The sequence below is a fragment of the Pinus tabuliformis genome, chromosome 3_1, assembly GCF_031772625.1.
Source record: "Pinus tabuliformis cultivar Carrire ecotype Pingquan chromosome 3_1, CPIR1, whole genome shotgun sequence".
NCBI lineage: Eukaryota > Viridiplantae > Streptophyta > Pinopsida > Pinales > Pinaceae > Pinus > Pinus tabuliformis.
Genome location: NC_142301.1, coordinates 317250267 through 317322355, shown reverse-complemented (window position 1 = coordinate 317322355; position 72089 = coordinate 317250267). Strand labels below are relative to the sequence as shown.

The window sequence follows — 72089 nt, the reverse complement described above, 5'->3', positions numbered from 1 at the left end:
TAATTCTATTACTGAAAAATATTGTACACTGAGGCCTTAGCCTGTGCATATCCATGCCTGAGTGTTGGCAAAAAACAGCAGAAACAGAGTCTGGACTGCCCATAATGGGAAACCAGTCTGAATCAAAAAACGATTGCAAAATTTAACTTGCTGCCCACGCAGGGGAAACCAGCAATTGCGCATAGTTTTTTATCAGTTTTTCAAGGTGAAACAGAAACCAACCAAGGAACCTAATACCATCAGTTTTTCCGGAACCCCCATTAAAGAAACTAGAAAGAAAAATTCCCAAAAACCTGAGAATAGCAAACACGGGGTAGGCTGTGTGGCCGGCTGTGTTGCAAACATGTGGCAAGCAGTGTGGCTGACTAGGACACCTGCCTGTTGTGAAGCCTCCGTGTTGTCTGCCTGTTGCACCGGTTGTTCCTCCTCGATGAAACAGTGGTAAGGATCCACGTCTTCTTCTTCATGCTAGTCTTGGTCCACCTCCTTCCCCATTGTCCCATCTCCTTCCTAGTTTGCCACGTCCCTGCTCCGTGGGTGCTCGTCTGAGCCATGGCTAGTTCTGCTCTGGTGTGGCCACCACCTTCAGTGGCCTGCTCCTCAATTGCTCTGGTGTGGCCACCACCTTCAGTGGCATGTCCCTCAATTGCTTGCTCCATCTCGTGAAAGATTATGGAGATAGTGGCAGTGATGATGGGCCTGTTCATGGATGAACGAAAGGTGAATTGGGCAGAATGGAGATGCGGCTGTGGATTGGAAGGAGTGCCCCTGGGAGGCAAAGCAGGATTGGAAGGAATGCCACTGGGAGGCGAGGCAGGGGGCATCGAATGGAGGCGGTGAGGTTGAGAGCAGCCTCTTCCACTACGGGTGTTTGGGTAGCACCCTGTAGTCTACTGGGCTAGAGAGGAAGTGGAATCAGAAACCGGAGAATGAGGGGGACAAGTCAAGCTTCCTCTGCTTCCACCCCTACAACTGCGCATACGATGACATGTTCTCAGCATGTTGGCACCAAAATTTCTTTTGGGATTAGGCTCAGAGTGATGCAGAGGCTCAGTAGAATTTACGGGCAGCTCAGAGGAGGGACTAGCTGCAGAGGCCGAGTGGAAGACGAAATGGCAAGCCAGGCTCTGAGTGAAGTGAATTCCCAGGCCTAAATCAATGCAGTAGAGGAGGTGGCAGCGCCTCCCGGTGGTAGTGCAAGAGCTGGGTGCTGCAGCAGCTTGAGGGCAGAGGCATTGCAGAGGCAGAGGATAATGGACAGGTGCAGTGGTAAGATTATCACCGGAATTCATTTTTGCGTGGAGCCGAGGTGGGTGGTTGCAGACAGGTTGGAGATGGCGCCCCCTTAAATGCCATTTATGGCTGTTGTTAATGCCATTTTTAGACCGTTGTGCTAGATTACGGAGGGCCATGTGGTCTGGCCACATGCCGTTCTGTTCGACTGCCACCTTATTGTCCTTGCTAAGCACCAGCATCCGGGAGTACTAATTTACTTCATTATTTATTTTGTGCTTGATAAATAGGTACAACACTAACATGTTGCCTTCAAAAAGGAAGAAATTGCATTGCCATTGAAAAAGATCCAACACATTGCAATTTTATTTAGCAAAGAATTAATGCTCTTCAATTTCTGCTGATGCAATGAAAGAAATTGGGTTGAAGAAAGGGGACTTTAGCGAATCACGTGTGGTGAAAAAGGCAAAGGAACCCAACCACCATTACACAGAATGATTGGAAAGGTGTACATTGGGAGATTCACAGACATCAAAGATCCATTAGAGGAGCAAAATGAGCAAAATGAAGTAGAAAATATTGTGGAACAAAACAATGATAAAACTCCAGAGGATGAAGAGTTTGGATTACGTGACATTGTTGATTAAATTTAAGTTATGCTTGGAAATCAAGCTCATTTTTGGAAACTATTAATTATTTATACTTGTAATGCTCTGACTTTGACATTTTATGAAAAGAATAAGTGCTCAATTAAGGTTGTTATGTGTTCAATATTTGTATTATGTGATTTTCTTATTCATTTTTATGTTAATCATTATTAAAACAATGATTATTATTATTTTTTGACATGAAATTCATAAAAAAAAAACTATTATTTAACCATTTTTAGTTAAAATTTTCCTATAAAAATTGTGATTTTGACATGTCATCTCTAGCAAAAAATTACAAAAAATTATCAAAACGTGTAGTTTTTTAGTTATATTTATGTTAAAAATGGTTTTTTTTGTCAATTGTTAAAAATTATTGTTTTTTAGAGACAATTATTTCATTTGGATTGAAATATTAATTAACAATGTATAAATATGTAGAATATCGAAAATTCAAAATATCAACATTCTTCTTTAAATATGCAAAACAATAAAAACCTCACTACAAAAAAAAACTTTAAAATAAAAACAAGAAAATATGAAGAAGAAGACCACTTCAAAAATTATTAAATTTAGAAAATAATTATTTACATTTCATACATTAGAAAATTTAAAGTCAAAAAATAGGTCTTTTAAAAAATGGCCTGATGCAGAATTACCACTTTTTAAAATCAGCATGAAAATCACTACCATTCTAAAACGTAAGGTGCATAAAAAAATTTAAAGTGCCAAAAACTATGCTCTAAAAAAGACATGTGTTCTGCATCACCCCTTTTCAAAATCAGGTCACTTTTTTGCTATCTCTACAAAACGGGTAACAATATCAATTCCCGTTTCAAAGTTTACATTGTTACAAGAATATGATCTTGATATTAAACCAATTCACACCATCAAGGGTCATGGTATTTGTAAGTTAGTAGCGGAAACGGTTTATTCACAAGATGAAGAAGAAGAGTTTGTAGGCTAGGAGCAAGAAATAGAAATGTACAATGTTGAGCGAGCTTCTCCCACTTCATATGGAAACTCTTGGTATGTAGATGTATGCCAGTACCTTGAGCATGGAACCGTGCCCTTTCATTTTTATTTACAGAAGAAGAGGGAACTGTTGGGTGTGGAGTCTGATTATCTTCTTTATTTAGAGGTATCACCGCATTGGACCCCAGTTCATAATGTGGCGGAAACAGTAATTTCGTATTCAATATGGGTCATTCATTAGGCGGAAATCTAACGATATAAGTTATGTTTAATTTAGGGTGTTTTGCCCTCGAAGGCAACCCCTCGCTATATATGATGGAATTGTATTGCGTCTATGTAGATCTATATTCTGAGTGAGAAAGAGAGAGGAGATTGTGTGAGAGCGAAGAGGGAATTACAGCGGATCTGTTGTAGGTTGTATCTCTTCAATTTGTTGGATAATATAAAAGGAAGGACTGGCTGTTTCCCGTGGACATAGCCCAAATTGGGTGAACCACATATATCTGTGTCTCTCTTGTTTTATGTGTTTTCTGTGTTTATATTTCTGCAATATATTTTATGTGCTCCATTTCTCTGTAATATATAATTTTCTAACAACTAGTATCAAATCCGAAGGTCTATTTGGCTCATAAACTTGCAGGAGAGAAGGGTTCCTAGTTCGAGTGGGAGCAATGGCAGAAGATGGTAGGTTTAGGGTCAAAAAATTTAACAGCCAAAACTACAAGCTATGGAAGATGCAGATGGAAGATTATTTGTAGTAGATATATTTGTACCAACCATTAAGTGGAAAGATAAAGAAGTCGACGAGTATGACATACACAGAATGAGATATTCTCGACAAAAAGGAACTTGGAACAATACGATTGTGCCAAGCGACGTTGATAATGTTTAATATTTCAAAGGAAACGACAACAAATGGTTTAATGCCGGCATTGGCCAAACTATATGAAAAAACCTTGGCCTCAAATAAGGTATTTCTTATGAAATGTTTGTTTAATATGAAAATGTTAGAAGGAGGATTTGTTGCTGATCATTTAAATGAATTTAATATAGTTACGAGTCAGTTAAGTTCTGCAGGGGTAACTTTTGATGATGAAGTTAGGGCTTTGTTATTTATTTGCTCATTGCCACAAAGTTAGAATGGTTTATTTATGGCCATTAGTAACTCTATCTCTGATCTAGTACTTTAAAGTTTGATGGTGTTGTTGGTGTTGTTGGTGTTGTTGGTGCAATCCTTAGTGATGAAATGCAACGGAAAAGCTCCGGTGAGACATCAGGTAATGCTTTGACTGCAAAGACTAGGGAAAGAAAAATGGAAAGAGGAAAGAGCCCAGGATATCTCAGTGAGTCAAGGAAAGGCAGATCCAATTCCAAATCAGGGATAGTGTGCTGGAAATGTGGGAAGAAAGGACACCTAAAGAAAGGCTGCAAGTCTCGAAAGGGAAAAGAAGGATACGCGCAGCAAGAAAACAATCATGAAGAAAATGTGACAGGTGATGTGTTGCAATATGCTTTGATTCTTTCATTGGAAAATATTATTGATGCTTGGGTGGTAGATTTAGGGGCCTCATTCCATCCCACACCTGATAGGAAACATTTTCATGATTATGTTCAAGGAGATTTTGGACAAGTTCGATTGGGTGATGATAAACCTTGTAAAATCATTAGAATGGGTACAATTTTCATAAAATAGTGGAATGGAAATCAATGGCTATTGAAGGAGGTAAGGCATGTTCCAGATCTGAAGAAAAATCTAATTTCAACAGGGCAGTTGGGAGGTGAAGGTTGTGTGACTACTTTTGCAGATAAAACCTAGAAAGTCACTAAAGGATCCCTAGTAATAGCAAAAGGAAAAAAGGTTGGTACATTGTATTTATGTAATGGTATTTCTAATTCTGTTAATTCTTTAACCTCTACAGGAGAAGATACAACATTGTGGCATCATAGGCTTGGGCACATGAGTGAGAAGGGGATGCAAATTCTTCACTGAAGAAATTTGTTGCCAGGTTTGAAGCATGTTGATTTAAAATTCTGTGAGAATTGTGTTTATGGAAAACAGAAGAGAGTCAGATTCCTCAGAGTTTGGAAAGAAAAGAAGAGCGAAAAATTAGAGCTTGTGCATACAAATGTATGGGGACCTACTCAAGTATCATCTCTTGGTGGCTCTTGTTATTATGTTACTTTTATTGATGATGCAACCAGAAAAACCTAGATTTATTGTATTCGAAATAAATCTAATGTATTTGATACTTTCAAGAAATGGAAAGCTTTGGTTGAAAATGAGACAGGAAAAAGGTTGAAGTGTCTCAGATCAGAAAATGGAGGTGAATATTGCAGCAAAGAGTTTGATAGGTACTGTTCAGAGAATGGAATTCACAGAGAAAAGACAGTTCCAGGAACACCACAAGAAAATGGTGTGTCAGAAAGGATGAACAAGACAATCATGGAGCGTGCAAGGTGCATGAGATTGCATGCAGGATTGCCTTTACAATTTTGGGCAGATGTTATAGATATTGTTGTTTATATAATAAACAGAGGGCCTTCAAGTTCATTGGATGGTGGTATTCCAGAGGAGGCATGGACAGGTAAAAAGGCAAACTACTCATTTTTAAAGAATTTTGATTGTGAAGCTTGTGTCCACATTAATAAATAAAATAGAACAAAGCTTGAGGAAAAATCAAAGAAGTGTACCTTTATTGGATATGGTGTTAATGATCTTGGTTATCACTTTTATGATTATGAAAAACACAAAATTATTAGGAGCAGAGATGTCATATTCAATGAAAAGGTTTTGTATAAGGATCAAATGCAGGAAAAGAAACGGGAAAAAGAAAATAGAGAATACACAGTGCTTGATGAGATCACAGAAAAGTGAAGGTGCTTGAGAATCATAATAATCAATAGCCAAAACAACAACAACAGCCACAACAGCAACAAGCACCTCAAACACCTGAAAGTGGTGTTAGAATATCTACCAAGATAAGTAGACCCCCTAAACGATACTCTCCTTCATTATATTATGTATTGTTGATTGATTCTGGTGAACCAAAATGTTATGAAGAAGTATTGCAGGTAGAAACTAGGAAGAAGTGGGAGAAAGCCATGAAAGAAGAGATGGACTCCTTAGCAGATAACCAGACATGGGACTTAGTCAGGTTGCCTGCAGGTAAAACAACATTGTAAAATAAATGGGTTTACAGGTTGAAGGAAGAATCTGGAGGTAGAAAAAGGTATAAAGTTATACTTGTGGTGAAGGGGTTTGCATATAAAAAGGGTATATACTTTGATGAGATATTTTCTCTTGTTGTTAAAATGACTTCAATCAGAACTATTTTAAGTCTAGTAACAGTTGAAGATTTACATCTTGAGCAGTTAGATGTAAAGACAACCTTTCTCCATGGGGATTTTGAGGAAAAGATATATATACAGCAGCCACAAGGATATGAAGTAAAAGGGAAGGAGAAACTAGTGTGTAGGTTGAAGAAGAGCTTGTATGGCTTAAAACAGGCTCCAAGGTAGTGGTATCTAAAATTTAACAGGTTTATGTCTGAACAAGGTTATACTAGATGTCACTCTGATCATTGTGTTTGTTTCAAAAGGAAAAATGATGGCAGTTATATTATATTGTTATTGTATGTAGATGACATGCTTGTTGCAGGTTCTAACATGCAGGAAATAAATGTGCTCAAAAGAAAACTAGCGAACTCATTTGCAATGAAGGATTTGGGTGCTGCAAAACAAATCATTGGTATGAGAATAACTAGAGACAGGAACAATATAAAATTAACAGCGTCTTAGAGTGAGTACATAGAAAAGGTGTTGAAAAGATTTAATATGTAGAATGCAAAACCAGTTAGTATACCGTTGGCTAGCCATTTCCAACTAAGTAAGGAGGTGTGTCCCAAGACTTAGTAAGAAATGGCTTATATGTCAAAAGTTCCATACGCATCAACAATTGGAAGCTTAATGTATGCAATGGTCTGCACAAGGCCTAATATTGCACATGCAGTGGGAGTTGTAAGCAAGTACATGAACAATCCAGGAAAATAACATTGGATGGCGGTGAAGTGGATTCTTCGGTATTTGAGAGGTACCACAAATCAAGCATTATGCTTTGGTGGTTCAAGCATTTCTCTACAGGGATATGTTGATGTAGATATGGAGGGTGATAGAGATAACAGGAGGAGCACAACAAGGTATGTGTTTCCTGTAGGTTGAACAAATGTCAGTTTGGTTTCAAAACTGCAAAAGCACTCTCAACAACGTAAGTAGAGTATGTTGCTGCTACAAAGGCTAGTAGAGAAATGATTTGGTTACAACTGTTTCTGGATGAATTGGGTAAGAAGCAGCAGTTGGGCAGGTTATACAGTGATAGCCACAATGCCATACATCTTGCAAAAAACTCTGCATTTCATTCCAAGACTAAACATATACAGCTTAAGTACCATTTCATACAATTAGTGTTGGAAGATGGACAATTGAAGCTGGAAAAGATACACACTAGCCAGGATCCTATAGATATGTTAACAAAAGCTGTAACCGGGGAGAAACTGAAATTATGCTCAGTTTCAATTAGTCTTCAAGTATGATGAAGAAGATGAGAAATAGCCAGGTCCAAAGTGGAGTCATTGTCCAACAAATTAAGCAGCGGTGGAGTTGCTATAATCGGTCTCCAAGTGGGAGATTGTTGGGTGTGGAGCCTGATTATCTTCTTTGTTCAGAGGTATCACCACATTGCACCCCAGTTCGTAATGTGGCGGCAATGCCACCCGTACTATTTGTGCTACAAGGGAGGTCCAGGGGGGCGGCTGCAATCCTTAGGAGCCCCCCCCCCCTGGTGAGGGATCGGGGGCAGTGCCCCCGAAGCTAAAAGTAGATGTAAAATTGCCTTGTAAAATGTTGTAATTTTGTAGTCAATGTAGGTCATTCATTAAGTGGAGATATGACAGTATAAGTTATGTTTAATTTAGGGTTTTTTACCCTAGAAGGAAACCCCTCGCTATATATGAGGTAATTGTATTGCATCTATGTAGATTTGTATTCTGAGTGAGAAAGAGAGAGGAGATTGTGTGAGAGAAAAGAGAGAATTATAGCGGATTTGTTGTAGGTTGTATCTCTTCACTTCATTGGATAATATAAAAGGAAGGACTAGCTGTTTCCCATGGACGTAGCCCAAATTGGGTGAACCACGTAAATCTATGTCTCTCTTGTTTTATGTGTTTTCTATGTTTATATTTCTGCAATATATTTTATGTGTTCCATTGCTCTGTAATATAGAATTTTCTAACAAGCACTCCAACTCAAAGATTTATCATACCAAATGGTGCATGGGGTGCTATATAGAAAGCATCATAATTGGATTTTTCTCAGGTGCTTGGAGGCACAGGATTCATATAAGGTTTTACATGATCTCCACGGCAAACCAACCAGGGGACACTTCGCAGGTAACACTACAGCACACAAAGTCATGAGGGATGGTTTCCACTGGCCTACATTATTCAAGGATTCTCATGCCTATTCTCATAAGTGTTTGTTCTGTCAAAAGTGCCTAACATAAATCAGAAGTTAGCAACCCCACTGCAACCTATTGCAGTGGAAGAACCATTCCAACAATGGGGCTTAGATATCATTGGGGAAATTTTCCCTCATTCATCGAAGCAACACCACTATATCTTGAATGTTACAGATTACTTCACGCGGTGGATAGAGGAAGTTCTGCTGAAACAAGTGAAAGATCAGGATGTCATCAGATTTCTACAGCAGAATATCATTTCCAGGTTCGACTTTCCTACATCACTTGTTTTTTACAATGCAATGTACTTTTCTTCATTAGATCTTTATGATTTTTCATTAGAAAATGGTATTGTCTTGAAGCATTCTGCTAAATATTATCCCCAGGGAAAAGTTCTTGCCGAATCCACAAATAAAAACCTCATTCACATAATCAAAAAGACCATATTCTCTAAGTAGCGAAATTGGCACTCCACATTAATGAATGCTTTATGGGCTGATCGAGTTACACCTAAGCCTTCTTTAAATACCTCCCCTTACTTCTTGGTGTACGGAAAGGAAGTCATCCTTCCATCAAACATATACTTGCTTGCTCTCCAATTGTCCCAAGAATCCCAGGGTGTAATATCCCCAATTTTGATTTTTCATTTGAGGATATTAACGAAGTTTATTGGGGAGGTGCTAGGCATAGCACAATTTTGTAGTTCAAGTTTCAGATATAATTTCGGCTTGAGGAGCTTGGGTGAAAATGAAAGATTGCAGCTCATTGGTAGGTGGGGGTCACAAGAGAGACAAAAAGGGAATGCACACTTGTGGAGCAAGAGAGAGAAAAAGAAATGGGATGAATTAGTGGAAAGTGGGGGCCACCAAGGGAGAGAGAGGCTAACAATTATAAATAGAGAAAGGAGGCTCTCATTTGGGGAATCTTTAGTCATTTTACAATTTCAACATTAGCTCTCTTGAGCTGCTTAGCCAAGATAGTCGTGTTGTTCAGCACAAGGAATTTCCAAGCAGGAATTTCACCTCTACCTTTGTTGAACTTTGAGTGTCACCCTAGGGGAGTAAGAAGGAGTCCATCTCAGGGCTTCTCAAGGAGCTATATTGGAGACCATTTCCAGCTGGAACATGCCTCTCTTAAGGTGCAGAAGGAAATTCGAAGGGGCGAAGAGAAGCTATAAAATAATGGAGTTTGGCTGAATAATTTGCAGAGATTTATCTATTGGGAGGGAAATTTTTTCTTTGGTGATTTTCAAGGCCGACAATGCTACATTTTGGACGGTCGAATTTATCTATTCCCGATGTTTCTGGACAACTATTGCGCATACATTTTGACATGGAGATTTGGGAAGTTCGGGCTAAGGAGAAATAAGAGGCTTGGAGTGATTTGCAGGGCTTGGAGGAGATTTTTATATTAATTGGTTGGCTTTGTATAGCATAATTATTTCTATAGGGTGTTTTTCTAGCTAGTTAGAACCATACACATTTCTTGGGGTCACAAGGGCACGTTGTATTCAGCCCAAACCCTTTCAGGGTTTTTGTGGGTTTATTGAGAGGAATCTGCGACTAATTTTATAGATTTTTTTGGGCAATATTAAGGTCTAATATCCTCATTCTTATAGCAGGGCGAATTGCTAGTTAGCTGGGGAGTCTGCATCACTTGGTGGGCTTAGTTTTGGCTTGGAGTTGGGCCAAACCATTTTTTGGGTTTTGGAGGGGAGTACGTGGCTACAATTTCAAGGTGATCCAAGCATTCTTTAGGGTAGAATATTCAGTTCCATTCCAGCAGCAGTAGCAGTAATTTTCTGGGTAGTAAACAGTACCATTTTGGGCCAGTCTTTCCTCCAGATCATAGTTATACTACATGGGGTTTGTATAACTTGCATAGAAAGCATAGGTTCCAAAACTTTAACTCATTTTATGTACTCTTTTATCATAAAATTAATAAAATGGCTCAGATTGTGTTGTTGAATTTGGTGTTTTAATTATTGTGTATGAGTTCCATTTTATTTATTGTTCTTAGTCCATTGATGGGTATTAGCTGTTAAATTCCAATTAGGAATATTAAACAGGGTAAGCCATGTCTTTTAGTTCAATGTAGGATGGACACTTTGCACAAGTTACAGGAAGAAAGGCTGAAAAAAAGAAAGTTTTCACTCCATCGGAACCATATCAAGAGATGGTTTGACATAAAGTATGTGAGGAAGACTAGCTTCAATGTGGGCGACTTAGCCTTGAAGTGGGATAAAGCCCACGAATACAAAGGAAAGCACACTAAGTTTCAATCCCTATGGATTGGTCCATAAACTTTCCACGAAAATCTTGGCCAATACATGTATCGTCTTCAATCACTTGATGGGAAGATTGAATCTCTCCCTGTCAATGGTCAAGACTTAAAATATTATTTTCAATGAAGATTTGGGGTTGTGCCCCGCACTATGTACATAGTCTTTTGTTTTTTGTTGTTTATGTTTTCTTTGGTTTTTTGTTGTTTTACTTATGTGAATAAGTGTTGTTCCTTACTACGTTCTGGCTTCCAAATGTGTGTGTGGTTGAAGTTCAAAGAGTCTTGTGACACTACAGCCCTTGGCCAGTCCTGTGTCCATCTTCTTTGTATTGGTTGTAAATTTTGACCGATGAAGTTCTGATGGAAAATATAATCCGTCCGTAAGGATATTTTTGGCCCAACCATGAACTTGTGTCCAGTCTAGGAAACTCATGCCTATACTCAGTTTTCTGCTTTGGTGTTTTCAAGCTTATCCAACTAGTAGAAATGGATAAGGGGAAAATCTAAACGAGAAAACCTAAATCATAGGTATTTATATGATTCTTTGAAGGAACAACCTCTCTTGCTCTCAATAAGTCGAGATCCCTCTTCTGCCCCAAAATAAATAAGTGTCAATGCATAGTTCTCTTTAAATAAATAAATAAAGGTGAAAGAAGAGAAAGGTTTCCTACGTAGAGAGGTGACGCAGGAAACTCCACCGAGGTACTTTCCAGGGTTGCTGGCAATGGAGAAATTCTTGTGTTCCTGCGTGAGTCCACCGGGGTATTGTCCAGGCCTGTTGGCAACAAAGCAACACCAGAGATGAAAACTATACTATGAAAATCTTAAGCTCACGAGCTAAACTACCCTTCCCAATTCGAAACATTGTGATCTAGTTGAATCTTATGTTGTGTTCAATTGAGAAGGTACAAAGGAAACCATGTCTGCCCTTGGGGTAAGTGGGAAAGCCAAAATAATATGCATGATGAATCAATACTCCTTGAAGGACCAAGGCCTTGCACTAAAAATTTAACCAAGACAAAGAAGCTAGTATTCAACCAGTGTGTCACCAAGCATTGTAATGGCTGCAACACCCTCAAAAATTTTGCCTTGCACTCAAATTTCAGAACCTTCCTTGGTATTTCCATTTCTGGTTGCAAACACTTGAGCTCATTCCATGAGCTCCCTTAGAGTATTTTCACCCCTTTTTCTTGTTTGGTCAATTGTCATCTTTTGGCATGTTTGATTGTTTTACCTTTCTTGCGGTCCTTTTCTGGTGATTTCGAACATTGGTCTTTGTGTATTCACATTATCCTAGGTATGAAAACATCTATTGCACTCATACACAGAGTTTTAAGCACTGTCACACAAGTGTCATAACGATCATACTAAGTCCACCCTAAATGTTGCACTTGTTTCTTTTGTCCTAGGACAAGCTCATAGAGGGTAATGCTTTGTCTTGTTGTTTCGATGGTCTATGTTATTGTGTCGATGAAGTAAGCTAAGTATGTGATCATAAGTTTAAGTTACTCATAGGTTAACCCTCTCCCACACTTAACCATTTCTCTAAAAATCCTTTTGGTCGGGTAACTCATCTTCACCGAACCCCAGCTGATGTGCACACTGCGTAGTATCAACCCTTGGTGATGCAACCTTGCTACTTGGAACTGCGTAGTGCACAGTCATTTTCCCCTAGGGCAGTTGTACTACACAATTCCAGAGCTGAGCAATCTGCCTTCATCCCCAGAATTGTGAAGTAACTTCTCCTAACCTGACCTAAACTCCACATTTCGCAAGATTAGTCATCAAGCTTCTTCCCTACCTTATCAAACCCCGTAATGCATAAAATACCAAGCATGTCTTGCCTCCGAGAATTTGCAGAAGTGTCTCCTTCGTTTCCTCCCTCGGCTAGGACTCACTAATCTCAAGAACAACACAAACTTGTCCTCCCAAGCCCCTCTGCTTCCTAGTCCTCCCTTGCCTCTAAAAACTACGCAAAGCTACCTCCTAAGGTCCTATTTTTCATAAGTCTAGATGTCTCAACTATGCAATCCTGCCTCCCAATGGTGTCCATGCAATTTTTCCAAGCAGTAAGGAATGTGCTCAAGAGTTCCTTAGCCAAGCCTGAGTTGCACTCTGCGCAATCTCAATGACCAACCTCCTAGCCTAACACCTAGAACTGAGCAATGTGCAGTTACTAGGCCCTCTTTCCCAACCTGTCACCTATCCCAGGTCGAGTCCATAGATAACAATGCTTCAACTTAGAATAGGAGGTTTCGGATTTTATGTCGTCCCGTCTTGAGTTAACTTTAGGAACAAGTACACTGTTGGATCATGGCAAGATGATGAAGAAGGAGAATAAGGAGAAAACATGCTAAAAGACTTACATACAACTGGATGGACAAACAAGCTTATCAAGAACAAGAAAAGGGAATACATGCATGCAGCCACCTCTCAATATCGAAGTTTATTGAAGACCCCGCATCATCAAGCCATGCGGAGGAGAGTGTAAAGCACATCCAAGAACACATCTATCACTCAGCAGCAGCAGCGGCTTGACATTACCACCTCAGCAAGCTAGTCCATGTCAACAGTGTCATGTCAAGTCGTGACATGAGTTGTCAAAGGCCACATCACTATTATGAGCCATATGTATATTGTAAATAAAATATAATATAAAGTGGAAGTCCAATGGACACACATGAATATGAAGAGTCATTTCAGTTGGAAAGTCATAGGAAGTTGAACGATCATGAGGGTAGTCAAAGCATCACAAGGGTCAAGCATCACACATTGGTTATATATACCCCCTCATTGTATGAGCAAAGGACCTTTCACCTTGGCTCCTCCCGCAAAGCATAGAGAGTTTTAGTTAGTTCTTTAAGGAGCAAGAAGTGGCTCGAATGTCCCACTACTTGGGTTAGTGATGTATGATGTAAATATGTGTCTTGGAACTTTTTCTTAATACAGAAGCCTTCTCAGGCCAACACTTTTCCATGCATGACTTATGGATGTTTGTAAGACTATTCTGTGAGCATTTATATTTCATGTTTGTTTCACATGTACTAAGATAGTTGAACTATTTCGGTTGTTTTAGTGCTTACCTTGTTGGGAATGTGTTGTTATGGTTGTCATTGTTGTCTCATCCTTGTGGATTACTCTGTAGGATACTAGATAGACCTTTCCCTGCTCATTGGTTATAATAACCGTCACATCTGTTGTGGACTATTTTGTTGGATGGTAGATGAACCTTTCCCTGTTCTTTGGTTTTAACGATTGCCACATCCACTGTGGACTATTCCGCTGGATGTTGGACAAACCTTCCTAGTTCACGTGTGTCTCTTCCTGGGTGGTACTATTACCTCTCACTTAGAGGCTCACTTTTCTCCCCTTTTGTAGTAAGAGAACCTAGACATAGTTACATTGCACACTCACTAGGCACACTCACCTTGCTTTTCGAAGGTACCATTGCAACACTCTCATGTGATGAAAGTTAGAGCAGCGGAAAATCTATAAATATATGGCAATTGTGCCATCATACTAGATGGGACTCCTACACCAAATAGTGTGAGGTCTAATGGGAACCTCATATTGGGAAGATGCCCTGAATGTTGATCGATCCAACACCATCAACAGATGGAAATGAGTTTTTGTCCGAAGAGTTTATGTAGTTCAAAATTTCAGAATTACATGTACTAAGACAGATTTACAGGAGATGTTATTCACGAAAACAATTCCTTGGATTTGACTAAAGATCTCCCTTAACAAGTTAGAACAGAAATTATGGAAATGGAAATTTCTTTACAAATTACAATTTTCCAGTGGAATATTCAATTTCCTAACGTTTTTTGTCATATAAACCAAAGATAATGACATCCCCAATGGTGATGTCAATTTTTACAATTTCAAATTCAGAAAAACTGAAAGTGATATTTCATTAAAAGCAAATGATTTTCCAGGGGGCATTAACTCCCTCAGAATTAGAAATTTCAAACAGGATTTCACGTCCTAATACTCAAAATTTCTTGCAGGAATATTAATTTTAAAAGCTCAAATTTAAGCATAAACAGATATAACAATCCCATGGGATTGATTTTCAAATAGAAAGCCAAAATTCCATAGCTAAAAACACAAAATGCCAAAATGGCTTCCATCAAGAATCCAAGAACAAAATTTCTAGTGGGTATTTTCTGAAAAAATAAAAAGGACTAAAATTTTATCAAAACTTCACAAAATTTGAAAGTCAAGTGGGATTCGAGAGAGTCTTACTTTGAAACCTCATAGTTGTCCTGGATTCCATCAAAACCATCAGACTTATTGTGTATTCTCTTTATTCCATAAATAATAGCAGGGGAAGCAGTAGGGGGAGGCATGATAACTCTACCAGAGTTAGAGAACCCATATCTATACCTCACACGCTCACCAACGTCATGAACAACAAGAGTGTGGGGAGAAGGAGGAACTTGCAGATCCTTTGCGCTTGGAGAGGAGGAGATTGTGAGAGAACATGTTGTTTTTCCTTCCTGCATAGATATTTCTCTGGAAAGGAAAGGAATTACGAGATTATCATGACGTTTGACCATGCAAGTTGTTCCATTGCTCTGTCATTCATTCTTGTTGTTCTTTTCCATTCACATCATCGTATCGGTTTTTTGAATGAATTTAAAATGAATTTGAATGTGTAGTAAATGGTGAGTTAAAGACAACACACCTCGCAGAGGGCTGACATAGGGCCTCAACTTGCGTAGCCCTAGTAGTGGCAGCGACCCTGCCTCACCCTCAATTTTTTTTTAAAAACCAAAGTTCAATTTTGAAAATGTAAAAGAAAATTATGTACAAACCAAAATAATAAGCCAGCACCATCACTAAATGTCACTTGCATTCACATAACAATATAATATTATTCTCCGTCATATTTACTTGTGAGACATAGCACTGCTTCATACCACCATTAGATTTTAGTATTGCAACAAATATTTGAGTACTCAAGGATCATTCACCAACTTTCAATAAATTGAAATTCCCTTTTGACCATTTACATGAAATGCCCCGGTCCACCAACTTTATGAAACACAGATGCACAACTCCTGTAACTATGAATTTATGGCGCATCACATTTCTCGAATATAAATCGTAAGCTGTAAGATGGGAATGAGTGTTCTATCATAGGGACACACGAAAAAGGCAACAAGCATCCTATGCTTTGACATTATTTTCAAGTAAAGCTTTTTCACACTTTACTGCATGAATGAGCATTCTATCATGGGGACACATGAAAAAGGCAACAAGCATTCTATGCTTTGACATTATTTTCGGTATAAAATGGACACTTCTTCAATAATTAAGAGTCAAAAGAAGTGGTGTATTTATGTAACATCTTATTTCTTGATTATCTAAATTATTAATAAGTTAGAATTTTTAAAATTATGATAAAATAAAATAAAATAAAATCTAATTTTATGAGAAATTTAAAAAATATATATTGAAATCATAATAATAAAATTCACATAATCCTAATAATCTAAAAATCTTCCAAAAAAAAAAACAAACAAAAAACAAACAACTAAATTAATTTAAGTTTTTAAAAATTTATTTTAAACCATAAAAAAACATGATTTCATTTCATCAAAACAATTATTATTAAATTATAACAAAATAAACAAAAACATTAAATATATATATATATATATATATATATATATATATATATATTCTAAAATTAACCATTCTAAAATACATAAATTTTTTTGGTCCTAGAACACTCCATTTCTCTTTAAAATTTCATTAAAATTAACTTTATCTCCGCACGAAAAAATTCCCTCCCAAAAATTTCATTAAAATTAACTTTATCTCCCAAAAAAAATACACAATAATAAAATATAAGTATATTAATTACAATTTTAACTTATTCCAGTAATAATTAAGAAAAAAATAAATATTCAAAAGTTAAATTAAAACAAACATTATATCACTGCAATGTATTTATATTTAAAAACTCACCAGAAATAATTTTATTTCTGCCTAATATAAAATATAAATATATTGATTACAAGTTTATCCTATTATTAAGAAGAAAATATTTTGAAATATGACCTAATTATTATAGGTCATTGTCATGTATTTATTATGCGAATTGTGTATGGAGTGTTAGATATCCCTTCAGAAAGATTTAATAATATATATACTATATTGAATATCCTTTCAGACAGATTTGATAATATATATACTCTATTGAATTGGAGTGTGTTTTATATCAAAATATTTATCTATTATTATTATTTATATTATTGATTTTGATTATTTGATTTAATAATATATATATTATATTCAATATCCTTTCAGACAGATTTAATAATATATATACTTTATTGAATTTGAGTGTGTTTTATATCAAAACATTTATCTATTATTATTAAAAAGCATTTATATTATTGATTTTGATTATTTAATTTTATAATATATATTTATTATTTTTTATGTTATTGATTTTGGAGAATATAAAATATCCGTATGCATATATAAAGGTAATAAAGTTGATGGGAAAGGGTTGATACTTTAGTGGTAAGGTAAAGTGTGTATTTTTATAATACTTTTATTTTACATTTCTTATGAGATTCTAAATCATATTTTTTCCCATTTACCAATGGAGTGAGATATTCAATTTTTTGAAAAGTGTGAAAGGTATATTTGTTATGTTTTTATATAATAATGTGTAAAGATAAAATATATTAGAATCGATGGTATTATAAAGATAAAGATTTGATATTTTAGTGATGGGGTGAAACATATTCATAGTAATTATTATTATTGATAGGATTATATATATAATATAATATAATATAATATGTTATTGATTTTGGAGAATATAAAATATCCATATACATATATAAGGGTAATAATGTTGAAATTGATGAGAAAACGTTGATACTTGAGTGGTAAGGTAAAGTGTGTATTTTTATAATACTTTTATTTTATTTTTTATTTATTTTTAATGATATTATAAATCTTATTGTTTTCCTCATTTACAAATGGATTGAGATACTCCATTTTTTTTTGGAAAAGGGTGAAATGTATATTTGTTATGTCTTTATATAATAATGTGTAAAGATAAAGTATATTAGAATCTATGGTATTATAAAGGTAAAGATTTGATATTTTACTTTGGGTGAAACATATTTATAGTACAAATGTAATACTTGACTGGTGAGGTAAAATGTGTATTTTAAAATATTTTTATATTATTAATTTTTATGATATTATAAATCACATTTTTTCTAGTTTTTATAAAGGTAACTATGTGAGTGGTTAGGTGAAATGTGTGGATGGTAAAAATGGGATATTTTAATGGTAAGTAAATATTTTGGTTAGGTGAAATGTGTTGATGATAAAAGTGTGATATTTCAAAGGTTTGTGGAGTGGTATTTTTATTTTATCATTTTTGTGATATATAGAGTTTAATTAATAAAGAAAATGTTTTTGTAATATCCCTATTATAATTATCCCTGCGTAAAAGTAATTTCAAGTTATGAATCAGTTATAAAAACTGATTCTTGTTATTCGAGAAACCGAATGAGGAATGAATGGATAGGGGAGGGAGTTAGCTGGGTCGACTTCTGGATTCGGGAGCAGGCATTTTTCAAGGAGGAGGCATTGAGTTCGTGTTGGGCTATGGAGGGAGATCTCTTACGAAAGAGGGAATAGGTTTTGCGTGGGGGTTGAGAACCCAACACCAGGCGTGTGTGGAGTGCGGAACCTTTGTGCTTTCGATAACCTGGCCGCTTAACAGAGGCTTCAATAGAGAAGGGCCACCTCAGGCCTGGTTGGCTCTGACTTCAACCCTGAGAGGGGTCTCATGCTATCGTTTTCGAGATGGAAAACTCGTCATCCACTCAGATATTGTTGGGAGGCAGTGTGGTTTTCAATAAAGGCTGAACGGAGTGCCTTTTACCCTTCGTGATCTCCTCTTGCCCACAAATTTATTCCTCAGCGTGACGCATCTCTGATTATTACATGAACTTGGCAGTGCCTCTGCTAGCCAGGTTCACGTCCCTGGAGCCTCCGATTTTCCTGTCATCAAATGCAGAATAGTTTAGTTGAGCCACGCACAATGAGTATTGTGGTTCTAATATGTGTTAACTCCATTGAAAGCTCCTATGTCCCAGTTCAGTTTGTGGCTGGTGTTGCGGAACAGAGCTTGCATATGATATTCAAAGGCCTTTCAAGACATAGTTCTGATAGGTGATGAAGGAAACGAGGCTACCATGGAAAAGATAAGTAACTTGCCACTTTCTTGAAGAAAAATATAGGAATACTTTATATGTTTTCTTGGTAGAGGAAGTATTTGAATGCATGCAGTAAAAGATTTAATATTTTATATGTTTTCTTGGTAAGAAAATATGTGAATGCATGCAGTAAAAGAATGATTATTTTATATGTTTTCCTGGTAAGAAAATATGTTCATGCATGCAGTAAAAGAATGATTATTCTATATGTTTTCTTGGTAAGAAAATATGTTAATGCATGCAGTAAAAGAATGATTATTTTGTATGCTTTCTTGGTAAAGAAAATATGTTAGTGCATGCAGTAAAAGACTGAATATTTAATATGTTTTCTTGGTGAAAGGATGTACGCTAATGGCATTGTGATACTAGCTAATTTCTAAGTTCATGTGAAATAATTATGCATTACATGCATGATAGAATTAGCTAATGATGCGCTTCTAGGCTCATAGATATTTATTTCTATAGTTTTCCTTTTTAGGAAAGGGTGCATACTTCATGTATGAAGATGAAGGCTTTTATGAGAGTTTTCTTGAAAGTAAAAATAGAGGTTCTTTCCTTTGAAGACACATATGAATAGTGTTCATACAAGAACCAGAACCCATACTTGTTTCATGAAAAGATTATGTGCATTGAAGTAAAAGTAATTGTGTTAGGAAAAACACATGTTGCATGCACATAAGGGTAGCAGTTGTGACATTGGAAATATGATTTTGGGTGTACATAGAGAAAGTATTAAGTTAACTTTCTAGGAAATATTAATCCCTTGAAAAGATTATCTTGTTAGATGAGATTGTGTTGGTTTCATGATGTTAGTGCATAAAAGGTTAAGTTAACCATGTTATTGTTTCCTGAATTTTTATGCATAAAGATGGTATCTATAATAATTTCTTGAAAGGGAAGCATGAGGAACTTACTTATAGGAAGATAGAGAATTGAGGTTATAATGACTTCCTTTAAGAAATAAGTATGTGGTTTGTTGCATGAAATGATGGTAGTATTCTAGTGAAGGGAATAAGTGTTGCATACATTAAAGAAGGGCTAATATGCTAAGCTATGGTATGCACAAAGAATAGTCATTGTGATATAGAGTTATGTTCTTTGTATGTTAGAGAAACTTTGTTGAGTTCTCGAAAAATAACTATGTGAAAAGATCACATGTGCATAAGCATAGGAACAACAGTTTATTACACGTATGAAGATGTAACGATTGTGTTATACATGTTAGTAGGACTAATGGGTTGTAACTCTTAAAGAGAATTATGCATTAGTGTAAATAAACATTGAGGAGGTAAAACAATATTTACTTGAGTATATGTGCTAGTTATATAGTATGTCATGCTTGCTCATGCATATGAGTAGAAGTTAAAAGATCTCTTTTAGAGTTTGCTCATTGATTGATTAATATGGTATCTAATCTTGTTGCCAAGCGTGTTGACGACAACATTGACAGGAAACAAAGGCGGTAGGTGCAAAAGAAAAGTGATGTTAACATTGTGGCAAGAAAGTGATCAATGGTCCATGCAGATGAGTTCGAGTTGCAGGATCATGCATTGCTAGAATAATCATGCCACAAGGAATGTTGTATGTGGCGATATGTAAGTAAAAGATTACATGGAAACTATATTGGCTTTTAGCTAGTTATGTGACAACTTAATGATAATTCATTGTAACGATTTTATAACAATGGTTAAGGGATGGAATCCCTTATAAGCCATTGAGTGAGGGGTGAAATCCCTCACGAGCGTTTAATAATGAGATTAAACGTTTGTTGGTTTTCACCCTACGGGGTTTCCAGGGTATATCAGTGTTCAATGGTGTGATTGGTGTGATTTCCTTTTGTGTCAGTTGGATGACATTGAATCCTTGATGATGATGTTTCTTTATTTGATGTGATAATCATAATGTCCTAGTACATGATTATTTAATATGGTTAAGGATATCAAGAAATGGATGCAAGGATTCATGAGACAGTTTATGTTATTACACTACCACAGTGGTGGTTAAAGGTTATGCAATGGTTATGCAACTTACTGTCTTCTATTGCAATTTACTTGATGTACTAATGAACATAATATCTAATGGTTAATGAGGAATTGTGGAGTTGTGAATTTGATAATTACTTGTGGGTAATTTGTATAAAAACATTCTAATTCCCTGCTTTTACATGTGAGGTTACGGGGGTATGTGACAAGTGGTATCAGAGATAAAGGTTGCAACACTGGTGCCTTTGGGAATTGGTAAGCGGAAAGGAAATTGAGGTACGCCGTCAGTGGTCATTAACTCAGGTATGAGTTTAACCATTCACATATTGATTTACGTAGTACACTACTTTTGGCATGATAAGTGTGATTCGTGTTTAAACTGCTTTGAGTAGTAAGTAATAAAGTTGCTGCATAACTATGTTCATGACATTGGATTCCTGATGAGGATAAAAGACAATGAAACTTTTGTCGCACTTAAGAACAATATTGAACACTCATTGAGGAAAGTGACAATCAACTACCAACTTTTGATTTGCAAATATGGCAATAACAATGATGCATTTATAAAACAAGATTGAAGTTACAATGAATGAAACTTAATGAGCCAATGCATGAATATAAATTATGGGGAACATCCTTGAATAGGATGAAAATTTGTTTTAAAAGGACATTAGAAGAACCCCTTTAGATATTGAAAATATGCAATGAGTCAAGTAGCGAGACTTGATTGTCATAACTAATTTTGATTAAGTTTTGCCATGGTTTCATTAAGATGATTGGTAGTTGTGATTGGTTAGTGTTGTATGACTAACTAATAGCACTTATGTGTGTGAATTGAACTTGATTTAAGCTTATCACAATTCACAAATAAGTGATTGTGGTAGTTACTTCCTGTATTGGTCTGTTGATGGCAATACATTGTGGGAAATTGGAAATGCTTAGATTGTTACCTCAACTATCATAGGCATTTACACAGTAATGAATATTTGCATATACTTTTATGCATGATAGTATTGTGCCGCAAACTAAAAAATATTTGGGAAGTGAATACTTGTTAAATGACGCATATGTATAACTAACGATTGTTGATGGGATTAAGTAGTGGTAGCTTAATAGCAACAAGAAAAACTCGTCACGTAAAATGTTGCAATGAGAATTGCAATCATAAATGAGAAAGAATAATGTTATATGATATGCATGATTGTGTTATTTGGAAATCATAATGCATACAACATGTATGTCAGTTGTGTTTCCTAACAATCTAGATGTTGTGGACCCATGTTGAGGGTTAAGTGTAGATGCATGGTATACATGCATGTTTGTTTTGTTAATGATAATGATTATATGGTTCATTATGTAGATTACTTTGGGAAAGAGTGATAACAGAGAAATTTAACATGCCAGACAGTTGCAGATAGATGTGAAAGGCTAGAATGCCTTGGGTTGATGGCAGTTACCTGCCCAGAGGGGTTGATGGTACTTGTCTGCCTGGATTGTGAAAGGCTGGAATGCCTTAGGTTGATGGCAGTTACCTGCCCAGAGGGGTTGATGGTACTTGTCTGCCCGAATTGTGAAAGGCTGGAATGCCTTTGGTTGATGGCAGTTACCTGCCCGGAGGGGTTGATGGTACTTGTCTGCCCGGATTTCTTCTCCCTAGAGATAAATTATCTCAATAAGGGAAAAGAGTTTATGTGGTCATTGGAATTCTTGAGCTAGTTGGCCAGTGGAATTCCATGTTAGACCTGGTAAGGTCTCTATCAAAGAAACTGTCTGGATGTGAAAATGACTCGATCTGGTTGTGGAAACCAATTCCCATGGGTTGGGAATTCTTTAGCCTATTGTGGTTCTCATAGCTAAAGAAATTAACTAATCAGCTATATGTTATGTTAAAAATGAATTCTATATATAGTTGTGTAAAATATGTTATGCACATTTAACAGGAAATGAGCTTAGTGCTCAATAAGGAGTTATTGGAAATTTTAATTCCTTTATTGTATTATTAATCTTGTGAACGTCTTAGTAGGGGCTAAGACAATTTTTACTTGATGCAGTGATTGACTGTTTTGATGATTAGAGAGCTAGGTGCTCTTTTGGTACTTCTAGAAGTACTCTATGGATGTCTTTAGTGAGAGTTAATTCAGTGTGCATGTGGAGCAGTGATGAGCTCTTAAGTACTTGTAAAAGTACTGTGATTTAAAAATCATCTAACATTGCACAACTGATTGCTAGTTAAAAGTATTTCATTTGACTCACAATATTATGACTAATGCGATTGAATTTGTTTGTCAAACATTACAGGATTGCTTACCATGGAGGGTTGATGGGTTGTCCAACCACTATTAAAATGCTTACGTGGAAGTGAAAATGATTTTCAAGAGTAGATGGTAAGTAATGGTAAGTTGATATAGAGTTTGGTTTTTAAATTTGAATAAGGGCCAAGTGGTGGCAATTAGAACTTGCATATTTTTGCAATTATGAATGCTTATGACTATTGATCTTTCTTATGATTATATCATTACTATTTTGTTTTTTGACATTTCTTGGAATGAAATCTTTGTTTTCAAAGAGGAAGGATCACATTTTGTGTGGTTTAAATGGTATATCATGAGTAAAATATCAAGTTCCGAACGAGAGATGAACACCGAGGACGGTGTTCTTGTTAAAGGGGGGAGTATGTAATATCCCTATTATAATTATCCCTGCGTAAAAGTAATTTCAAGTTATGAATCAGTTATAAAAACTGATTCTTGTTATTCCAGAAACCGAATGAGGAATGAATGGATAAGGGAGGGAGTTAGCTGGGTTGACTTCTGGATTCGGGAGCAGGCATTTTTCAAGGAGGAGGCGTTGAGTTCGTGTTGGGTTATGGAGGGAGATCTCTTACGGAAGAGGGAAGAGGTTTTACGTGGGGTTGAGAACCCAACACCATGATTTTTTGGACTGCGGAACCTTTGTGCTTTCAATAACCTGGCTGCTTGACAGTGGCTTCAACAGAGAAGGGTCACCTCAGGCCTGGTTGGCTCTGACTTCAACCCTGAGAGGGGTGCCGCGCTACTGTTTTCGAGATGGAAAACTCGTCATCCACTCAGATATTGTTGGGAGGTAGTGCGGCTTTCAATAAAGGCTGAACAAAGTGCCTTTTACCCTTCGTGATCTCCTCTTGCCCATAAATTTATTCCTCAGCGTGACGCATCTCTGATTATTACATGAACTTTGCAGCGCCTCTGCTAGCCAGGTTCACGTCCCTGGAGCCTCTGATTTGCCTGTCATCAAATGCAGAATAGTTTAGTTGAGCCATGCACAATGAGTATTGTGGTTCTAATATGTGTTAACTCCATTGAAAGCTCTTATGTCCCAGTTCAGTTTGTGGCTGGTGTTGCGGAACAGAGCCTGCATATGATATTCAAAGGCCTTTCAGGACATAGTTCTGATAGGTGATGAAGGAAACGAGGCTGCCATGGAAAAGATAAGTAACTTGCCACTTTCTTGAAGAAAAATATAGGAATACTTTATATGTTTTCTTGGTAGAGGAATTATTTGAATGCATGCAGTAAAAGATTTAATATTTTATATGTTTTCTTAGTAAGAACATATGTGAATGCATGCAGTAAAAGAATGATTATTTTATATGTTTCCTGGTAAGAAAATATGTTCATGCATGCAGTAAAAGAATGATTATTCTATATGTTTTCTTGGTGAAGGGATGTACGCTAATGGCATTGTGATACTAGCTAATTTCTAAGTTCATGTGAAATAATTATGCATTACATGCATGATAGAATTAGCTAATGATGCGCTTCTAGGCTCATAGATATTTATTTCTATAGTTTTCCTTTTTAGGAAAGGGTGCATACTTCATGTATGAAGATGAAGGCTTTTATGAGAGTTTTCTTGAAAGTAAAAATAGAGGTTCTTTCCTTTAAAGACACATATGAATAGTGTTCATACAAGAACCAGAATCCATACTTGTTTCATGAAAAGATTATGTGCATTGAAGTAAAAGTAATTGTGTTAGGAAAAACACATGTTGCATGCACATAAGGGTAGCGGTTGTGACATTGGAAATATGATTTTGGGTGTACATAGAGAAAGTATTAAGTTAACTTTCTTGGAAATATTAATCCCTTGAAAAGATTGTCTTGTTAGATGAGATTGTGTTGGTTTCTTGATGTTAGTGCATAAAAGGTTAAGTTAACCATGTTATTGTTTCCTGAATTTTTATGCATAAAGATGGTATCTATAATAATTTCTTGAAAGGGAAGCATGAGGAACTTACTTATAGGAAGATAGAGAATTGAGGTTATAATGACTTCCTTTAAGAAAGAAGTATGTGGTTTGTTGCATGAAATGATGGTAGTATTCTAGTGAAGGGAATAAGTGTTGCATACATTAAAGAAGGGCTAATATGATAAGCTATGGTATGCACAAAGAATAGTCATTGTGATATAGAGTTATGTTCTTTGTATGTTAGAGAAACTATGTTGAGTTCTCGAAAAATAACTATGTGAAAAGAACACATGTGCATAAGCATAGGAACAACAGTTTATTACATGTATGAAGATGTAACGATTGTGTTATACATGTTAGTAGGACTAATGGGTTGGAACTCTTAAAGAGAATTATGCATTAGTGTAAATAAACATTGAGGAGGTAAAACAATATTTACTTGAGTATATGTGCTAGTTATATAGTATGTCATGCTTGCTCATGCATATGAGTAGAAGTTAAAAGATCTCTTTTAGAGGTTTCTTATTGATTGATTAATATGGTATCTAATCTTGTTGCCAAGCGTGTTGATGACAACATTGACAGGAAATGAAGGCGGTAGGTGCCAAAGAAAAGTGATGTTAACATTGTGGCAGGAAAGTGATCAATGGTCCATGCAGATGAGTTCGAGTTGCAGGATCGTGCATTGCTAGAATAATCATGCCACAAGGAATGTTGTATGTGACAGTATGTAAATAAAAGATTACATGGAAACTGTATTGGCTTTTAGCTAGTTATGTGACAACTTAATGATAATTCATTGTAACGATTTTATAACAATGGTTAAGGGATGGAATCCCTTATAAGCCATTGAGTGAGGGGTGAAATCCCTCACGAGCGTTTAATAATGAGATTAAACGTTTGTTGGTTTTCACCCTACGGGGTTTCCAGGGTATATCATTGTTCAATGGTGTGATTGGTGTGATTTACTTTTGTGTCAGTTGGATGACGTTGAATCCTTGATGATGATGTTTCTTTATTTGATGTGATAATCATAATGTCCTAGTACATGATTATTTAATATGGTTCAGGATATCAAGAAATGGATGCAAGGATTCATGAGACAGTTTATGTTATTACACTACCACAGTGGTGGTTAAAGGTTATGCAATGGTTATGGAACTTACTGTCTTCTATTGCAATTCACTTGATGTACTAATGAACATAATATCTAATGGTTAATGAGGAATTGTGGAGTTGTGAATTTGATAATTACTTGTGGGTAATTTGTATAAAAAATTCTAACTCCCTACTTTTACATGCGAGGTTACCGGGGTATGTGACAAGTGGTATCAGAGCTAAAGGTTGCAGCACTGGCGCCTTTGGGAATTGGTAAGCGGAAAGGAAATTGAGGTACGCCGTCAGTGGGCATTAACTCAGGTATGAGTTTAACCATTCACATATTGATTTACGTAGTACACTACTTTTGGCATGATAAGTGTGATTCGTGTTTAAACTGCTTTGAGTAGTAAGTAATAAAGTTGCTGCATAACTATGTTCATGACATTGGATTCCTGATGAGGATAAAAGACAATGAAACTTTTGTCGCACTTAAGAACAATATTGAACACTCATTGAGGAAAGTGACAATCAACTACCAACTTTTGATTTGCAAATATGGCAATAACAATGATGCATTTATTAAACAAGATTGAAGTTACAATGAATGAAACTTAATGAGCCAATGCATGAATATAAATTATGGGGAACATCCTTGAATAGGATGACAAATTGTTTTAAAAGGACATTAGAAGAACCCCTTTAGATATTGAAAATATGCAATGAGTCAAGTAGCAAGACTTGATTGTCATAACTAATTTTGATTAAGTTTTGCCATGGTTCCATTAAGATGATTGGTAGTTGTGATTGGTTAGTGTTGTATGACTAACTAATAGCACTTATGTGCGTGAATTGAATTTGATTTAAGCTTATCACAATTCGCAAACAAGTGATTGTGGTAGTTACTTCCTGTATTGGTCTGTTGATGGCAATACATTGTGGGAAATTGGAAATGCTTAGATTGTTACCTCAACTATCATAGGCATTTACACAGTAATGAATATTTGCATATACTTTTATGCATGATAGTATTGTGCCGCAAACTAAAAAAGATTTGGGAAGTGAATACTTGTTAAATGATGCATATGTATAACTAACAATTGTTGATGGGATTAAGTAGTGGTAGCTTAATAGCAACAAGAAAAACTCGTCACGTAAAATGTTGCAATGAGAATTGAAATCATAAATGAGAAGGAATAATGTTATATGATATGCATGATTGTGTTATTTTGAAATCATAATGCATACAACATGTGTGTTAGTTGTGTTTCCTAACAATCTAGATGTTGTGGACCCATGTTGAGGGTTAAGTGTAGATGCATGGTATACATGCATGTTTGTTTTGTTAATGATAATGATTATATGGTTCATTATGTAGATTACTTTGGGAAAGAGTGATAACAGAGAAATTTAACATGCCAGACAGTTGCAGATAGATGTGAAAGGCTAGAATGGCTTGGGTTGATGGCAGTTACCTACCCAGAGGGGTTGATGGTACTTATCTGCCCGGATTGTGAAAGGCTGGAATGACTTGGGTTGATGGCAGTTACCTGCACATAGGGGTTGATGGTACTTGTCTGCCCGGATTGTGAAAGGCTAGAATGCCTTGGGTTGATGGCAGTTACCTGCTTGGAGGGGTTAATGGTACTTGTCTGCCCGGATTTCTTCTCCCTAGAGATAAATTATCTTAATAAGGGAAAATAGTTTATGTGGTCATTGGAATTCTTGAGCTAGTTGGCCAGTGGAATTCCATGTTAGACCTGGTAAGGTCTCTATCAAAGAAACTGTCTAGATGTGAAAATGACTCGATCTAGTTGTGGAAACCAATTCCCTTGGGTTGGGAATTCTTTAGCCTATTGTGATTCTCATAGCTAAAGAAATTAACTAATCAGCTATATGTTATGTTAAAAATGATTTCTATATATAGTTGTGTAAAATATGTTATGCACATTTAACAGGAAATGAGCTTAGTGCTCAATAAGGAGTTATTGGAAATTTTAATTCCTTTATTGAATTATTAATCTTGTGAACGTCTTAGTAGGGGCTAAGACAGTTTTTACTTGATGCAGTGATTGACTATTTTGATGATTAGAGAGCTAGGTGCTCTTTTGGTACTTCTAGAAGTACTCAGTGGATGTCTTTAGTGAGAGTTAATTCAGTGTGCATGTGGAGCAGTGATGAGCTCTTAAGTACTTGTAAAAGTACTGTGATTTAAAAATCATCTAACATTGCACAATTGATTGATAGTTAAAAGTATTTCATTTGACTCACAATATTATGACTAATGTGATTGAATTTGTTTGTCAAACATTACAGGATTGCTTACCATGGAGGGTTGATGGGTTGTCCAACCACTATTAAAATGCTTACGTGGAAGTGCTCATGATTTTCAAGAGTAGATGGTAAGTAATGGTAAGTTGATATAGAGTTTGGTTTTTAAATTTGAATAAGGGCCAAGTGGTGGCAATTAGAACTTGCATATTTTTTCAATTATGAATGCTTATGACTATTGATCTTTCTTATGATTATATCATTACTATTTTGTTTTTTGACATTTCTTGGAATGAAATCTTTGTTTTCAAAGAAGAAGGATCACATTTTGTGTGGTTTAAATGGTATATCATGAGTAAAATATCAAGTTCCCAACGAGAGATGAACACCGAGGATGGTGTTCTTGTTAAGGGGGGGAGTATGTAATATAACTATTATAATTATCCCTGCGTAAAAGTAATTTCAAGTTATGAATCAGTATAAAAACTGATTCTTGTTATTCGAGAAACCAAATGAGGAATGAATGGATAGGGGAGGGATTTATTTGGGTCGACTTCTGGATTCGGGAGCAGGCATTGAGTTCGTCTTGGGCTATGGAGGGAGATCTCTTACGGAAGAGGGAAGAGGTTTTACGTGGGGGTTGAGAACCCAACACCAGGATTGTGTGGACTGTGGAACCTTTGTGCTTTCAATAACTTGGCCGCTTGACAGTGGCTTCAATAGAGAAAGGCTGCCTCAGGCCTGGTTGGCTCTAACTTCAACCCTGAGAGGGGTGCCGCGCTACCGTTTTCGAGATGGAAAACTCGTCATCTGCTCAGATATTATTGGGAGGTAGTGTGGTTTTCAATAAAGGCTAAACGGAGTGCCTTTTACCCTTCGTGATCTCCTCTTGCCCACAAATTTATTCCTCAGTGTGACGCATCTCTAATTATTACATGAACTTGGCACCGCCTCTGCTAGCCAGGTTCACGTCCCTTGAGCCTCCGATTTGCCTGTCATCAAATGCAGAATAGTTTAGTTGAGCCATGCACAATGCGTATTGTGGTTCTAATATGTGTTAACTCCATTGAAAGCTCTTATGTCCCAGTTCAGTTTGTGGCTGGTGTTGCGGAACGGAGCCTGCATATGATATTCAAAGGCCTTTCAAGACATAGTTCTGATTGGTGATGAAGGAAACGAGGCTGCCATGGAAAAGATAAGTAGCTTGCCACTTTCTTGAAGAAAAATATAGGAATACTTTATATGTTTTCTTGGTAGAGGAAGTATTTGAATGCATGCAGTAAAAGATTTAATATTTTATATGTTTTCTTGGTAAGAACATATGTGAATGCATGCAGTAAAATAATGATTATTTTATATGTTTTCCTGGTAAGAAAATATGTTCATGCATGCAGTAAAAGAATGATTATTCTATATGTTTTCTTGGTAAGAAAATATGTTAATGCATGTAGTAAAAGAATGATTATTTTGTATGCTTTCTTGGTAAAGAAATATGTTAGTGCATGCAGTAAAAGACTGAATATTTAATATGTTTTCTTGGCGAAAGGATGTACGCTAATGGCATTATGATACTAGCTAATTTCTAAGTTCATGTGAAATAATTATGCATTACATGCATGATAGAATTAGCTAATGATGCACTTCTAGGCTCATAGATATTTATTTCTATAGTTTTCCTTTTTAGGAAAGGGTGCATACTTCATGTATGAAGATGAAGGCTTTTATGAGAGTTTTCTTGAAAGTAAAAATAGCGGTTCTTTCCTTTAAAGACACATATGAATAGTGTTCATACAAGAACCAGAACCCATACTTGTTTCATGAAAAGATTATGTGCATTGAAGTAAAAGTAATTGTGTTAGGAAAAACACATGTTGCATGCACATAAGGGTAGCGGTTGTGACATTGGAAATATGATTTTGGGTGTACATAGAGAAAGTATTAAGTTAAATTTCTTGGAAATATTTATCCCTTGAAAAGATTGTCTTGTTAGATGAGATTGTGTTGGTTTCTTGATGTTAGTGCATAAAAGGTTAAGTTAACCATGTTATTGTTTCCTGAATTTTTATGCATAAAGATGGTATCTATAATAATTTCTTGAAAGGGAAGCATGAGGAACTTACTTATAGGAAGATAGAGAATTGAGGTTATAATGACTTCCTTTAAGAAAGAAGTATGTGGTTTGTTGCATGAAATGATGGTAGTATTCTGGTGAAGGGAATAAGTGTTGCATACATTAAAGAAGGGCTAATATGATAAGCTATGGTATGCACAAAGAATAGTCATTGTGATATAGAGTTATGTTCTTTGTATGTTAGAGAAACTTTGTTGAGTTCTCGAAAAATAACTATGTGAAAAGAACACATGTGCATAAGCATAGGAACAATAGTTTATTACATGTATGAATATGTAACGATTGTGTTATACATGTTAGTAGGACTAATGGGTTGGAACTCTTAAAGAGAATTATGCATTAGTGTAAATAAACATTAAGGAGGTAAAACAATATTTACCTGAGTATATGTGCTAGTTATATAGTATGTCATGCTTGCTCATGCATATGAGTAGAAGTTAAAAGATATATTTTAGAGGTTGCTTATTGATTGATTAATATGGTATCTAATCTTGTTGCCAAGCGTGTTGATGACAACATTGACAGGAAATGAAGGCGGTAGGTGCCAAGGAAAGTGATGTTAACATTGCGGCAGGAAAGTGATCAATGGTCCATGCAGATGAGTTCGAGTTGTAGGATCGTGCATTGCTAGAATAATCATGTCACAAGGAATGTTGTATGTGGCGGTATGTAAGTAAAAGATTACATGGAAACTGTATTGGCTTTTAGCTAGTTATGTGACAACTTAATGATAATTCATTGTAATGATTTTATAACAATGGTTAAGGGATGGAATCCCTTATAAGCCATTGAGTGAGGGGTGAAATCCATCACGAGCATTTAATAATGAGATTAAACATTTGCTGGTTTTCACCCTACGAGGTTTCGAGGTATATCAGTGTTCAATGGTGTGATTGATGTGATTGCCTTTTGTGTCAGTTGGATGACGTTGAATCCTTGATGATGATGTTTCTTTATTTGATGTGATAATCATAATGTCCTAGTACATGATTATTTATTATGGTTAAGGATATCAAGAAATGGATGCAAGGATTCATGAGACAGTTTATGTTATTACACTACCACAATGGTGGTTAAAGGTTATGCAATGGTTATGCAACTTACTGTCTTCTATTGCAATTTACTTCTATTGCAATTTACTTGATGTACTAATGAACATAATATCTAATGGTTAATGAGGAATTGTGGAGTTGTGAATTTGATAATTACTTGTGGGTAATTTTTATAAAATTCTAATTCCCTGCTTTTACATTCAAGGTTACCGAGGTATGTGATAGTTTTTTTTCAAGTAAGATTTTGATTTCTCTTGATTTAAAATGCATTTTTAAATATATAAATGGAATTCACACTCTAGAGTATTTCAATGATATTTTTATTTTACCTTTTTTTGTCATATTTATAGTTTAATTAATAGAGAAAATGGTTTTTTTTTTAAGTAAGATTTTGATTTCTCTTTATTTAAAATGCACTTTTAAATATATTAATGGAATCCACATTCTAAAAAATATAGAGGCATTGGAATTTTTCATGTTAAATAACTTAAACTTATGATTCTTAAAAATCTTTATCAAATTTCACATAAATGTAGAAATTTCTGTTTTCCCACCCCGGTTTTCAGTTTCTCCTTATTTCTCCCATATAGTTAAATGCCTTTTCCCATAACCATACATTTAACAAGCTGAAAAAAATAAATTTGCTGAAAACACAAATTCTGGAAATTTTACAGAATGCTGGAAATTGCAGAAATAAAAATCAGCAGTAATAAACAGCCATTAAAACACATTTAAACACTGAGATTTTTGGTCAATGTGACCCTGGAAAAACCCCCTACAACTCTTGGGGAAAACCAGTTTGAGAGCTCTTCTTTATTTCTGAAAATTGCCTTTTACAGTGAGAAATTTTCAGCAAAAAATCAGTAAGCAAATTTACAACTTATCTCTTTTCCCATGCTTCACAGCAAACTGGAAATTACAGCAAACATGACAGCAATAAATGTTGTACGGTCTCCTCGATTTTCGTGCCCACTTTCAGCATTAAATGCTGTTGTATGGCCCTCGTTTTGCGTGCAGAAAAACCAGCAAACTGCTCCTCGATTTTTGTGCAAACCTCTCCTCGAAAATCGTGCCAAAATCTGTCTTTCACTGTGTGCTGAATCAGCTGTACAAATTTGCTCAACTGCTGCCTTGGAATGTGTGCCAAGCTGCTGTCTCCTTCTCCTCCCTGCTCAGAAATATCTCTTGCTCTCTTGCTCTCCTTATCCCAATCTGCTCATGAAATAATTGAATCGAATGTGATTGTTTCCTCCTTTTCCTCCCTTAATATAACTCCAAATGACTTTTGGGTGACCCAAGTGACTTTTGGGTGATCTCTAAATCCAATGGCTGAAATAGATTTAGATCAATGACTGGGATTAAATGCTCATTTAAATCTCACTTTTTATTTTTTAATTCACCCCACTTTAATAAAGACCCACTTAGTCATTTATTTCCAAAGTCACTTTTCCTTTCTAATTTTTCATTGACTTTATAAAAGTCACTTTAAAATTAGACTTAGTAACTTTATCACTTAAAGTCACTTTTAAATTAGATTTAACTTTATAAAATTATAAAGTCACTTTAGGAGAAAAATTAAATTCTTTTGGACACTTTTCCCTAGCCCAAAGATCAAAGCCTAAGGGAACCACCTGTCCTCCAGTACCAAATTTCAACACTCCCTCTTACCGAGGAAGGTGTTCCTCATCACACCCATCTTGTCTCTGAAGTAGACATGCTTGCCCCGTGTTAAGGCTTTGGTAAGGATATCTGCAACCTGCTCATCAGTGGAAATATACTCAAGCTTCACAACTCCCTTCTGAACATAGTCTCTGATGAAATGATATCTGATCCCGATATGATTTGACCTGTCATGAAATACTGGATTCTCCATGAGTTTAATGCAACTCTGATTATCACAGTAAATCACTGAAGGTCTCAACGGCTGACCAAATAAGCCAAACAACATCTTGCGAAGCCAGATAGCCTCACAACTAGCTAGACTGGCTGCCATATACTCTGCTTCCGCTGAACTCAGTGCTACTGACTGCTGCTTCCGGCTGAACCATGACACTACTGTTGAACCCAACCCAAAACAGCACCCTGAAGTGCTCTTCCTATCAAAAGCAAAACCTGCCTAATCAGAATCAGTGTATCCTGCCAATCTCACTCCATCTCCCTGCCTGTAGTCCAGACCATAATCCACTGTCCCCTACAAGTACCGCAAAATGTGTTTTGCAACCACCCAGTGAACCTTCCTAGGCTCACACATAAACTGACTCATCGTGTTGACTGCAAAACAGATATCTGGTCTAGTGTTGACCAAATACATCAAGGAACCAATTAGCTGCCTGTACAATGTGGGATCCACCAACTCGGAATCCGAAGCATGAAGCTTCTTCCAGTTGGTGATCATCGATGTCGACATGGGTCTACAATCCTCCATGTGGAATCTGCTAAGGATGTCCACAATATACTTCCCCTGCCCCAAGAAGAAATGCCCCTCCTCCTGCCACACCTCCAAACCCAAAAAGTAATGCATCAAGCCGATGTCCTTCATCTCAAACTCCGTCGCAAGATCTCTCTTGCAGTGCTCTATGAGTCTCTCTGCACCTGTAATGATCAAGTCATCCACATACAGCACCAGAATGAGAGGCTCCTCACCAATCACAATAAAGTAAAGGTTCGGATCTGCCTCACTCTTTGTGAAACCCATCCCCTGCAAATATGTATCTATCCTGGAGTACCAAGCTCTGGGAGCTTGCTTCAGGCCATAAAGGGCCTTCTTCAGTCTGCACACATGGGACTCCTTCCCATGCACCTCAAAGCCCTGTGGCTGCTCAATGTACACCTCCTCCTGTATGAAGCCATTGAGAAATGCAGTCTTCACATCCATATGGTGGGTCTTCCAACCCATCTCTGCTACTATCGATATAATGGAGCGGATCAAAGTATATCGAGCCACGGGAGCGAAGGTCTCCTCATAATCAACTCCCTCTACTTGGGAGAACCCTCTAGCCACAAACCTCGCTTTGAATTTCTCAATGCTGCCATCTGCAGCATGCTTTACCTTGTAAAGCCATCTGGAAGTAACCACGGATTTGCCCTCAGGCCTTGGCACCACCTCCCAAACATCATTCTTCATGATAGAAGAATACTCCTCCTGCATGGCCTCTCTCCAGACCTGCTGGCTAGCTGCCTCCTCATAGCTAGAAGGCTCAGAGTCAAGGATGCTGGTAACCATCGCCATATAGCTACAAAACCTCTCAGGTGGTCTACTCTCTCTGACCGGCCTCTTCGGCTCAGCAACAAATGTGGCATCTCTCAAGGTGTCCTGAAGCCACTTGGGCTTTCTCTTCCCTGAGCATGCTTCTCCCATAGGAGAATGAAACTCCTCCTCCTCATCACCATCAATAGTCTGAACTCCTGACTGTCTGCCTGCAATCCTCCTGCCAGCACCTGAACCTGTAGAAGCTGAGGCACCGTGTGAACTGTCCATCAATGGACTCCCTAGTGAACTGCTCTGTGAACTGCTCTGCATGCTGCCCGGAGCACCACCCCTCTGGCTCGGCGAGCCACTGCTCATTGACGTACCTAACATCCTCATAGATGTACCTCCGGATCCTCCTGATCCCTGCCCACTGGATCCCTGCGATTGACTCAACTGTTGCTGAGGGTTTGGCTGATCCAGATACTCTAACTCCCGTGACCTCCTAAAGGCCCTGTCCTCCTCGAACTTCACATCCCGTCTGACAACAACTCTCCTCTGTGCATGAATGTAAATCCGAAAGGCCTTTGAGGTCTCACTGTAGCCCACAAAGATACCCTTCTCTGCGGTGGGCTCTAGTTTGGTCCTCTTCTCCTTGGGTATATAGGAGTATGAAATGGATCCAAAGATATGAAGATGACCAATATCAGGCTTCTTCCCAGAGAAAGCCTCCTCCGGAGTCATGTGCCCCAAGGCACAATGCGGATTCCTGTTCTGCAAGTAAACAGCTGTGCTGCAGGCCTCTGCCCACAAGAACAATGGCAACCCATGATCATGTAACATGGCTTTGACAGCCCCTATGATGGATCTATTCTTCCTCTCTGCAACCCCGTTCTGCTGGGGGTTGTAAGGAACAGTGAACTCCCTCCTAATGCCTGCCTCCGCACAATAGTCAACAAACTCTCCAAGGGTGTACTCTCCTCCATTGTCCGACCTCAAGGACTTGATCTTTCGACCTGTCTGAGTCTCCACAAGAGCTCTGAACTCCTGAAACCGCTTGAAGACCTCACTCTTGGTCTTCAAAAAATAAATCCAGGTCCTCCTGGAGTGATCATCAATGAATAAAACATAGTACTCATATCCACTCAAGGAAACATGAGACATCCGACCGCTCACATCAGAATGAATCAAATCAAGTATCCCCGTCGCTCTGCTGTCACTGCTGGGAAAAGGGGATTTGGCAAATTTGCCCATCGCACAACCTCTGCAAGTATCAAAGTGATCAGTACTGAAATCTGTCACACCCGTAGTGATCTCCCGCAATGTCCTCAAGGCTCCATGATACATATGTCCCATCCTGCGGTGCCAAATCTCACACAACTCAGAACTGCTAGCTCTGCTATCGGTACTATTGCTCAATGCCAAAAGGGGTTGGAATGCAAACTTGTACACCTTTGCATGGCGTACACCTATCACTCTAACTGAATCAGTTGGAGTGCCCCTGGGATACATCAACACCTGTCCTCCCCTGAACAATACCTCATATCCTCTGTCCTCCAAAGCTGAGACGAATATGAGGTTCTTCCTCATCCCTGGCACATAAAGAACCTCTGACACCTTCAAGGGAGGTTTGGACTCCCTCTGAAATGTCATTGTCCCCACCCCGACTGCTCTAACAACTCTGTCATCACCGAGTACTACCTCAATATCAGTGCCACTCTCTAAAAGCTCTGAGAAGTACTCACGGACTCCTGTCATATGACATGAAGCCCCACTGTCCACATACCAGATACCTGAAGATGCTCCGCTAATCGAGGGAAAAGCATGCTCCCTCTGAACCTGTGTGGCAGGTGATCCTACACTAGAGGACTCACACGTAGTGAACGCAAACTCTCGGTCAAAACGACCAGCAAAGTCCTCAATCTCTGCTGAAGCTGCCACGTCCTGGTTCTTCCCCTTCTTCTTCTTCTTCTCCGGACGCACAACTGCATAGTGTCCCATATTTTGACAATTCCAACACTTCACCTTGGAATAGTCCTTCTGTGTGTTCCCTTGTTTACCTTTACCTTTTCCTTTGCCCCCACCACTGCTTGTGGAAGCCTGCTTCTTCCCTTTGCCTTTCTTGCCTCCTGCCACCAGTGCTACATCCTCATCCTGCTCAACTGGCTTGGCTGCCCCAAGCTGACCTTTCCTGATCTCTGTCTGAATGCAATTATCCCAAAACCTCTCCCACGTGGGAAGGGTCTCACGTGCACAAACCCCATCAGCAAAGTTCAACCATGAACGGGGGAGGCCATTCACTGCAATCCACACCAACTTAGTGGGTGGAATGGCCTCTCCAATTGCTTCCAACTCATCTCTCACATTAGTAATCTTTGTGAGATATCCAACTGCACTATCATTACCCATCTTAATGTTCTTCAGCTTCTCCTTCAGGACCATCTTCCGGTTCTCATTGGTACTCTGGTAGAGATTGGACAATGCTGTCCACATCTCATGGGCATTGCTCTTTCCTCTCACATGAAGAATGAAATGGTCTTTGATTCCGCCTAGAATCAGCCTCTTATCCTTGTTGTTCTTTTTATTATAAGCTGTCAACTGAGTAGCATCAGTAGGCACAACAACATGGTTCTGTGTGGTATGCACCATGATATCCCAGACTTCTACCTCCTCAAAGATACTCTGCATTCTCTCCTTCCAAACGCTGTAATTTATATGCCCATCCAGCGTATCCTCCATCCTCAATCCCAATGACACCCTGCTGTCCTAAAACTGAAAAATAGCACTGTTGTAGTAAAGATAAAACTGTTGTTTATGAAAAAATTAGCTTGCTGGAATTTTCTGAGTGAAAAATCAGCAACTGTAATTTTTCCCTTTGCTGTCCCAAACTGCCCTTCAACACTCAAGCTCTGATACCATGTAGAAATTTCTGTTTTCCCACCCCGGTTTTCAGTTTCTCCTTATTTCTCCCATATAGTTAAATGCCCTTTCCCATAACCATACATTTAACAAGCTGAAAAAAATAAATTTGCTGAAAACACAAATTCTGGAAATTTTACAGAATGCTGGAAATTGCAGAAATAAAAATCAGCAGTAATAAACAGCCATTAAAACACATTTAAACACTGAGATTTTTGGTCAATGTGACCCTGGAAAAACCCCCTACAACTCTTGGGGAAAACCAGTTTGAGAGCTCTTCTTTATTTCTGAAAATTGCCTTTTACAGTGAGAAATTTTCAGCAAAAAATCAACAAGCAAATTTATAACTTATCTCTTTTCCCATGCTTCACAGCAAACTGGAAATTACAGCAAACAGGACAGCAATAAATGCTGTACGGTCTCCTCGATTTTCGTGCCCACTTTCAGCATTAAATGCTGCTGTATGGCCCTCGTTTTGCGTGCAAAAAAACCAGCAAATTGCTCCTCGATTTTTGTGCAAACCTCTTCTCGAAAATCGTGCCAAAATCTGCCTTTCATTGTGTGCTGAATCAGTTGTACAAATCTGCTCAACTGTTGCCTTGGAATGTGTGCCAAGCTGCTGTCTCCTTCTCCTCCCTGCTCAGAAATTTCTCTTGTTCTCTTGCTCTCCTTCTCCCAATCTGCTCATGAAAGAATTGAATCGAATGTGATCTTTTCCTCCTTTTCCTCCCTTAATATAACTCCAAATGACTTTTGGGTGACCCAAGTGACTTTTGGGTGATCTTTAAATCCAATGGCTGAAATAGATTTAGATCAATGGCTGAGATTAAATGTTCATTTAAATCTCACTTTTTATTTTTTAATTCACCCCACTTTAATAAAGACCCACTTAGTCATTTATTTCCAAAGTCACTTTTCCTTTCTAATTTTTCATTGACTTTATAAAAGTCACTTTAAAATTAGACTTAGTAACTTTATCACTTAAAGTCACTTTTAAATTAGATTTAACTTTATAAAATTATAAAGTCACTTTAGGAGAAAAATTAAATTCTTTTGGACACTTTTCCTCCGGTACCAAATTTCAACAATAAAAATGTATAGAAAAAAGTCTTGAAAAGAGTTATTTCATTTATTTATTAGCTAGACTATGAGATTATAAATCACACTTTCATCCTCCATTTGCAAATGGAGTGAGATATTCAATTTTAAAAAAAAGGGTGAAATGTGTATTTGCTACACTTTTATCAAATGTGTTGAGAAAGGGAAAAACATTAATGTGTAAATATAAAGATATTGGAATTGATTATGTTACAAAGAGAAAGATTTGATCTTTTAATGATGTAATATCTCTCTGTGTTCATAAAATATTATTAATTTATTATACGTTTAACATCAATAAATAGTTAGGTTTGTGAAGCTAGTATTTCCATTTTATCTTTATTTTGTCATTTTTTATGTGATATTTAGAGTCTAACTAATAGAGAAAATACTTTTTTTAGTAAGATTTCAATTTTTTTTTATTTAAAATGCACTTTTGAATGTGTGAATAGAATCCACACTAAAAAATCCTAAAACATTGGAATTTTAAATATTAAATAACTAAAATTTGTGATTCTTAAAAATCTTTACCAAATTTCATATAAAATTGAATAGAAAAATGCTTAGGAAAGAGCTATTGATTTATTAGTTAGACTATGAGATTATAAATCACACTTTCATCACCATTCAGAAATAGAGTGAGATATTCAATCTTTTTAAAAGAGTGAAATGTATATTAAGATAATGAAAAAAATTAACATATAAATATAAAAATATTGAAACGAATTATGTTAAAAAAAAAAATTAATCCTTTAATAATGTAATATCCCTATTCTCCATTCCTAAAATATTGTTAATTTATTATATGTTTAATATCAAGAAGTAGTTAGGGTTCGATTCTGTTGCAACTACCTTAAGAGTTGACACACCCTATGGAATGGAACTTGCATTCATAAAAAAAAGAGGGATGCACTCCGGCTTGAAAAGAAAAACCACCTTTTCATTATGTATTTTCCATGAATTTATGCTTTGGAAAAGAGCGTGGTTATTATATTGGAAACTTTGGTGTAGTATGGGGAGTTGAGCATATCAAGCAAGATTAAAAGTATGTGTTGGTTTTAAGTAAGGAAAAATATTTTATTTTTTAAATTAGAAAATGAAAGCCACAAGCCTTAGTCGCTGCTGTAATATGCTATCTATCGAGTGGTCTAAATCATAGTTACCAAATTCGAATGTCATTTAGTGATTTAAATCATAGTTACCAAACTGGTCTAAATTATAGTTATCAAATTATCGAAATTCTAGTTATCAAACTATCGAAATTCAAATGAAATAATATGCCATGGAGTGATCTAAATCATAATTACCAAACCATCGAGTGATCTAAATCATAGTTACCAAATTTGAATATGTCATTTAATGGTCTAAATCATAGTTACCAAATCATTGAGTGGTCTAAATCATAATTAACAAAGTCGAATACGTTAAATCATAATTACCAAACTGGTCTAAATCATAGTTACCAAACCATCGAAAATTCCAATAAAATAAAATGCCATCGAGTGGTCTAAATCATAGTTACCAAGGTCTAAAATTTAAATCACCATTTCAAAGAGTCAAAGATTCATGCCACGCATAATGCATCCAATGGAGAGGTTACATGCCGTGGACAAGTAATAATCATTCGACTTAATATTCAGACAAGTAATAATCGTTAGGTGTAGTGTTTTACATGCATGGTATCATGATGGCATGCAAGTCACTGATGCGTCTAAATAGCCCTGGCTGAGAGAAATCCATATGCCAGCATGAAGTGTACGTCGGATGGAAGTCGATGTACGTCAGAGAAAAGTTCGAGATGGCCATAAGGTTAGTGGAGCATATCATATTTTGAGGCATGCGTTACATACTTCAACTTTGGAAAATCTTTTCACGAATTCTTGTGCGGAGAAGAGAAGTAATGTTCTTATGTGCATAAATAATGGTTATTACATTAGTTTTCTTGAAGTAAAATATGTGTATACATCCATGAATGACTAAATGATGAGATGGTCTCAATACATTGAAATTTACAATTATTAATAACATTGTTTTGGACAACCTGTTCATAATGGAAGGTCATCATATTATAATGGTATCAGAATACAAATTTGCACTAAATATTCCGAATGATTTTACCTAGGGGATCCCGGAATACAATAGGCGTAAGAATAGCAAGCAGGAAGGGGAATATTTTCAGCTCGTTGTTAGGCCCGCTTGGAACGCAACGCCCGTGGACGGCAACCAGGAATTTCCGGATATGAACTGTTGTACTGTGAATTCGGACGCTTCGTTAGCGGAAGTGATGACATGATATCCCGGCCATTTAACACGATTCCCAGTTGTGGAACCGGGGCCAGAGTTCATATATTCTCCATAATAGAGCGTATTCAGTGCAAAGTTTCCGGACCACTCGTACCAACCCGCGGGAGCAATGCTTTTGTCCAAGTATGATTGCATGAACACCGTTCGAGAATACTGCATCCACGGCCTTCCAAGATAAGTGGGAACCGGAATTTTGTCCCCCGTGGTCACTTTGCAGTTGTGGATGGAGAAGCCGGTGTTCTGATTGGGATCCATTCTGCCGTGTGCCGTGATAAAACTCATGTCCCCGTTTCCCTTAAGCGCCACTATGTTGCAGCTCTGGAACACTGCAATTGCGTTGCCGAAGATGAAGTCCACGCTGCCGTAGATGTCGCATTCTCTATAAAATTGGCGTTGGGTAAAGGCGTACAGCGTGTCCTGGTAACCTCGGATGCTACAGCGATACAGGGCCGAGTGATCCGATGCTACCAGAAGAGCAATGGCTTGCCCTTTGCCTGGACCTGCTGTGTTCTCAAACCCCATGTCTCTACCAACAAATTCCTTTCCCGTAGCAACTGCAAAGCATGGTACAACGGATACAATTAATTTTTATATTATAATTATATTAATAATTTAATATGAATATAAGTATTTTTTAATAAATTATAATTTAGTTATTTTATTTTTCTAAATTAAAAAACTAATTTCATTTGATTGATAAAAAATTTCAATCATTACATAACTTTCAAAATATTAAACATTTTAAATTATTTGAATAATTTAATTTATGAAATAAAGAAATAAATCGTTACCATATGCCAGAATTATTTTCTTGTGATAAAATAGTTATAAAGCGTGGCGTATAAAACAACAATACCAAAATTAGAAATAGATCTGAGTGAACCTCCCGAGAGGCTTCCTGTAACGACAGTCGCGTACATCCCGTCGCCAACGAGCATGATACCATCTTTCCAAACCTGCACCTGCTCCGCGTATGTTCCTGCTTTCACATGTATTACGTATCTACCGTTACTTCTACTTGGAGCCGCGTTTATTGCTTCGGTGATGGTCTTGTAATTCCCGCTTCCATCTTTGGCCACCACTGCATCTGCTCGTATGCCCACCGCTGGGGCCTCAAGAAGCCGCCGATCAGCCGGAGACAACCACGAAGGTAAACCGCCCTCCACTGGTAACAATTCGCCGGCAGAGGACAGGGCGGAATCGGTCGAGAGACGTCGGTCAACACGCGGGGGAGAAATAGTGTTGACCATTGCAAGAGAGTTGCTGAGAAGCTTCGACACCTTTTGCAGTGCCGGTAGCATAGGATTCCCGGAGTTTACTCCTTGGATGCAAGTCTCCTGGTTGGTGAGAGCCGCGCTGAGCCAAGTCTTGACGTCGTCCGCCTCCTGCCTTCTCCATTCCGAGCTCTGTAGAGACCCGAGAGACTCGTTCAGCTGACGGAAACTATATCCGAAGAGCTCGATGCAGTCATCCACGGCGGATTGGTTACTTTGGCCCACTGTCACTTTCGAACTCATCTCAGAGGTTAAAGCTCCCGATAGATTTTTCAGCTCGTCCAAGGTCACTTTCACAACAATGGTGGCGATCTCCTTGGAGTTCTTAGCTTTTCCGAAATCCGGATGCTCTGAGAGAGTCGAAACGCAGACATCCGGATACAATGTCGCGTTGCACGCCGATTCGAAAACCCATGACGTCTGCAATTCCCGGCGGCTTATTCCTACCCTATGCTCATTTACTTCGGTCATGACAAAATCGGCTACACAGACAGACGCAACTAGAAAAACAACAAAAGCCAGAGACATAGCCAAGGTATTTTTCAGCAAACGCATCCTCGCTTTAACTGAATGAAGCAGCCACTCGCAGAAGCTAACAAAATTCATCATTTTTTTCTACCAGTCAAACTCTATCAACAACGCGGAGGCCACTGTTAGAACGTAAGCAGGAGACCGCTTCTACCTTGTGATATTTTCGTTGGCCAGTCGTCAGAATTTATTCTTTCAGTTCTCTATTAGGTAGTACGTCCTTTGATATGAAGGGAAAGTGTAGTGTATTGTGTGATAGTTGGTATGAAGGGGAAGTGTAGTGTATTCTGTGATGGTTGATATAAAGGGAAAGTGGAGTGTATTGTGTGATGGTTGATATAAAGGGAAAGTGGAGTGTATTGTTGATCGTTTTTAAGAGCTAACCTATTAAAATTATATTTTTTAATATATAATTTTTTTTTTGAAAGAATCTAGTAATTTTTTTTAAATTTAGTAGTATGAGGGTTTGAAGTGTTTTAATTGTGAAAATGGATTCAGCACCATCAAAATTCTGAGGAGAATTTTAAATCTTGAAGTTTGACAACTATAACCTGGATTTACAATTTTGAAGTTTGATAGCTATAACCTGGATTTACAAAAAATTCTGCCCAATTTTATCAAAATAGGCTTTATTTTAACTTAAAAATATATTTAAATAAAAATCTCTAGATTTTCTGAATGAACGTGTATTTTAATCTAAATCATCAGGTAGAACGCCCTTTAGTGTAAAGGGTAAGTAAGTGTCGTGTAGAAAGAAAGAAAGAAGAAATAAATTATTTTAACCTCAATGAGGTTAAAGATAGCCTATGGGACTGATTGCTTCTGTAAAAATTCAAAATAACCCCTCGCTAAATAGATTATCCTAAAAGCTAGCTACCAGCGTATCTGCATAACTTTCCCTGTTGTCTTTGAAGGCCTCACATTCAGTTGCATTGTGTGAGAGTTGGTATAAAGGGAAAGTGTAGTGTATTGGGTGATGGTTGATGGTTTTTAAGAGTAATGCTATTAAAATTATATTTTTGAATATATAAATGGATTTAGAGTTTTTTAATTTTTTAGATGATGTAATTTTGCAATTTGCAATTTTCCATTTATTTTAAGGGTCGAGCTGCAAATTTACTTTGACAATGAATTTGGCAAAAAAAATTCAAAAAATGTGGATCGTTCAAAAAATGTGGATCGTTCAAACTGTAGAAATAGATTTAACACCATTTAAAACTGATAGACACTCAAAATCTTGAAACCTGACAACTATAATTTAGATTTACAAAAAATTCTAAAGAATTTAAAAAAATTCATACCCAAATTTCCTAATCTATAAAATAATCATGCCCAAATTTAAATAATTTTCGAGACAAATTTAAAGCCTCCTTACACCATGGCTTTATTTTAACTTCAAATTTATTTATATAAAAATCAAATCCTCGAACCTCCAGATTTTGGAGATGAACCTACATTTTACTCTGAACGATCGTAATACTGAAAAGCAGGATGCAGGAACCAATACGGACAATGACGGAAAGGTACCGATCGTAATGGTTGATGGTGAGCGACAGCTGTGGGTCCATGGGCCACGGAGAAGATGTAGAAGAATATTTTCATAAATGATGTGAATCTGCCATCTTATTTCGAGTGTGTGGACCTTGGGGACTGCTCATGCAGCCCATTTTTTAAGAAATCCGCTGTGTTACGTCTCTTTTCCATATTTATAAAAAAAAAATCGATGACACTATCTTCATCCCCTTTGAAGAGTCGTGTATATCATTTGTCCGAATCGATTTATCTTTTTTAAATAACGCATTGCAATAAACAAAGCGTATTTCGAGTCAGTCAGGGCCCCACCCAAGGTTACTGCTTGTATTTCTCGTTTCCTGTATGATGGGTTCAAGTCAATGCAATACTATACAGGTTAGAGTAATCTCAATTTAATTTTCTATGCTATGCTAATACCATGACTGTATAACCTAATAAAGAGAAGAATTAACTTTATTTACTGTTAACAGACCAAATCCCTGTTAAGTGTTCGCATGAACGACCAATGAACTCCCTCATAAGTGTTGGCACGATGGATATAAATTTGTTTTGAAGGAAAATCATCCTAGACCGATATTTATACGTTGGTATTACAATTATTAAAAATCTGATCTGTATTTGTGAGTACTGTGTGGGTTGGATGGCGAGGGTTGATTTCAATGAATTGCAGAGTTTGTGTTTTCAACGTGTAAAGTTATGGGAAAAATTTGTTTGTTTGTTTGTTTAATTTTTGAGATTGATTATAATTCTTATTATTATAATTAGGTTATTTTATATGTGCCTCATAAATTGCTTATAAAGTAAATAGATAGGATTTGAATATCAAATTACATATTTCACATAAAACTTTAATCTTTATTGAGTCATTGTTAATCAATGTACCAAAGTATTTAAATTTGCTTTATAACATAATAAAATAAAAAGGTATACCATGAGGTCTTATTACAAAGATGGGTAGTGAATTTTAATTAATTAATTTTCTTATAATTAGTTTATTATTAATTAATTATTTTTATTTAGTTTATTTTTATGTTATTTTCTATTTGATATTGCTTTTTTTTTAAGAATGTTTTATTTTTAGAGCAATTTTAAATGAATTTTTTTTTTTCTTGTATTTTATCTTGATCTTACTTTTGTTTGAGATTATTTGGGTGGTTTGTTTGTGGTAAAAATGAGGGATTTATTTGGAGAAGATTTCTATCTTGCAGAACCATATAGCTTATAGTTCCTTTCGTGCCATTTAAATTCCATTAATCTCTTAATATTTGTGGCATAGGTTCTTAATTGCATGAATCATTCTACTTTAACGCCAAATCCATTCCATGAAGGGGTAAAGTGTAAGATTCAATTTATATTTCAAAATTTTGTATATTTTGTGTATGTATTGAAACTTTATGGCATTGTCCTACCCCTTCAATTGGTTGACTTTCAACAGTTGTAATCTTGAGATCCTTCATAGAATACATGAGCATATTTAGTTGTCTTCCAAGATTAATATCCATGAAATTGTGATTGGTCCCAAAATCTACTAATATTATGGTTCCTTCTCCTTTTAAGCTTCCTTAGAGCTTTATGGCATTTGGCTTCCTTTTTTCTATGATTCCCTAATTGTTGTGGATAGTACCCTTCTTTCTCAAATGACATGGAATATTTTGTACTATAAGTAGTTGTACTGATCCAGGGAGCTCCAGAAATAGAAGTGGCTCTGAAGAAACTCAAAAAATAAAATCATCGGATTGAAGTGAAACTAGGACTAAATCATAGTGCTTTTTGTCTTCATTCCAACAGTGTGAACATCATTCAAATCCGAGTTCGTATGTGAAAGATATAGCCGATCAAAGTTATGGTCAAACTAGGCCAAGCGAGAGTCACTGACAAGGCAACAATTTGGCAAAGTACCCACACATGGATTTTGGCCACCGGAACAGGTGATTTTTCCGCCTCTTTAATTTTATCAATGACCCTAAAAACTCGAGAAATTTTTTTGTATAGTTCACTTATATAACAAAAAATAATAAAAATTGGTTGGCGAATCACCAACCTTTCCAACCGAATGGCATATTGGGTGGGCCATCCATAGGCGAATCGACCCAACCTCCATGTTTCATCATATAATGGGGTCGAGAAGATTCGAACCCGCCCGGCCTGCTAGTCAGCCTACCCATGGGCGGCCCCACATACCAACCATGGCATAAAACTAAGAATTGATGGGTAATTAAAAACAAAACAATGCCCTAATCAAGAGCCATGGGATTTAACCCCCGGTGGGTTATAACTAAACAGACACAATTTCCAATGGCCTAAGCGACCTTCATTGGAAAATATGCTTGGAAACTTATATTTAAACCCAACATTTCATTCATTCGGGAGGAGTGAGAGAACCGAGCAGCAGGAACCGAGTTGTAGGTGGAACCAGGAGCGCGCCTAGGCTGGAACTAGGCCCTGGCGTGCACAAATTTCAAGAAATATTCCTAGGGAATCTTGGGAAAATCTTTTTGCAGGGAATCTTGAGGGAATCTAAAGATTCCTTATAGCTCCAAAGGTCACTTTCTCAGAACAGGGTACAAGGTTTATAGTTGTTTGACACTATTTCATGCCACGAATCCAACGGTGATGTCTATTTTTGCAGTTGAGCTTTGTGTGTTCAGTCCATGCCGAAAATGGAGGTATAAGGGCCATTTATGTAAATTTGATTGTAATTCATTTATGCTTCCATTTAATGAAAGAGGCCTCTCCACTTTGAGCAGGGCCCGGAGATGTAGCCTACGCTGGGTGAACTCTGTAATAAAATCGTTTTGTGCCTTTGATCTTATGGTTGCTTTTGATTTCTGCTTTTTTCATGTGTTTAAGTTACTTGGTTACATGCTCTTTTATATACAATTCTATATGCATCCATGAAGTAAAACATATGAATCACGTTTGGTATCAGAGTAGGGCTTCTTGATGCAAGTTTCATGAGTGAATACTAACCAGGAACAAGCTCCAAAGAGGAGAATGAAAACTCAAATCCTTTGATCTCGAAGCAGGGCGTGAAACACGGAGACGGAACATGGCAGATGAGGAAGCTTGAATTGAGGAAGAGCGAAATTATGGCAATATATTCTTCACCATGGCAGAGAAAGTTGACAAGTTGTTTGTAAAATATGAGAAGACAATCAAACTTGAGAAGAAAGAACCAGACCTGCAGAGAGGAACGCGAGAGATGGAATAGCGCGCAGAGCTCAGAATCACGTAGTCTGTGACCCTAATGGCGGCCCACAGAGGAGGGAGCTCTACTCCCTCCTACAAAGAAGCTGTAGCCGGCAGAGACAAGACCCATCTGTGTAATGTCAGAGGTTCAGGGGAAGAAGAAAACAGAAATAAGGAGAAGGAGTCAGATGAGGCAGAGGCAAGGGAAAAGGGAAACACTAAGGACAAGGAGGAAGAAGACAAAAACCAGGGAGGCAAAAGAGATGATGTCAACCAAAAGGGACCGTGTAGACCCAAAGCAAACATCACTCCACGAGTAGTTTTAAATAATTCGGCGCTACAGGAGCATAGGGAACATATGGAAACGTACACCATCATATGCAAATTCATGGGTGTATGGCCCACTGAGAAAGCTTTGCAAACCTGGATCAAATACCAATGGAAACCTAAGGGCAACATCGATCTTCACCTTGGGTCTAAGGGTTTCTTCACAGTGGTGTTTACAAACATCGAAGACAAGGATAGAATATTCGAAGGAGGGCCCTACTTTTTTGCAGCAGCAGGCCTCTATATGCAGCCTTGGGTGATGAACTTTGTTCCAGAGAGGGAAACCTTCACCTCAGTTCCTGTTTGGGTAAGGCTTTTTTCACTTCCCCTGGATTATTGGCAAAATGAATCACTTGTGGCTATAGGAAACAAACTAGGTCATTTTATCAAAGCCTCGGAAGCCACTAGAAGGGGTAAATATACTTCCTATTCAAGGATTTGTGTGGAGATGGACCTTTCAGGAGCTCTTCCGGACGAAGTCATCTTGGAAGTCTTTGATGAGGAATGGGTGCAAACAGTGGACTACGAGCATATTCCATTCAGATGCTGTAAATGCCACGAACATGGACACTTGATCAGAGATTGCCCTCTTAGTAAAGAAGAAGACAAAAGTAAACTAAAAGCAAAGAAGGACACTGAAAACTTTCAGAAAGTTTCAAGCAGAGGAAAAGGAAGCAAAAAATAACCAAAGCAACAACATAAAGAGGGACAAAAGGCTAGTCAAAACAAATTCCAAGCATTGGTTGAGATGGAAGACATGCCAGTCGAAAACCAGTCTTTGGAGAAAGACCCTAAGGAGAAGGAGAAAGAGGAAAACAACACTCCAGAATAGAATATCAATGAAGAGGAAGAATCAAGGATGAGTGAAGCAGAGCTAGAAATGGACCAGGAAATGATCCAGAGCGAAACAGATCTGGAGGAGCATGAACTACAGGAGATACTAGATAAGGAAAACCTAGATCTGGAAGGATTTCTACAACAGGGAACCAGGAAGGGGATAGATTCTTTACCTCCAGATGAATGCAATAGAATACAGCAGCTGTTTTTGTGGAAAACCCAGGAAAAGGGGGCAGTTAGAGGAAGAAGCAACAAAGGGCAGGAATACAGAGGTGTGAAAACGATGAAGGCTAATCCAAGTTTAGCAACCAAAAGTACAGGTAAGAAACGAGGAAGAAAGAAGCAGAAGGAGCTTTTAATGGAATGTGGGAAGCTGATGATAGATTCAGGTAAGATGAAAGACCTAACTAGTTACTCCTTCACAAATCTTTAATTATGAAGTTTACATCTTGGAATATAAGAGGGCTAGGTAGTAAAAGAAATAAAATAATGCTAAGTTTGAGAATGAAACAAGATACGTCAGACATAATCTTCATTCAGGAAATGAAGTGTTCCATTCAGAAAATAAAAGCAATCCATAGCAAATGGCTTCAAAGATTTGAGTTTTTAGAAGTCAAAGCAGATAACGCAGCGGGGGGCATTCTCACTCTGTGGAACCCTCAAAAAGTCAGAGTTTTAGATGCAGAGGCATCCAAAAACTACTTGTCAGTAGTCATTCAACTAGTAGGGGTAGTTGAAACCTTCCTAGTCACTAATGTTTATGGTCCTCAAAGAGTAGAGGATAAACTCAGACTGCTAGAATCCCTCACTGATCTAAGGAATAGACAAAATGGCATCCCCTGGATCTTGGGAGGGGATTTTAATATGATAAAATCTCTTTCGGAAAAGAAAGGAGGAACCAGAGTACTAAACAAAGATGCATCAGCATTTCAAGTGTTCACGGAGAACTTGAAATTGGTTGACTCAGACTCAGAGAATGGCCTATTTACTTGGAACAACAAGAGAGGAGGGGAAGCCCAGGTGGCCTCCAAGTTAGATAGGTTCTTGGTATCAGAAGAGCTTATGCTTATAAATAATGAAATAACATCAATAATTCTTCCCTTTGGTGGCTCGGATCACTGGCCGATACAGTTGGAAATTAAGGGTTTGGATTCTGAAAGGAACAAACCCTTCAGATTCAAAAACATTTGGCTTACCCACGCGGACTTCTTGAGTAATATCAAAGAGTGGTGGAGCGAGGACTTACAGATCCAAGGATCTAAGATGTTTCTCCTTCACAAAAGACTAAAACATATCAAGAGCAAACTCAAAGACTGGAATAGGAAGGATTTTAGAAACATTTTTGTGAATAAGAAATCGGTGGAAAAAAAAAATGCAGGAACTCAACTAGAAGTTGATCCAAGAAGGCTTTAACTATGAAATAAATGAACAGTTTGACAAACTGCACCAGGAGTGGGAAAACCTATGTAAAAAACAGGAAATATTATGGAGACAAAAATCTAGAGCGCAATATGAGCTTTTTTCATAGATCCACCATGGCCAATAGGGCATTCAACGGAATCTCAGCAATAAAGGATAAACAGGGAGAGACTTAGAACACTCATAAGGAAATTGAAAAAGTGCTTGTTCAACATTTTCAAGACATTGCACGAGAAAACAATCCAGATAGGGAAGATTCCATAAAGGAAATTACAAGATATATCCCTAAGCTGGTGTCTAGAGAGGACAATATCAACGTAAACAGAATAGTGTCTAAAGAGGAGGTTAGCGAAGTTCTCAAAGATATGCAGAATGGCAAAGCACCAGGCCCAGATGGTTTTAATGTGGATTTTTTCAAAGCTTGTTGGGATATAGTTAAAATGGATATTTTAAATGTTGTGGAGGATTCCAGAGTCAATAAATCTGTCCTGAAAGCCATCAATACCTCCTTCATCTCCATGATTCCCAAACAGGAATCGGCTCAGACAGTAGATAAGTATAGACCCATAGCTTTATGCAATGTCGTTTAAAATATTATATCTAAAGTAGTGGCTAACAGACTCAAACCCCTCCTTCCTAAACTAGTGTCTGAGGAGCAATCTGGTTATGTGGAGGGTAGGCAAATTTTGGATAACATTATTCAAGCTCATGAGGTGGTTCACTCTCTTAAAAGCAAAAAGCAGGCGGGGATGATCATGCAACTGGATATTGCTAAAGCATATGATAAGGTCAATTGGGGGTTTGTTCACAACTGGATAAGATGGGTAATGGCGCTGGTAACTACTTCCAACTTTTCTATCTTGGTTAATGGCTCTCCCTCAGTTATCTTCTTTCCCTCTAGAGGCCTAAGACAGGGAGACCCGCTCTCTCCCTTTCTCTTCATCCTCATGATGGAAGGACTAGGCAGGGCTTTCAAAAAGGCTAAAAATATGGGCAAAATAAAGGGTCTTCAAGTTTTGGAGAATGGACAGACCCTTACTCACCAACAATTTGTAGATGATACCATGTTACAAGGTATTCCCATAGTCAGAGAAGCAGCTGCCTACAAGCAAATCCTCAATGTTTTTGCAAAGGCTTCAGGTATGGAAGTTAATCTCTCAAAATAAAAAATATTCTTCTTTAATACTAACATTGCTATTCAAAGGAATATCTCAAGAATCCTTGGCTTCCAAAGGGACTCCCTCCCCTCAAAATACTTGGGAGTACCTCTCACAGACAAACCAATGCTTAAAAATATATGGGAACCTATGCTAATTAAGTTGCAGGACAAAGTTAAAAAATGGACCTTCAGAGCCTTGAACTTGGCGGGCAGATTGGTTCTGACAAAGGAAGTTCTTCAATCCATTCCGGTTTTCATGTTATCAGCCCTTCCAGCCCTCAAAGGAGTCTTAGAAAAAATCAAAAATATTCAAAGAGATTTTCTTTGGGGCAAGGAGGAAATAAGGAAGAAATGGGCCCTGGTTTCCTGGGAAAAAATTTGCAAACCCAAAAGCCATGGGGGTCTAGTCTTCAATGATCAGGAGATTTTAAATAAAGTTCTAGGAGCCAAGATTTGGTGGCATTGGGTGCAAGAGCCAAGAGCCCTTTGGGCAAGGGTCTGGAAAGAAAAATATGCCAGCTCTTGGCAAACTAATAATCTTATCAGAATGTCGGGAGATATAAGGGGCTCTCTCATCTGGAATAGGGCCTGAGATAATATAAATATAGTGCAACAACATAGTTTCTGGGAAATCAAAGATGGTGAGCAAACACTCTTTTGGGAGGAAAAATGGCAACAAGAACCGGTGTTGTTAAAGGAGGACTTCATAAGTCTTAAACAGGAAACAGATTCCCAAGGATTGTACAAAGTTAAAGATTTCTGGAACATCCCCTAGGGACAGGACAAGTGGAGAAACTAGAGTAACATTGATTGTAGAAATAACAGTCTCATAACAACAAAAGCAAAAGCACTGAGAAGAATTTTAAAACAGAGGATGATCATGGTCACAGAGGGGCAGGATCAATTAAGATGGGGTAACAACAACAAAGGCACCTTCAATCTCAAAGAGGCAAAGTATATTCTCTTGGGGCTAGAGTCCTGTGTTCCAGAAAAATCTTGGAGGCATCTCTGGTCTCATCAAGGATGGATGAAAATCAAGCTCTTTATGTGGCTGGTGCACCATAAGAAAATTTTGACTTGGGACAATATTAGAAAAAGGGGAGTCTTAGGGCCTTCAAAATGTTAGCTTTGTGAAGAGCAAGAGGAGACTATGGAGCACATCCTCAACTGCTGCTCTTACACCACCTGGTTGTGGAATTCCTTCTATAACATTTTCCAACAATCAGACAGGGACAGAGAGAGTATCACAAACACCCTAAATAATTGGAGGAGGAGCTTTTCAGAGAATGAGGCGATTAATTGGGCATGGGCTTTCACACCAGGATTCATTATCTGGAATGTGTGGAAAGAAAGAAATAAGAGAATCTTTAAGGATGAAAAAGCCAACCCTCAGAAGCTATATGATTTGATTCTAAAGCAGATAAGGGAAACAATCAGCACCACAGGGTGCAATATCCCAGAGACTCCTCCCTCAATAATGGAGTTGAGAACTCTCAGACGGCTGGGATTGAAAAATATCATCCTGCAAGGGCTTGGAAAAAAGAAAACGACAATGAATACAGAGAAAGACTACTGGTAGCCTCCTCCGATTAACTACCTGAAATTCAATATTGATGGAGCCTCCAAAGGTAATGCCAGAGTCGTTGGGTTTGGAGGAGTTTTAAGGAATGAAGAGGGAAGAATCCTATTAATCTTCTACAACCATTTAGGTAAAGCAACCAATAACATGGCGGAGCTAATGGTGTTGGAGCAGGGCCTAGAGATTCTGATTAAAAATCGTAGCTCAAATGTCATTATTGAGGCAGACTCCGAAATCACCATCAACTCTGTTAAAAGAATCAGCTGTGGATCCAGACTAAAGACAGTCTCAAATCATTGGAGACTAATCCAGGTTTATCAAAGAATTCAAGTTCACCTTCAAAGTTTGGGATCGGTCAGTTTCAATCACGTGCACAGAACTGCTAACAAGCTGGCGGACATTTGTTGTTGGGAAAAGTATCCATTCAGAACGCCCCTATCCCACTCTAAGGTGTGATAGTGCCTTAGCAACAAACAAGGAAAACTATTTTCGTATTCTTCTTTATGAAATGTAAACGGAGAGGAAGGATGTAACTAACCTGTGTCTTTCGCTAGTTTGTTGATCCACTCGCTCTCCTCTTTGTTCGCTTCCCGCTGCCTGCTCCCTTACTGGTCCAGCTTCACCAAGTTCCTGCAAGATCACAGAAGAGGAAAACTACACAAAAGACATAGATTTACATTCATAACTAGCTTAGGATCATATTTAAGCTAAACATGCAAATATAACAAAGCATCATTGATATACAAGCATATAGGAGAAACTCAAATAGTTTTATTGATATGATAAGAAAGTCCAAGAGGAGATACAACCAAGTGAGTCCCGATCCAGCATCTACCTCCCAGCAAAGGAATCCCTTCCTCACCTCCAACAAAGCATAAATCACCCAATGCACTAATCTCAATCTCAAACCAACAACAATTCTCTGCAAAGTACAAAATTCCAGCCCCTAGATCTCTGGTATGAGGGATCCATATATAGATGTAAGCAGAGAGGATGAGTCAACTTATGTTTTGACTTGTGGCTTCTCTCTGTCAGTTCTTGCTTCCACTTGGAGGTTGAGAGCCTCTTACTCATCCTTGGTCGAACTCAGTGAGGCAAGTGTCATTGAGGAAGATTCTGGAAGCTTCCAGTGTCTGTACACCTCGCGGAATGACACTGCCATTTGGCATTTCTCGCTCAGCGCACCCTGGTAGTGCATTTAGGTGCGTTGCAACGCACCTAGCTAGTGTACTGGGGTGCATTGCAATGCAGGCAGCTAGTAGAGCATCTGAATTGATCCTGATTTGACTAGTTCTGAGTGGTTTTGGTGGAGAACTTCTGGGAGAAGCTGTCATTGGTTGACCTTGTTCCTTTAGGGGCAGGAACAACACTTTTAAGGGACTTTGGATCCCTTGGATTATGGACATTTCATGCTCAAAGCTGTAAGGCACAAAAATGTCTATAACAACATTCTAGCCAACCAAGGGGTAAGCAATGTAGATTGCAGGATGGAGAAGAAGTGGTAGGATTTGCCCCAAAATTGTTTAAAGGTTCATTGCTATAACCAAGCGGCAGAAGACATTTAGGAGGGCCGTAGTAGTGGGAGGGTTTCTAACGGAGGTGAAGTGTCCTCAGCCAATGATTCATTGGCCTCTTGATTTTCCCGTTGGGTGCCATTGGTTCGCAGAGGGTTTTGAGACAATTCATTTCGCCTCTTCTAATCATCCTATGGTTTTGGGGCCGACTATAGAGTGGAAGAGGAGGGAGAGCTATTCCTTCAGTTTTTGGATCAGTTTTCCCTATCGATTTTGTGTGGAGATCCTGGCTGGTTTCGTTCTTTTGGGAAAAACAGGCAAAATCATGGCCCTGGTGGTATTGGAGGTTGGATTTTCTCTTCCTCTAAAATCCTCAGGGTTTGGCACCAGTTTTCCCCATTCCCGGAAAATTCTTTGGTCAATAACCGTTGGCAGTGGAGCTAGGGGCTTCTGCTTCCTATTTCCTATTGCCGGGCGAACATGCAGCAAATGAAGCAGTATCCAGGAGTTCGCACCGCTTTCCATTAGGAAGTGGTTTCGGAGTATGGGTAGCGATGCCATTACAAGAGTGACACGTGGTGGCGGGGTGGTTCTGAAAACCACCCCCATCACACCTTAAAGTTCAGTGACTTAGGGCCGGGTGATATCAAGCACAACCGTTCGTTTTCTCCTAAGCCATCCAACGGTCTGCAGGGGTCGTGCATATTTGTGGCGCGGAAGTGGTTTTCACTGCCCCAACAAGCGGGAAGTGGTTTTCCCCATTTGAAAGCGATCACAATAGTTGAGCTCCACGTGGCGGTGGGGTCGGGTGGAAAACCGCCCTCATCGCGAGTTATTTTCTGTGCTTGTTGGCAGGTCCGATTTTATTATTCTCCGTCGGCTGGCTCTTGGGATTTCAACAGTCTAGATCACCCGTGCAAGTTTGTGGTCCCTGGGGTACGGACAAGCAGCGCTTCATTAAGTTCTTGGATCGTATTGCCTATCTTGGGTGGGCTTTCCTTGGTTTGACTTCTCGGGCATTGGAGCCAAATCTTCTTGATGACAACTTTGGGTTTTTATGAAACCATTCCGAATCTAATCTTTTTCTCTTTGTTAGAATGGTTTAGTTTGATGGTTAGAAGCAAGGAAAATTTTTGCTTCAGTCCTTTTCCTTTGTCAACGACCTTGAGGGTTGTGTTGTAACTCTATGTAATATAGTTCTTGTTTAATGAATGGGAAGGTCCGACTCTTGCATTAGCAAAAAAAAAGAGAAGAAAGAACCAAATGAAGATGCCTCGATAAACCATAAAGGTGGAAGAGGAGAGCCCCATGAACCACCCTCTGCATCCTCTAGTGACAGTTCTTCTTCTTCTTCTTCTTCCCATCACTCTAACAACCATCATAGGAATACATCTAAGAAGGTATTTTTTAAGCTAGTTGTAAAGTTTGATTTGCCAACATATAATGGAGAATGTGATGTGGAGAAACTAAACAATTGGATTATACATATCAAGGTTTATTATCAGATTTAGTAGATCAACGAGGATGGGGCCAATATCCAATTAACATCTCTTCGGCTGAGCAGCACCGCTCTTGTCTGGTGGGAGAGCAAGTTGCAGAAAGGCAACAAAAACTTGGGTAATATCATTTCTTATTGGTCAAATTTTGTTTCTGCATTAAAAGATCAGTTTGACCCTTTAGGTTATCGACAAAAGGCTTTAATGGAATGGCAATATTTGAGACAAGGAAAGGGTCGAAATGTACAAATCTTCATTGAAGAGTTTAGAAAACAAGCTTTGAATTTGGGCATTTCAATTGATTCACCAGAAATTATAACAAAGTATATTGGTGATTTACATAGTTACATCAAGCATTCTTTGTTGTTATTTGAGCCTACTACTATTGATGCAGATAGTGTGAAGGCCATTCACCTTGAAAAGTAGGGACAAGAATGAAAAAGAAGAGAAACAAAAAAATCATCTTTTAAAGCTCATTATTATGAAACCAGCTCAAGAAAAGATAGAAAAGATAGATCAACGCCTTAGAATTCAGCCTCTTCGAGGGGGCAACCTCCTTTACATTACATAAATGAACAATTCTTGGATGATTCAAATGACAAAACCTCCTTTCTATATATAGGAGTCTAAGGAGTCACAATATAATCCAGCCGACCTAACAATAATAATATAAAGCCACAAAAATAACAATAGAGGGATTCTATGGGCACATTAATAACAATATGGGGGAAATAGGGGCACAACAATATAAATAAGGGGTATAACTACAATAGTAATGGGGTAATCACTAGTATTATAGGGACCCAACATGCCCCTCTCCTTCAAAAAAGTGTTGTCCTCAACGCTTGAGTAGTTCTGGATACTTCTGCATAAAATTCTCATCCTCCCATGTGGAATCTTCAGCGGATAAGTTCTTCCACTTGATAAGATACTCTGAAATTGATCGATTTCGTAGCTGTCGAGTTCTTGTTTCTGTAACTGCTTCCAGTTCCAATATAATTTTTCCTTCCTCGTCAAGTTCTGGAAATATTGTTTGAACTGGGAGCTTGTCGCCTATAACCTTCTTTAAACATGAAACATGGAAAACTGGGTGCAATCGAGAAGCTGCAGGAAGCTCCAATTTGTATGCCATAGTACCAATCTTTTGCAACACCTTGTACGGACCATAATACTTTGGTGATAATTTATTATCCTTCTTAGCTTGCTTGAGGGACATTTGCTTATATGGTTGTAGCCGTAGGAATACCCAATCACCTACATCAAAACTTCTTTCACTGCGATGTTGATCTGCCTGTTGTTTCATTCTATTCTGTGCCAACACGAGGTTATCCTTTAAGAGTTGGAGGACTTGTTGTTGATGTTCGATGTGATGTTCCACTGCCTGAACCTTAGAATTTTCTCTTAAATATGATGTGATGGATGGTGGTTGATACCCATAAAGTGCCATAAATGGGGTCATTTTTGTTGCTGTATGGAAGGAAGTGTTATACCACCATTCAGCCAGAGGCAACCATTTGACCCATTGTGTCTGTTTATCAGATACAAAGCAACGAAGATATCCTTCCAAACATTTGTTTACTATCTCAGTTTGCCCATCAGATTGAGGATGATAAGATGAGCTATGAGCTAACTGAGTACCAAGACAAGAAAATAATTTTGTCCAAAAATTTCCAGTGAAAATGGGATCTCTGTCACTTACAATAATCTTTGGGTTTCCATGTAGCTTTTGAATTGTTTCCATAAATGCAGTAGAAACTGTACTGGCTTTAAATGGATGTGATAATGCACAAAAGTGTGCATACTTGGTAAGTCTGTCAACTACCACCATGATGACACTCTTTCCCTCAGACTTGGGTAAACCTGTGATAAAATCCATTGAAACCTCCTCCCAACGTTGGCTTGGAATGGATAAAGGTTGTAATAGACCCGGTGTCTTAATTGTTTCAACTTTATTTTGTTGGCAAACCAAACATTCCGCCACAAACTTTTGAATATCTGATTTAAGGCCATCCCAAAAAAATTCCTTCTTAACCCTGTGGTAAGTTTTTAAAAATCCTGAGTGCCCTCCTAAGGGAGAAGTGTGCAATTCCATAAGAATCTTTTGTTTTAGCTGGGAATTCTTACAGAGGTATAAGCGATCTTTGTACCATAACGAATCATTTTTCCAGCTAAATGTATCAGACGTACTGGAATCTTGTTGTAGCTTTCGAATAAGTGCCCACACTTCTTCGTCATTCTTCCATTCCTCCCTTGCTTCATTTATCCAATCTGGTTGGATAATAGAAATAGCGCACAACAATGCTTCCACATCCTCATCCTTTCTTGAGAGTGCATCTGCCACCACATTTTGCTTCCCTTTTTTGTAGATGATTTCAAAGTCATAACCCAACATCTTTGTGACCCACTTTTGTTGCTCTTCAGAGGATAATCTTTGTTCTAAAAAGTATTTAAGGCTATCATGATCCGTTTTTACCTTGAAGTGTCTTCCCATTAGGTAGGGTCGCCATTTCTTAAGTGCATGGAGTATTGCCAACATTTCCTTCTCATAAATAGCTTTGCTTAAAAACTTTCCCTTGATTGGACGACTTTCAAAAGCAATGGGTCTTTCATCTTGCATTAGAACAACACCAATTCCATTTCCTGAAGCATCACATTCCACAATAAAGGTTTTTGTGAAGTCCGGTGTAGCTAAGACCGGTGCTTGGCACATTGCCTCTTTAAGATGTTCAAAGGCCTTTGTTGCTTCCGGAGTCCATGAAAATGCATCTTTCTTCAATAATGTTGTTAGAGGTGCTGCTATTCTCCCATAATTCTTAACAAACTTGCGATAATACCCTGTCAACCCAAGAAATCCTCGCAGATGCTTTATGGATGTGGGGATTTTCCATTCCTTAATGGCTTTAATTTTGCTAGGGTCTACCTTAACTCCTTCATGAGATACAATATGACCCAAATATTCCACCTCCTGGACTCCAAAGAAACATTTGGATCTTTTTGCATATAATTGTTTCTCCTCCAATAGTTGTAGCACCCTGTCAACATGTTCAACATGATCCTTCCAAGACTTGCTGTAGATTAGTATATCATCAAAAAATACTAACACAAATTTTCTAAGGAATGGTTTGAAAATTGAATTCATCAAACCTTGAAATGTTGAAGGTGCATTGGTAAGGCCAAAAGGCATGACCAAAAATTCATAATGACCCTCATGAGTTCTAAATGCCGTTTTGGAATGTCTTCAATCTTCATTCTGATTTGATGATATCCTGAACGAAGATCCAACTTGGTGAAGTAAATTGATCCATGCAATTCATCCAGTAATTCATCAATGACAGGAATGGGGAACTTATCTTTAATAGTGAGCTTGTTGAGCTCCCTATAATCTGGACACATGCGCCATGATCCATCCTTCTTGTGCACCAATACTACTGGAGCAGAGAAAGAACTTTGACTCGGTTGAATTATACCAGCCTCTAGCATTTCTGCAACCATACGTTCAATTTCACTTTTTTGGACATAGGGATATCTGTACGGCCTGATGTTTGGAGGAACACTTCCTGGAATCAGATGAATAGCATGATCATGATCACGCATAGGTGGGAGACCTTTGGGAGTCTCAAATACCTTGGAATGATTGTCCAGGACTTTTTGGAGATCTGGAGAAATAGATGATTCCAATGTGGAAACATCTAGCGAACATAATTGTGCAATTACACCTCTTTGCTCCTTTTTTAGAAGCTTTGTCATACCATTAGAGCTGATTATCTTTCCTGGTTTCCCTGCAATACCCCTTAATTCAACTTCCTTTCCTTCCGTAGAAAATTTGATGAAAAGTTCTTGAAAATTAAAAGCTATTGTACCCAAGGATTGTAGCCATTGGACTCCTAGTACAACATCAGCACCTCCCATTGGAATGGAAAGCATTGGGCTAGTCAATACATATTCTCCCATGGATAGCTTGATATTATGGCACTTTCCAGAGCAATTTATTGTTCCTCCATTTGCAATCATCACTTGACACTCTGGTGCTGGATATAGGAAGCAATTCAATTCTTTTGCTACCCTACAATGAATAAAATTGTGGGTGCTTCCTGAATCAATCAACACTATTACCTTTTTCTTCTTGATTTGTCCTTCTATCTTGATGGTTTGAGGAGTGGTAATTCCCGCCAATGCATTACAAGATATGGTCGGATTTATTTGTTCTTCATCTAGGCTTTGTTCCTGGAGTATATCCTCTTCTTTTGACCTTTCTTGCTCCTTTTCTTCTTCCTCTTCACAATCTATGTAGAATAATTTCTTCTCAGCACACTTATGACCTTTAGTGTATTTGCTATCACAACTGTAACAAAGCCCTTTTGCTCTTTTTTCTTCCAATTGTTGTGGTGTCAACCTTATAGGTTGTGGAAGACTAGGGGCAACAACACTTCCGTCTTTATAGTTGTGAGTGGTATGCTTCCTGGTTGCCATAATTTTGCTTTCCATTTTTCTTGCTAACCTGAATGCCTTCTCTAATGAATCAGGTTCCCAAAGCGAACATCATGTTGGATATTATCCTTTAAAGACCCTATGAACACATCAATCCTATGCTCCTCTGGAATATCTTTTACCCTTATGTTCAATTTTTGGAACTCCTCAATGTGCTCCATTATTGAACCCTTTTGTTTGAGACTTATCAATTGGCTAAAAAAAGTGTTGCTTTTTGTATCCTCATAATGTGCTATCAATTCTTCCGTAAAAATTGCCCAAGTGATAAATTGTTTACGAGAGCAAAGCCATTGATACCATACAAACTGATTTGGTTCCAAATATAAAGTTGCCATACGTACCTTTTGTGTGTTTTGCACATTATTGAGATCGAAGAATTGCTCCATCTGTAATATCCATGTGGCGGGATCCTTGCCATCAAACTTCCTCATATCGATTTTTGGAATATGGTGGGTCTTCGATCCAACATTAGAGTCTATGGAATCATGATTAACATTTCTTTTGTTCACATCATGAGTTTCCTTTACAACCTTTTCACCATTAGTAAGTATTTCTTGTAGAAAATTTGTCAAATCTGTCTTCAAATCTGCCATGTCTGTCTTCAAATTTGTCCTCAAATCTGCCTTCAAATCATCCATCTTAGTTTCCATGCCCTTTATCTTAGATTCCATGCCATTTATCTTAGCATCTGTTAGCTTTTGTGAGCGTGACATTTGTTGCACTTGTTCTTGTAATTTTGATATATCATGTAGCATTTCTTCCTCTTCTTCATGAGTCATGCTAGAGCTTTCAGGTTCCTTACTAGGTGTTTGCATTTTCTTTCCTCGGGGCATCAGTTACCGATAATAATGCTTTACTATGCCCTTTGAATTCCTTCAAACCAAGCTTATGCAAAAAAAAAAAAAAAAAAAACTACACACCTTTTTTCACTTTATAGAAGCCTGATATTGAATCTGATGTATCTCTGTAATTTCGAATCATCCAGTTTTAAAATTGTGACCTGTAGTAGCCTTCTATGTCCTCTTTCCAATGCCACTAGTCTGATCCAAATTGGATTCTCCAAGAAAGAGTTATGCACAATCTCCCGTAGTGACCTGATTATAGACTAGTTCAGTAGAGCGAACTTGTATGAAGTGCCACGTGTCACTGTTTCAACCTTTGACTCTGAAAAATATATAAAAGAAAACTAAAGTCCATCCTCTTTCTGTACCTTCTTACGAAATTTCAATCCGATTCTCAGAAAGAAAGTTATGACGATTTTCCCCAGGTCACCTGTTTTGAATGTAATTCAGGAGTCTGCAAAAAGACCAACTTCCGCAGATCATATCTCCACAAATATCGCGTGAAAAGCTCTGAAATTTGGACCCAAGGTTCAGCGCGATTTCTTCTCAAATGGGTTTTTTTTGCAACTTCTGAAACGTCACAGAAAAAAAGTTATAGCGAAAATGCCACGATGACCTGTTTGGAGCAGCGAAACCCTAGAATCCAAAGCTCTGATACCAAATGTTATGAAACCAGCTCAAGAAAAGATAGAAAAGATAGATCAACGCCTTAGAATTCAGCCTCTTCGAGGGAGAAACCTCCTTTACATTACATAAATGAACAATTCTTGGATGATTCAAATGACAAAACCTCCTTTCTATATATAGGAGTCTAAGGAGTCACAATATAATCCAGCTGACCTAATTAACAATAATAATATAAAGCCACAAAAATAACAATAGAGGGATTCTATGGGCACATTAATAGCAATATGGGGGCAATGGGGACACAACAATATAAATAAGGGGTATAACTACAATAGTAATGGGGTAATCACTAGTATTATAGGGACCCAACACTCATAGTGTAAAGTTCATGGGAAAAGGCAGGGGAAAGGAATAGAATGCAACTACAACCAAGAAGGAGGAAGGAGAAAAGCCATCTTGCACACATTACAAGAAGGAAGGCCATGATGATGAACATTGTTGGAAGTTGCATCCGGAGTTGAAACCAAAGAGATTTGGTGGGAAGAACATGCAAAAGATGGTGGAAACCATACAATAGGACTTTGGATCCAATTCCGGTGACGAGACACAGATCATGGTAGTGGGCATACAAGGTACTCTTCTCATCATGCTAATGAAAATTTTGAATTGCATGTAAGTACAAGTTCTTCAAATGAGTATCTTGTTAATGAACAAAAGAGGACTGAATTATTCCACATTAGAGTCGTAATGAAACATACTAAAGTGGAAACCTTGTTTGATTTGGGCTCACAAGAAAATTTTATTTCATAATCCTTGGTTTAAAATTTAGGGTTAGAGACCAAGCCTCATCTAAAACCCAACCCTCTTGGTTGGGTGTGTGATAAAGCTAAATTACATGTGACCAAGCAGTGTAGAGCTAGATTTGTGATTGCATCCAAACTAGTAGATGAGGTTGATTTTGATGTTGTACCGTTGGATATCTATAGCATTGTATTGGGGAGTCCATATTTGTATGAGAGGAAAGACATTTTCTTTCACCATGAAAACAAGTATCAACTCACTAAAGATGAGGTGGAATACATTGTTAGAGGTCATGACACCAAAATCAGTGTCAGTCTTGTAAGTGTAGGTCAGATGAGGAGATCGATCAATTCCATAAAAGGGTGCACGGTCATGGTTGTGAGAGAAAAAGATGCAGAGACATCTGAAGCTTTCCAAGGTTGTGATCCCACTCATAAAAAGGAAATGTATGAAATTGTTTCTAACTATAATGGGCTTTTTCAGGAACCAAGTGGGTTGCCTATGAAGCATCAGATCCAACATGAGATTCACTTGCAGCAGGATGCTTCTTTACCCAACATTGGTATGTACAGGTTTTCAACCATTGATGTGGAGGAGATAAAGAAGTAGGTGCATGAAATGTTGAACCAAGGGGTCATAAGGCCAAGTTCTTCTCCATGCGGTTCACCTATCGTGTTGGTGCCAAAGAAGGATGACACATGGAGGATGTGTGTGGACTACAGAGCACTCAAAAAAATAATGGTGAAGAATCGGTACCCTCTCCCTCACATTGATGATTTGTTAGATCAATTGAAAAATGTTGTCTATTTCATAAACTAGACTTGCGCGGTGGGTATCATCAGGTCAGGATTGCATAATGGGATGTATGGAAGACTTCATTCAAGACCAAACAGGGGTTGTTTGAATGTTTGGTGATGCCATTTAGACTATGAAATGGTCCAGACACATTCATGAGGGTGATGAATGATATTTTCAAACCTTTTCTTAATGATTTTGTACTTGTGTATCTTGATCCCATTCTTGTTTTCAGCAGAACATGGGAAGATCATGTGAGTCAGGTTAAAAGGTGCTTTATGTTTTGCAAAAAGAAAAATTGTATGTCAAAATGTCTAAGTGTGAATTTGGTAAGACCTCTTTGGTTTACTTGGGTCACATTGTCGAAAGTGGACCGATGAACTCCCTCTTAAGTGTTGGCACGATGGATATGAATTTTTTGTTGAAGGAAAATCATCCTAGACTGATATTTATACGGATTTTATACATTGGTATTACAATTATTAAAAATTTGTTCTGTATTTGTGAGCACTGTGTGGGTTGGAGGGCGAGGGTTGATTTCAACGAATTGCAGATTTTGTGTTTTCAACGTGTAAAGTTATGGGAAAAGTTAGTTTGTTTTGTTCGTTTGTTTGTTTTTTTTGTTTAATTTAATTTAATTTTTGGGATTGATTATAGTTCTTATTATTATAATTAGGTTATTTTATATGTGCCTCACAAATTGCTCACAAAGTAAATAGATAGGATTTGAATATCAAATTACATACTTCACATAAAACTTTAAATCAAAACCATTATAAATCAATTTACTTAGGGCTTTATTGAGTCATTGTTAATCAATGTACCAAAGTATTAAATTTGCTTTATAACATAATAAAATAAAAAGGTATAGATAAATGAAAGAAAGAAATAGTTACCATGAGGTCCTACTACAAAGATGGGTAGTGAATTTTAATTAATTAATTTTCTTATAATTAGTTTATTATTAATTTTTTTATTATTATTTAGTTTATTTTTATGTTATTTTCTATTTAATATTGCTTATTTTTTTAAAGAATGTTTTATTTTCAGAGCAATTCTAAATGAATTATTTTTTTTTTCCTGTATTTCATCCTGATCTTACCTTTGTTTGAGATTATTTGGGTGGTCTGTTCGTGGTAAAAATGAGGGATTTATTTGGAGAAGATTTCCATCTTGCAGAACCATATAGCTTATAGTTCCTTTCATGCCATTTAAATTCCATGAATCTCTTAATATTTTTGGCATAGGTTCTTAATTGCATGAATCATTCTTCTTTGATGCCAAATCCATTCCATGAAGGGGTAAAGTGTAAGATTCAATTTATATTTCAAAATTTTGTATATTTTGTGTATGTATTGAAACTTTATGGTATTGTCCTACCCTTTCAATTGGTTGACTTTCAATAGTTGTAATCTTGAGATCCTTCATAGAATACATGAGCATATTTAGTTGTCTTCCAAGATTAATATCCATGAAATTGTGAATGGTCCCAAAATCTACTAATATTATGGTTCCTTTTCCTTTTAGGCTTCCTTAGAGCTTTATGGCATTTGGCTTCCTTTTTTCTATGATTCCCTAATTGTTGTGGATAGTACCCTTCTTTCTCAAATGACATGGAATATTTTGTATTATAAGTAGTTGTATTGATCCAAGGAGCTCCAGAAATAGAAGTGGCTCTGAAGAAACTCAAAAAATAAAAATCATTGGATTGAAGTGAAACTAGGACTAAATCATAGTGCTCATTGTCTTGATTCCAACGATGTGATCATCATTCAAATATGAGTTCGTATGTGAAAGATATAGCCGGTCAAAGTTATGGTCGAACTAGGCCAAGCGAGAGTCACTAACAAGGCGACAATTTGGCAAAGTGCAATCAACCACACACATCGCTGTGGCGGCCCGAGTAATGCATTGTTGCATTTTTAATTACCCGTCGGTTCTTGGTTTTATGTGGGGTCGCCCATGGGCAGGCCGATCAACAAGTTAGGTGGGTTTGAATCCCACTCGCCCCATTATATGATGAAACGTGGAGGCTGGGCGGGTCCACTGGTGGGTGGCCCACCAACCTATTTTTATTTTTTGTTATATAAGCCGAACTATACAAAAAATTTCCATCGAGTTTTGAGGGTCACCGAAAACGTTAAAGAGGCAACAAATTCCCCTGTTTAGGTGGCCGAAATCCATGCGATGGTACTTTTCCAAATTGTTGCCTCGTTAGTGACTACCACTTGGCCTAGTTTGACCAGAACTTTGACCGGTTATATCTTTCACATACGAACTTGGATTTGAGTGTTGTTCATGTCGTTGGAATGAAGACGACGAGCACTACAATCGGGTCCTCATTTCACTTCAATATGATGACTTTAATTTTTTGAGTTTCTTCAGAGCCACTTTTATTTTTGGAGCTACCTGGATCATTCCTCCCGACTAATCAGATTTTGGGCCACCAAAAGCTTTTATCAGTCAATTAGCAAGTGAGGGAATTTCTCCCTCACTTTTTCCTTTTCAATCCATCGGGACTTGCTTGGATGCATTCCCTTGAAACCAATATGAAGGTACCCCACATCTCCCCATCGTGAATTCCTAGTCTTCCTGTCAAGAATGATATCCTCAGGTAGCTTGTCTAAGTATTTAGGTGCAAAATCATCCACTATAGGAACCTGTTCGACCTCTTCGGTGTCTATGATCAAAGGAAGCTCATAAAGCTTCAAGTTTTCAACGTTCACCACAAAGTACATTTTCATGTATTCTAGAAAATTGAGGCGAAAAGAATTGTCTCCAATCCTCTCTAATATGGTGATCAGGTGTTCAAAATTTTTCTCAAAATTCAAAGTTTTCGAATCAGTGTGGAACTTGAACGACTGCGTAGTGCTCGTCACCCTGAATCTGGTGCAACTCGTTTCGCATGAAATAGACTCCGTATGCTCCTAGAAACATGTTCTGTTTGTTTTCCAAAACAAGCGAATTTGGAAAAATTGTGACAACCCAGTAAACATCCCGAATTGCTGACGTGGCAGGTGATGTGGCAACTAACTTTGTTTTCTCTGGCGAATCAGGTAGTGCCAAGTGGCATGGTTTCATTGGATTTAAATTGGTGAGTTTTTATTGGTTGGTGGGTGGCCAATCACAGGTTTCCACGTGGCACGGCCAGGGGCCAACATATGGCAGTCCAAGAGCCACCAAAAATCTTGTTATGGGCCGAATGGACCGAGCGGGAGTCAAACACCAAACCTTCATCCAACAAACCTCGCCAACTACCAGCATGTCATTATATGTCTTATTATAAATTGATATGCTGGATATATTTAAACCTTAAGTTTTGTGCCTTCGTAAAAGGGGCCAGCCCACGGGGTGTCAGCCCTGGGCGTGTGCAACCCAATGGAACCATGGGCGGAGTGGAGTGAGGGCTCGGCCGGTAGGGGCAGGCCATTGGCCTTAGCCCAGGGCACGTGGCCCCCCATGTGGCCTAATTTTCAGAAATAAGGCCTTAGAGGTATTTTATGCCACTTGGGCCATTGGTAATTGGGCATGTTTGGTTATAGCTCGCCCAAGGTTGATGTGTGTGGTTGATTGCACATTTATTGCCCCTGGCCCACTTTTACTATGTATATGACAATTTATTTTTTTCTTTTCATTTCCTTTTCAAAATTACTAATAGAGCAATTAGAGTTTTTTTTCTTCTTCATATCTATAATATTTTTAGGTCATGTATTTGTGTTCTAAAGTTCATTTTTCTGTGGAAAACATACAATCACTTTCTTTTTGTCATGAATAATTCTACGGAATAGTGATGACTTTTAAACTTTTCTCTCAAGATTTTCTTTACGTATTGAATCTTCCAAAGTTGTAATATCATGTACCTTTAACTTGTTTTGGATGTGTGGTTTCAATTTGGTGATGTAATATTTAACTAAATGTCCAATTGACATTCTTGGTACTCTTATAGCTAGTGCTTCCCATTCACGTGTAAAATCATGTGCATTTTCTTCTTTGTCAACTGTCGAGTTATGTGAAAATATATTCTTCTTTGATACCTTCACTAGTAGAAAATGGTGAAATTAGTGACTAGGTGACTAAAAAAGTTAGTCACCACAACTTTTCCAAGTGAAATACTACCAAAAATTAGCAATATTAAGAGACCCAACTAAAAACGACTAACATAAATGACTATTTTAGTCACTAGTTAAAATATACGACTAGCTAATAAGTAATACTACTAAAAATGACTAACATAAATGACTAATTTAGTCTAGGAAAAAAATATGACTACCTAACAAAAACTACAATAATATGAATTAGTCGTTTATGTTAGTCATTTTAATTGTGTCACTTCAACAATCTAAACTTACAAGTCATAGGGGATTCAAAGGTTGTTTTAGATTGGATGAAAGGTTATACTTCCTTGTACACTTCTTTATTGGATCAAAGGATGATTAAAATTATGGAGCTTATTAGAATCTTTAGGGTCATATCATTTGATCACATTCACACGGAATCAAATTTAAAGGTTGAGAAATTATCGAAAAGGGCAGTGGGCCGACGCCTCCTTTTGCAACACGATATGACCACCTATATATGTTGCAACAAACTTTCCAACTTATTTAGTTGGTTGAACATATATTTCACATTTCTTCTTCGTCTTGCAAAGTGGTAGTGCTAAGGAGAGGGTATGAACTTTGATCAAATAATGTTCACTTAGTACCACTACCAAATTTCTTTCATGCAACTTGCATGATTATAAATGGATGACATTTGAATGTTACACACGCGTAAGTAGTCCACATTCAACTTTGTTGTCTTCATTTTCCTTAGTAACAACAACAACAAGTTTCAATATTTCCTTTATTTATCATCGCAAATACATAACTCTTTGTTGTCCCAAACATAGTTAAGATTGTTGGTGTATGAGATCTTAATTATGGAATGGTCTCTTGACGATGATAACGAATTCTCAATATCCAATGCTCATGAATGCAATGAATGAATGATCTAATGCCTTACTTGTAGAGACAATTTATGATTCATTTTCTATTTTTATTGTGCCATTGTATATATGCTTCACTAGCATATCATGCTATATGGTTAATTGAGCAAGCTTTATCTTTCATTTTCCAAGTATAATTTGATTGCACGAATAAGCATAGTTATGTAATTAAAATCATTCAAAATTTGTTAATAATTCATGGTTTGTTTGACTATTCGGACACTTATCCCTGACCTTTTACTTTGAGAGTTAGTAGTGTCAAATCACTAGTCTTCGTCAAGGAACTTTCTTTCAATACTCAAAGAGCTGGCATAGCTCGATATTTAAGGATTAACCCCTAGATAAAGATATCCTTCTTATAGTCTAAAGAGTGAGAGAAGGCCACCAAGGTGACATTGGGTGGCTTGCTTGATGGGTGGGGCTCTTTTTCTCTATGAAAGTGTTTGAGTGGAGATACAATTTAGAAAATTCTTACAAGAAAATTAGTTTCCTTTATTTCCATCACCTAAAATACTTCCAATAAAATAATGTGCTTTTAATAAAATCTAATTTTGATAAATAATTAATTAAAAAAATTAAAAAAAAAAGATTATTATTATTATTGTTATTTTTTTGTATATGAGATAATATACAACTATAGCATGTTTGTACTTAAGGATCGATTCTATCCACTACCACAATCACCTCCAAGTGTACCCACATTGCCTCACACATGGCACACTGAGCTAATCGAAGTTTAAACCAATAACATCATAAGAAATGCCTTAACAACCCATTCTATCATCAACTAATCTACACCATGGGGCAAATTAAAAATAACTTTTAATATTAAAAAATATAGCCAATTTATTTGATTTGAAAATCAATTTTAACATCTAATTTGAGGAAACTCCGTAAAATAAAATTTAATGTGAAAAATGTTAAGAAAAATAAAGTTGGGGTAAATTATAAAAATAAAAATAAGTAAAGTGAAATATAAAATTAATAATTATAATTATAATTAATAATTCAATCATATTACTCCTAATTTACCAAGTGTCAAAGGCATAAAATCTCTTCATATACAAACCTTTTTTAAAGTGAAAAGAGATTTGATCCCCTCTGCCCTTGGTAAATACAAAATTAAGATAGATCCAAGCTAGTTTATATCAATTTATGTAATTGAAAGTAAAGAATTATTATTTTAATGAAAAGTTACTTTCAAAAATATTTGTAATTTCCTCAATTTTAAAATAAAGCTAGCCTAGTTCCATCTTAACTCTCGATCTATCAAGCGACGAGAGGGATCACATCTCTTGAGTTGAAAACCTCTTTTTTGAGTGCAAAACTTGAGAAAAGGTTTGTACATCGAGAGATTTGATCCCTCTCGGCGCTTGATAGATCCAGAGTAAGATGGATCTAGGTTGGTTTCAGTCATGTGCAGACAAAGAAAATATAACGAACATATGATTATTTTTTATCAATAATACATAAATTCATATAATATTAATATAATCATTTTAAATGTGCTAATATGTATCAGATTAATCTGTATATTTAAAATTTAAATTTTCTTAGTTGCCTTAGTTTGTTGTGATGATAATAACTTTAATGATGAAAATGATGAAATATAAATTTTGAATGTAAAGGGACAATGTAATAGTGTTGAATGATAGAAAATGTGAATAATAAGAATATAGTCAATTAAAAAAGTCTTCATTGTGGTTAATCTAAAACTATTTTCTTTTATTATTCTTATTGTCACTCGTGTTACTTCTTTCATCTTTTCATATTGATTGTCATATTTTCATATCGATTATATGAAAAGGACAGGTTAAACCATAGACCATTTAAATCTTTAGCTCAATCTATTGTAGTAAAGATCATTCCTTGTCTCTCCTTCTCTCCAATATTAATAGGTTGAATTACTATAACACAAAAATCAATGTACATTGTCAATAGTTTTTTTGTGCTTACACTGAAATCAATGCATAATGTTAATCCAATCACTTTAAAATTAATGTACCATCATACATCCAATTACATAAAAATAGAAATCAACATTTACACAGAAATTATTGAATCTAATGCAAGAAATTAAAGAAGATTAGAAAACAACATTTACACTAAAATCACTGCATCTAATGAAAGCAATCAAATAAGATTAGAAATCAATATTTACACTCAAATCAATTCATCTAGTGCACGTAAGAAATTGGATTATAAATCAACATCTACACTAAAATTAATGCACCTAGTTCAAGTAAGCAAATAGGATTATAAAGCAACATCTACACTAGAATCAATGCATCTAGTGCAAGAAATCAAATAGGATTAGAAATCACCATCTACATTGAAATCCATGCTTTTTGTGCAAGCAATCAAATATGATTACAAATCACCATCTACACTGAAATCAATGCATCTAGTGCAAGCAATCAAACATTATTAGAAACCAACATCTACATTGAAATCAATGCATCAAGTGTAAGCAATCAAATAGGAATGGAAATCACCATCTACATTGAAATCAATGAATTTAGTGCAAGAAATCAAATAGGATTAGAAATCATCTACATTGAAATTAATGCATCTAGAGAAAGCAATCAAATATCATTAGAAATGAACATCTACACTAAAATCAATGCATTTAGTGCAAGAAATCAAATTGGATTAGAAATCACCGTCTACAATGAAATCAATGTATCTAGTGAAAGAAATATTCTTCGCTCCCGCCCCCCCCCCATATATATCTATATCTCCCTCCATCTCTCCTTATTTTCCACTCTATCTCAACCCCCAAACACACATGCTATTTCACTTCATATCTATCAATCTCTTTGTTCCTCCCTCCCTCTCTCCATCTCTCTCTTCTTTCCTCTCTTCACTTTCCATCTATATCTCTATCTCATTTGCCTCTCCATATCACCACCAAAACATACTCTCTATTTCTTCAATCTATCTACCTATCCCTCTCTCTCTCTCTCCTCCACTTCTATCTCTCTTCCCTACTTCTTTCCTCTCCCTCTCTCTCCATCCTATTTATCACTACCTCTCTCTCTCCACCTTTCTCTCTATATTTCTTTCTTCTTACCTCTCTCTCTCTCCCCCTCCAACTCCATATCTCTTTCCATCCCACACTCGACTCTCTCACATCCTCTCTCTCCTCTATTTCTCTCTCTCTCTCTCTCTCTCACTCTTCAGCCTCCAACTTTGTTACTATATCCTTCCCTCTCTCCTTCTCTCCCCCATTCTCTCCATCTCTCCTTCTTTGTCTTTATCTCAACCCCAAACATACACACTCTCTCTCCATATCTCCCTTGTTACTCCCTCTATCTCTCCACTTCTCACTCTCTATGTATTTCTTCTTCCCTACCTCTCTCCCCCTCCCTCTCTCCTCCTCTCTCCCTCGCTCTCTCCTCCTCTCTCCCTCCCTCTCTCCTCCTCTCTCTCAAATATTCTCTCTCCTACTTCATCTTTCTCCCTTTCTCTCATACCTCCCTCTCTCTTCCCCCATCTCTCTCTCTCTCTCTCTCTC

At 37.3% G+C, this 72089-nt stretch overlaps 1 protein-coding gene across 1 annotated transcript; it reads right to left on the bottom strand.

Annotated features, from left to right (window-relative positions):
- Nucleotides 1–40970: 40970 nt before the first annotated feature.
- Nucleotides 40971–43009, bottom strand: LOC149187049 (pectinesterase 2-like). The gene is made up of 2 exons (XM_089409539.1): nt 42037–43009; nt 40971–41734 (listed from the first exon to the last, which is right to left on the bottom strand). The coding sequence occupies exons 1-2, from the start codon at nt 43007–43009 to the stop codon at nt 41052–41054; spliced, it is 1656 nt and encodes a 551-aa protein (XP_089265665.1). The 3' UTR covers nt 40971–41051.
- Between the last annotated feature and the right edge of the window lie 29080 nt (nt 43010–72089).

Excerpts from the sequence above, each read along its gene's own strand:
- LOC149187049 (XM_089409539.1), bottom strand. The coding sequence starts at position 43,009 with ATGCGTTTGCTGAAAAATACCTTGGCTATGTCTCTGGCTTTTGTTGTT. Across the intron at positions 41,735-42,036 it reads CAGATCTATTTCTAATTTTG|TTGCTACGGGAAAGGAATTT; the intron begins GTATTGTTGTTT and ends CATGCTTTGCAG.